The sequence below is a fragment of the Dermacentor albipictus genome, unplaced genomic scaffold, assembly GCF_038994185.2.
Source record: "Dermacentor albipictus isolate Rhodes 1998 colony unplaced genomic scaffold, USDA_Dalb.pri_finalv2 scaffold_54, whole genome shotgun sequence".
In the NCBI taxonomy this organism is placed as follows: domain Eukaryota; kingdom Metazoa; phylum Arthropoda; class Arachnida; order Ixodida; family Ixodidae; genus Dermacentor; species Dermacentor albipictus.
This window is the reverse complement of record NW_027225608.1, coordinates 283,833-355,921: the sequence shown is the minus strand read 5'-3', so window position 1 is coordinate 355,921 and position 72,089 is coordinate 283,833. Positions and strand designations below refer to the sequence as shown.

Here is a 72,089-nt window from a genome sequence, read left to right as displayed (position 1 = left end):
CTGACCATATTAAACAAAATAGTGCGTTATAAATGCAATAATCAGCAAACATTGTGAATGAGCACAGAGGTTAATTGGCTTGCTTTGTTTACAAATATTTGAGTGCCCGGAAATTCGTAAAGATAAAGCGTAATAAATCAATTCAAGAACGTTTGAAGCCGAAAACACGACGCATTCATCAATCGTTCGACGCTCGTTTAAGGGCACTAAAGTTGTTGCGCGCAAGCATCTAGTAAGATTAAACATTTTCAGATTTCGCGTGCTTTTTTTGGAACCCCGAAAATAATTAGACCCCTACAGCTATCTCCGCGGGAAGAATTGAAACAGATATTTCTCAATGCACTCCACAACTTTTCTATTGAATGTTTTACGTTCAGGTCAATATTGTAAAAGTTTGCTAATTAATTTGTATTAATTACGAATATGTTTGAAGGAAGCGTCGTTAGTATAGGGTCTTCGTGCCTGACTCTACTTTCGGCAATACTGGAACTGTTAAAAAATGCCAAGTTAGCGGACTGCAACGGACTGCTTACCTTGTGCCCCAACAAAACAGGGGGAACCTTCAACATGCTGTTTTACTTGTTTTCAGCACCTACAGAAGTGCGAGAATAGGCGTCGAGTCCATTTCTCGCAAATGACTGAATTACAGTGCATCTTGGCAGTATGCACTGGTCCCGCGACACTGTCGTGGTGTGCCACGCAGACAGCGCGAGATTGAAATCGTAAGAAAACTGCGTCAGACAGTGTAGCCCGTGAACCAAACAGCAGCCGAGAATGCCAATTAGCCTCGCTATGCCTCTCGACTTGAACAACCTTGTTTGACCAACGCGTGAAACTTAGCAAGGGCACAAGCTCACCACCCGTGGAGTACAGTAAACTAGGTTCAACAGGTGGTGCGAGACCACCCAGATGTGCGCCGCCTGTTTCCTTTGCGTTTGCGCTCCTTATGTGTGTTTTGTGTGCCTTTTATTTCTTTTTCTTAGGGGGGAGGGTGGTGTTGGCGAGAGAGGTGAGACAAGCAGGCATCGCCATCAGGCCGCGGACACCAAAGGGGCGATGAAGACCACCCCGATAAAGCGAGCGGCGGAGATCCTTTCGCCGTCGCCATTGTGCGAACGAAGGGTCCGCCGGACACCTCACCCACGGCGCTCGCGCGACTCCGCGGTGGTCGATGACGAATGGCAAGCGCAGGCTCGCCGCCGGCCGCTCTCTTTTGTTCTTCTGCTTGCGTCGTTGCTCTCCCTTCGGACATCAAGCCGCGTGAGGCGGTGGTCGGTGCGTGTGCCGTTTTCCTGCGCGGTAGGTCTAAAGAGCAGCGACCGTCATCTCCCCAACTTTGGCGGTCGCGCCCAATTTCACAACGCGGCACCTTTGAACAAACCTGCTCGGACTCGTTGCTTGCGAAAGGAAAACGTCCAAGGCATTCGTGCCGCCGCTTGCCTCATCTATACCCGTTAGCGCCTGCGCGTTTAGAGGTGCTGTCCAAGCTGTGCACAGGCTCAAAGATATTCCAAGATGGTCAGTCTCGGCTTAACTGAATTATCATAATGCGCAGTGCCTAATTTTTTTCTTGGTATTCTGGCACTAGGCCCGTGGACATGGGCTCGATCTTTTTTTAAGGCGATTGCATGCAAAACTTTCCGTACGTATTTATAACTATGACAAGCATTGAGAGTTCACATGCAGGTGTTCATAGTGGTCCCGATGTTGACAAGTCAACTACTTATATTGCTTTAACTGACTCTGCTTAATCACGCCACCGCCATAATAAAAAATAATAATCAGAACTGTAAAAAAAGAAGCGAAAAGAAAAAACAATGAACGAGAAATTTGTATTTTTACTTCAGAAAATTTGTTTTGGTGGAAGAAATATATTATTTTATGCCAAAAATACTTTATTTCTATTTTGCGCTAACATACATACTTTCTCCCTTAATTTTACAAAAATTAGCCTCCATACAACAGCGTGAAACATTTCTCATCAGTGGTGTGAACGAAATGATATTTGTTCGTCTCTTTACTGTCTTAAATTACCATTGGTGTGCAGCTTCACCAGCCGCACAAGTACAGGCTGATGGACCTTGTATGCGCCAGCCAATTGGTCTTAGTTTCTGGGTCACTTCTCATATGTTCTACGTTAGCATGCTTATCTGTCCATGTATGATCTGTTACAACTGCATCTCAGCATTTCACTCTTTCGTACTACTTGAAAGCTGCACTAATGAGGGGAGTAAAAGTTATTACCTTAATAGAATGAACAATCTAAAAATTGTTTTGTGTAAGAGTATAGAAAGAAAGGTAACAGGAAACAGAAGAGAACAGAAATGTTACAAAAATTGCTATACCTTACCCGATTCACATTTTTTTTCACAAACGAATTTTTTAGCAGTATACCGATTTCATTTTTATCGATGCACTTGGATGGTTGATACATTGCGTAAGAAGCGGCGGCAACCACACTTACAACGTAGTATTTCCGTAGGAGCATCCATTTGACGATGCATGATGACAATGCTATAAAGCGACTGCGGTCTAATACAGAGCTCTAGCAATTTAAGAGGAACAACTTTTAGACTTTCCATGAACAAATTTCTTTACGCAATGCAGGGTGCCACGGTGGACAATGGATGAATGAGCACGGCTTGGACGTTTGGAGTCAGGATCATCATCATCAGCATCGTCACCAAAACATATATATTGGTATCTGCAGGATGTTTTGTTGTAGTCCATCAGGCTCTCCTTGAACGCTCTTGACTGGGTTTAGCGTGGGTGGGGCCCTTCGTCCAAGGCTTCAATGGCCTCAGCTGCCCTGCGTGCTCGCTGCACGATGCCAATTTGGTCCTCGCAGCGGTCGCTGGCCAGCAGTGCCTCCCATTGCTCCTCACTTGGATTTATGATTTTGGAGACTGCTTTTATAAGTTGGAATTCACATGTGGTGTGATAAAAGGTGGACTTTTGACCGCACCTCGGGTATTTAGCAGTGTATCTGGTGGGGTACATATTATTCAGTAGGTTTAAATTGGGGAAAGTTCCTGTCTGGAGCTGTCTCCAATCAGTGGCCTCCGCTCTCATGAGGGGATTTATGTCGGGGAGAATATCGTATCCTGGTTCCCCTGTAGTGTGTCAATAAAGCAGAGCATTCATTTGGAACAGACGGTAGATTTTCGAGTGTGGATGCTTCGTGGGTTCGGATTGCAAACCCACTGTCCGCCTCTTCGTTCCCCGCTATTCCACCCTACATGTCCCTTCACCCACAATATCTCGTGCTGGATCGGCTGTGGTTGTGTTGTGGGGTGTGTTACGCCGCCTGTCGTCTCGAGGAGTACACGGTGGCTTATTTTACCGTTCAGGAAATGACGACAGGTGCCTTGAAAATCAGAATTGTGAGAAATTTGCCGGCTCTGATGCCCTCCGCCGCTGCTAGAGCCGGGACACGATGACTAAACGCGTTCGTCGCGCCATCCTGAGACGCCACGTTCAACTAGACTAAAACAGAGAATAAATATTACAATAGCCACAGAAGCAACAATAATTGACGCATAGATACCATTTTCTTTAAGCCGCCCTCCATTTTCGGCGAGGGCATTCACCAAAAGATGCTTCTAAAACGTTGTATACACGACCAAAATGTCGCAAGGTATTGATTGCTATAAGCACTATAGTGCCAGTTAGGATCAAATCCGTTATAGGCATTAGTAACTGAACAAGGTAGATGTAGAGGCTTTACGGAAGAGTGAAAACATTAAGGAGGCACAGACAATACTATACACAATACAATGCTATACTGATAAATATCTATACATTACTTGATTAGCTGAAGCAGGTTAGGTGACTATTTGTCACCGCCCGTTTCGAAGGAGATGCCAGTACATCATCATGGCCATCATCACCATTATTTTACTTATTTATTTATTTATTTACTTACTTATTGTTCAAAGCACTCCGTAAACCACTATTTCCGATAATATCGGCGCTGCATTGGGGATCTCGGAGGCCACGATTAAAGAGTCAGACAACCGGCACTAACGTTGTCGAGCGCAAGAGGCTAGTCACATTCTACTTCTTCAGGCTTCGGGCGCTTTCTTTGGAGCTCCTAAAACAAAACCACAAAGGCTATTTTCAGGACAAGAATTCATTTGGACATTTCTCAATACTCTCTAGCCAAGAGTTCGACGCAATACCATCTGGTCAGGCACAAGCATTGTTAGAAAATGAAGCAGGCCATTGACCTGCTTCATTCGCAGTGAAAGCGCTCTGTGGTGTGTGTTTCTCGTCTGTGTGTTTCCTCAGAATGTTGCGCAATACAACCTCTGATATGCTATACCAACATGCCCAGTCGTCAACCTTGGCGACTTTCATTGACATATATGGTCAAAATAAAAATAAAATGACGTTTCGGGATCCGTACGGATCCCTTGTTCACAATGGAATGCCGACTAAGCGCAAGGTTCTTACATAGGGTTCAGCACATGACGCAAAGTTGGCCAGTACACGTGGTTTAGAGTGCGAGGTGATCCATTGATTGTGTTATTTGTCGTTTAAATTACTATTGATTCGAGATTGAACCTCGCTGTCAAGCTTTTCCCTGTGGCTACGATACGCGCGTTGTCCCAATTTATCTCGTGACTCGTTTTCTGGGCATTCTCTGAGAGGTCATTTGTCACTGTGTGGCTTTTGGCGACATCATGCTTGTGCTCTTTGAGACAAATTCGAATGCAGATATTCCAGCTTCTGCCAATATACACCGATTCGCAATCGGCGTATGAAATCTTGTATACCATGCCTGGAAAACTTGCCTGAGGGAGAGGATCCTTCAGGTTTATCAAGCCACCTTTAAGCTTGCTTGCTGGCACATGCTTTACAAATTCCTCATTGAAAACTTTGCGTTTAGTCATTATTTTAAAAAGTTAATTAATTATTTTTTGTTAAGAAATGTCATCTACTCATAATAAATATTATTCGAGTTGCACAAGAAGAGAGTCAATAATAAAGCGTCGGTGGAACTAACGTAGCGTACTCGCGGTTGTTTTAATCATAAGTCAGCTGAAACACGCTGTAGAACGGGCTGATTTTTTACGCAGAAACTTCATTCAATTATTTGCCCAACCATCCTTGCCTGCTAATGCGCCCAAGAGACTAGAATAGATACGATGCCCTCTTGCATCTTTCCTCCTTTCCTCCGCATCCCTTCTTATTCTTTGTTTTCGTGTCTCTTGCCATTTCTGTATTCATTTCACGATGAAGTCTTGTAGAAAAACCAGCAAATTTTTTTTTCTTAATTTTCAATATTACAAAATAAATAAATGTGCATGTGTGTAACCCGTACTTTATTAGGGAAAGAAATGAAATTAATGCTGACTGGTGACTGCGCTATAACCATCTAGCACAATTGCTGGCGCCTGAACGCCGGTCAGCAGGGGGGGGTTTCCGGGTCTAGGGAGCAAAAGAAAACAGGAACATACGATAGTGTAGATGATCGATAGATAGGGGGAAACTGCTTACATAAATATACAATATATAGAGACTAGGCCAGGGGTTATCCATAGTTCGCCTTTTACTATGGGTGGCCGAATATTCGAAGTTTCGAATACTAATAGTGAGTGCGTAGTATTCAAATGGTATTGGAAAAGGAACTGCATGGTATCCGTGAATACTCTAAACTAACCCAATAATTCGCAACAACTAACTGTTTAGGTATGCTAAGCAAAGTATTGTTTATTATCAAAAGTGTGACCACGACAAAAGTTTACGAAGCAATGCAGGAACAAAATGGGAAACAAAATAATGCCACCTTTGTTTTTTGTTTCGCAACGAAAGCCTACATGGCAACCTGTGATGTTGGCTTGTAGGTTGTCATTTAGTGTTTTTGGCAGTCTTGCAATGCCAAAATTTTATATATTAGGCTACAGCCATGCGATGTTCTTTATAGCTGTCCCTTTCATATATATCTATGGCATACAAGTTTTTCAGCCATTCTTCTTCTTCCACCAGGTTCTGGTCTTTTTTCGGCAGCCATTTATTAATCGACGCAATTCATACAGCAGCCATTCCTTCTTCGAGAGCTTGTTTTCACCGCAGGCTGTAATGTAGTCCAAAAGATTTTGATCCACTTTAGAAGACATGGTTTTCTTTGGAGACTTCAGATTGACTTAAGGTTCGTCAAAAATAGGTATCTGGCCACTTTTGTCTCAACAAATTTGATGAGTTGAGGCATTTTAGAGTACGTAGTCCAACCCAAAAGGCGTCACAATGAAACTAGGAACAAGAAAGACGCACAAAGTTGGCGTATAACTGTGACAGCAGCTGTAATAATGCGTAATTAGTGCAAAAAGGTCGAAATAAAACCCAGGAGCGCACATTCAAACTATGCGCGCCGATTACCGGAACCGGAAGTGTTTCTTTACTCAATCAAAGAAAAATATGGACCGATCCTGGATAGCGCGCTCTACAAAAGCAGGTCAATCCTGAAGGTAGTGCTATCTAAGCAACAAACCACATAGTGATCTGATGCACTCAGGAAGGCGTTGTCTTTCTTCTATGTCAATCACTGAGGACTCTCCTTGTTTTCTAATGACTTCCTTTTGAAGAGCAGCACATACCCACGTGAACGGCCCTTATTTTTGGTGGAATAGGTGAATAACTATATAGCCGGAAAGAAAACTGGTCTGACAGGGTCAAGAATGGTGTTCGCAGTGAAAACTGATGTCTGGTCCACAGCACTGCAGTGGAAATAATTTAGCTCCCCAAAACAACAAAACATTCTGAGGTTTTACGTGCCAGAACCACGATATTATTATGAGGCACGTCGTGGTGGCGGACTCCGGATTATTTTTGACCACCTGTGGTTCTGTACTGTGTCCCCAATGCACGGTACACGGGCGTTCTTGGCAAGACAGTTCAACGGAATTTATCACAAGGTGGAGGAAGGTACATGAAATGAAAAATATTGACATCCACCCGAGTGTAGTACGAAACTAGAAAGGAAAAGCATATGGGTAAGGAAGCTTCACAGCTAAGGAAAAAATTGTCCTCGGGAAGAATTTCAGCCTGGACCAGGATGAATTGCCAAGTTTTCTAAAAAACTCGTATGGGCTTCCCTTGTAGCTTCATGCGGCAATCGGGTAGATGATGACAATACTTCATTTTGTGAATCCTCCTCCACCGGTCTTCCGGATTCCACAGAACTGATTTTCCATATGCAGTGTCCCTTTGCTTCGAGTGGTCGATTAATTCGTCTCGCGCTGCCATCTGCTAGCCTTCTGGTTAGCTCAGTTGGTAGAGCGAGTACCCCGAAATGGCGCTGGTGCCGGGTGCAGGGTTCGCATTTCAGACCAAGACAAGTTTACCCTCAGCTGCAAAGCTTTCCTTCTGAGAAACCCGTATTTGTTTCCTTTGTAGCTCCGTGCTACAATCGAGTGTGACACTTTTTCCTTTCATGGGCATTGTTTTGCATTACGCTCCCATTGAAATAGGGCCGCCACGGCCGGCATTAAACCACGCGCCTTTGGGCTTAGCAGCGCTACACCAAAGCCACTACACCACCCCGGTTGCATCTTTACAATTGCTAGTAGGTACAGTGGGGCATTGCGTTTCTCGAAGCGCTCGACGTTTCTGCGCAGGCGCGAGTAATAGCGGTTGCGAGAGAGAAAATCTGGGGGCCTTTGCTCCTTGAATATCTGTCTCTGCCTAGGCACTACAGTGGAGGAGTTTCTTTGCGCATGTTGTACGCGTTTGTCTCTAGGCGTGCCGGCATTGCGTAGCGGGGTAGAGTTTGTTTACGCTCGGACGCTGGCTGCCGGCGCGGTGAAACAGGAGAACCAGCGCTCACTGACGCCCCATTTGGTCATCACTGTGTCTAAAGGTACGTCGGAGAGACTTTCTCGCCTGTGCGGCGCTGGTTCTGAGTCAGCCATGCAGGATTATAACCTTGTGACGCCTTACAACACTCCACCTTAAAAAATAAGTAAAAAAAAAGAAAACATCACTGATTTTCCCGGGAGGAGCAATAGGGACGTAGTATAGGCAGGGCCTGCTCTCCTGGACTTTTCAGGAGCATTTCTGAGTGGTCCCCTTTGAGTGATAAACGCACAGTACCGTAGCAACGATGGTTAAACGCAATTGCCTTATGTCACGCCATGAGGATTATTGACTTTGCGTCTGGTCCACGTTAGGATAGCCTACGTTAGGATAGGTTTACGTTAGGTTAGCGTAAAATGTGTTAGGGTGGCGCGGCGTATTTTCACAGGGGTTACGCAATGCGGATTATTGTCTTTGTGTCTAGGCCACGATATGTTCTGTTATGTTTGGTTAGCGTTAGCTTACCTTGGGCTAGGTTAGGTTAACGTTACGTTAGGCTAGGTTAACGTAAAAGCCGTCAGGGTGGCGCGGTGTATTCTCACTACAGTTACGTCGTGAGCATTATTGTCTTTTTGTGTCGGCCTCGTTAGCTTAGGTTAACGTTAGTTTAGATTAGCGTAAAACGCGTTAGATGGGCGCGACGTATTCTCATAGCGGTTGCAGGGGCGTCGAGCATCATCGGCGCCCTTTCAGACACTCGCGTTCAACCGCGGCTGCTAAGGCGCTCTGCCTTCTAGATTTTCAATATATGCGGACCGGCCTCTGCAACGGTCCCTACTGCTCCCACGGAAATATCTGCAATATTATCACCTGTTTCACCGCGCCGACATCCAGCGTGAGAGCGTAAACTCGACTCCACTCCGCCATGCCAGCACGCCTATAGGGACAAATGCACCGAACACGCGCTAAGAAACTTCTCCGTCATGCCTAGGCAATATATTCAGGGAGCAAAAGCACCCACATTTTCTCTCTCGCACCTGCTCTTACTCGCGCATGCGCGCAAACATCCGGCGCCTCTGCAAGTGCCACGCCCCGCTATACTTACTAGCAATTGTAATGTCGCACCCCAGTGGGTCGAAATCAGCCGATAACTCTATTCGTACAGTTACGCACTGAGAATGCAACTTTTCCTTCATAGCAGGCCCTGAAGGTCTACGCAGCTTTCATTGAAGTATACTTATGTATATCTATCTATATATATATATATATATATATATATATATATATATATATATATATATATATATATATATATATATATGTATGTATGTGTGCATGTGCGCGCGCCTGAGCGTCAGTGCGAGTGCGTGCGCGTTTGTGTGAGCGTGCGCATCAGTGCATGTTTTTGCATGTGTGTGTGTGTGCATGTGCGCGTACACACCGTCTAGACACACTGTCCAAGGAAAGCTCAATACTGTGTATAGTGTCCCACAATACGACAGCGTCTGTTCGCGTCTATATACGGCCTTCGCCACCGCTGTGCCTCTGGCGTGCATGCATTTGTCGGCCACACAAGAAGCCATCGGTGCGGATCAAAAGAAGATTGATTTCTGCCCGCTCTCTCCTAAAGTAGCTCGAACTGACACAAACGACTTCCTTTAAGGCAAGCGTCTTACAAAACCGCGTGCTCCTTCTAACGAGGCGCAAAAGACTGAAAGAAAATAGACGAGTGGGCGCATCGTCCCAGAGCAACTGTCGTTCTTCCGGTGGTGGCGGGGCTGCCGTTTTCCTGAGCCGCACATCGCGCGTGAGGAGGATATGAGGAGGAGGGCGGGCTTGCGCTTCCTTTGAGGCAGCCCGCGGCTCGCACTCCTCTAATTACAAAGCACGCGGCCTCTGCGCCGACACTACGGGGGTGAGTGCGCACGACGCTGTTCGCGCCACGTGATCGCGTGAGTTGTCCTTGCAGCGGCAACCACGTCGTCCCTTGGCCGGCTTTGCAGGATACTCCTTGCAGAGCCGCACTGCAATCGAACAGACAGTCGTTCTTTCCTTGCCTACACTATTCGGAAAAGCTTTTAGCGGACAGGTGATTGAAGCGATTTGTTGGGGAAGGCCGTTCCGTTGTGATACTGGCCGCAGCAAAAACGTTGGTGTGACACTTGGCAGGGTATTCATTTATACGTTTATGCAGATAACTTCGCTTTCTTGATGTCTGATAAGCACCTTCATTTACTTTATTAATCATTACAAAGTTACTCGTGCACTCTCGAAACCACACTTGAGACTACATATACATACTTCGTCGAATGTCCGCCAAAGTGCACTTCTCATGTTTTCTCAAAATGTTCCTGTTTACATTTCACTATGTATACCATCACGAGTTCATTCCCCGGATATAGTCATTTGATTATGCATATGAGGGGACTCCAAATCGGCGAATACACATTGAGCGAGTCGTGTGTTACGCAGCACGTGCCATTGAATGGTGGCGCAAGCTCAGTAACCGACGCTCTGGATTGCGATGGAAAAAGTACCTAAATTATCATATACAAAATATACCGGATGTTTTTTTTTTCTAGACCATACACAGTTTTTAAAACTCGCCTGTCGCAGATAACATAATTTTAATCATTGAGCTGGACTACGCGAAGAGGCGAGCATTACTTGCACGAGAAATCGCAACACATATTCGAATAATTAACAAAAAAGGCACTCATTCGCTTTTTAATTGCTTTACGGCACATATTGGAACTTACGAATTGTAATCGGCGAGTTCAAAAGGCGCATGCGTGATGGGACTAATGTCGTGTGAACAATGTCCACCGGGTCGAGTAGTACAGCTCAAGGACTATATTTACGCCTTCTGCCACACATGATATTTAAACATTCTGTACGACCTAAAACAATTCAACACCTCGTATGGTCATCGCTCGGTGGTACACGTATGTATGTTTTCATTTAGGAATCAAGTGCATGTTTTGATGTGCTCATTGGTTGCGAATACACCAAACTCTCATAGTATTTGTAGATGCAAAACTAGAGCCATTGAATACGCAGATTCGATTCGACGAGTCAATCCAATTCAAGCATTTGATTGAATTCGCGATATATTCCCCCATAATGATATATTATTGTAATTTCTAAATTTGTATGATAAGCAGCAAGATTACCTTGCTCAGCTGGAAACAAGCTGTATAATAACTACTGATGCTTGGCCATATGACGAGAAGGCTGGTGTAGGCATCTTCTCTGCTTACCTTCGTTGGCCTTTTTCATTTGTCTTCCGGATTATGGGCATATTTTCACAGCACAGCTACTGGTGATTGTTTTAGCAGTAGGCAAACTTCCCACGAAGGATCTAATCATCACCTGGCATAGTTACAGACTCTCTTTCGGTGTGTTCTTCACTTCCCACGACAACGAATACAACTCTGTTAAAGTTATTACCCTGAGTCGACCACCAACCTTGCGTCTGGCGCTCTTTCAAAAAATCTGCTACTAACTAGCCAACAACTATGTTAAATGTGTTCCAAAATCCCCCACCAACTTACGAAAAATACGTTTACTATGGGTACCACGCCACCGCTAACTATATATAAAGTAAATGGCAGATTTATTAGCCATAATGTCTCTAAGTGGAGCCATTGCAGCGCAACTCAGAAGTGGTTTATTGGGTCGTCCCAAAGAAACAAGAAAGAATAGGTATATATAGCATAGCGCATGCGTACATGTTCTTCGTGGCAAAGGAAAATAAAATTCAGGAAGGCGTGTATATATCGCTACCAAATAAGCAGATCGGCGTGTCGCTGGCGCAATCCATGCCTCTTTTTCTGGTATGAAAAGCTTCAAAAAGTTCACGAGCAGTAGCATCCTTACTTCTGCCCAGAATCTTTAGCAGAGGAAACCGTGGTTCACACTTGTAGGCCAGGCAATGCGCAGGCAGATGCGCATTGGCTGTATTTATTATTGGCAGTTCGTGCTCCTGTGGTATCATACGACATCGGTATCATACAAACGACACCATAGTTGCGCATTTAGGAAACGACCTGGCGGGTTTCTTCTGGCAATCAAGCTTTCTTTGTTTGCAAAGTTTGCTCAGGGCCGGAAAAATCACTGGTACACGGTACCTATGCTAGCGACCTCCTTGATGCTGCGGGACATCCCACACACGTAGAGGACTACGTCGGCCCTCGTCTCTTTTTGGTCATTGCTCGTTGTACGTCTGCAGCCCTTTACCTTTTTCAGGATCGACCAACTCAAGAAGTTTTACTGTCTCTAAGTGGACCTACCGCCTCTATACCACCAGTACGGCTTACGTGACTGAATCGAGATGCAGAAAATCCTGCTTACAAAATGATTTATACAAATTACTGCTGGCATCATCTTCAGACTTGCGATATCTCCGTTTCTGCTAGAATAAACGGTGGTCCTCTGCAATAGGAAGTGTCATATACCAGATTACGCTGCCGTATCCCACAATGAAATCATTAATGTACTTATATGAAAGGGTCTGATGACGTCCCCACTGTTCCATGCTTGTAATGGAAACAAGTCACATCTTTTTATCCTGCCGATGATATTTAGCCAAGAGAAAGCGGTCACTCGAAGCTCCGTTTTGCCTTAGAGTGCGATTGTGGCGCATATATCGTTCATGTGCCTTCTTGCATCCTCGTCTGTATGCGCTACGATAGTACTCCTTGATGCTACGCCAACAAGCCCGCATAACAGCACTAGTTGACTCCACTTCGCCGAATTGAACTAAGACTAGGATTGAATATGCTGGTAATACTATCGCTTGGGTCCTCGACACTATAGGCTGTAGCAACAGGGATGTTTGCTGCGCGGCGTTTGATTTTTTCAGTGAGATAAAAAGATTAATTACCATGCTATTTTTTGTTTTACTATTCTCCGTTCGCTATTCATTTCACTATACTAATTTTCCAATTTTTTTATTATTGCGGTACTTAAGCTCCCCTACGCGAATACCTTTTTCATAATTTTGTTTCAGCTAGTCTGATGGCTCACCCACGCACTATTCTTGTTTTTCTGCTCATTTTTTTTTTTCATTTTAAAGTAAGGATTTCTTTTATGCTACTTTCTACTATCCGGTTCCTGGCCCATCCCCCTTAGTAGGTACCCGCCAAAAATGCGAATAATAATAATAATAATAATAATAATAATAACACATTTCGTAGCCGGTCTGATCTGTGATATGTGCCGAGGGAGAGATATAAAAGGCTGTGGGAGATGCGATAGAGCTGCGAAAAATTTGCAGAACTAAGACAGCGTGGCAATACGACGGCGAAGAGGAAAACTTGATAAACCTGATTCTGCCTTTAATGCTATTACGCAAACATGGTATTGATAAGTGGAATAGATTAATCGAGCACCGCGATTCAGAACTGCTTCCACAGCGTGAATGATTTATGAATGGTGGGGGCTCCAAGCTGCAGAAAAGGCATGCTCGGGGCATGGTGTTCCGTTATAACAAACCCAGTATGTTATTGGCAGATGAGGTGAAGTTAGGTACATGATTACGCCAGGACAAGTCACTTCATAAGCTGATTTAATGCATTTGAATGAGTATGGCTTCGACAGAAACGTCCGAAACTGAATGCGAAAAGTTAAGTGGGTTAGGACCGCTGGAAATGGTTACAGATTTATAATTATTTGGCATGTCTGCCATTAACTATTGTCTGCACCAATTTATAACGTGGTTAAGGTTAGTATGTAGAGCTTGTTGGTCAGAAGTGTTAGGGAAGTGTCGATGGATTACGCAATCGTCAGAAAACATGCGGACGTGAGAGGACACGTCTAAAAGCAAATCCTTAAGATATATCAAGATCATAAGGGGCTCGAGGGCGCATCCTTGCGGAACATCTGACGCCAATGGGAGGGAGTCAGCGTTGCGGTCGTTATTAAGAACCGATTGAAAATCATAGGCGTTTGTCCGCGGTCAATAAAAAGATTAGACAGGGTTAGCTTGATGTTTAAGTTAGGCTCAGACCAGTGTTTCCACCACGATGTGGTATCCACACGGCTAACGCCTTATGTGTGTGCACACGTACAGCACTCTAGCCAGGAGCAGAAGTCGGGGAACCGCCCCGCAGAGGAAAACAAGAAATGAGGGCATTTGCACACCTATGGCCAAAACAGGGCTATTCGAAGCATGTCTATGGCGGCACTCACTGTATTAACAATAGATAAGCAAGATGCTTCTGTGGCCGCAGAAATTAATTTCCAGCGAGAAATTCTCGAATAAACGCAATAACGAAGTGTTCGAGAAAAAAATCATGAGCCATTCCACTCTGTAAAAGTGAATTACCAGCGATGCTGTGTAGCACACGACAAAGAGGTGACATATAATATCGAACCAAGGTATGGACACAATTATTGTCTTGATCGGTGGTCATCGTGACGAAAGGTACGCACACACATTTGTTTTTGTACAATCGCGTTCATTCGTGTTACACATTCGTTGTATACATTCGTGCTTCCATTTCGCGGTACAATGAGGCGAAGAATTTGAGACCGAGCGTTGACTGACACTTCTTCTTCGAGATTTGGGAGAGGGGAAATACGCTCAGTTCTGCGGTCCATATTCCCTCTCCCAAATGACTGGGCCGTGAGCGCAGAGGGAGGAGGGGTATATGGGAACGCTGGCACGATGGGCGGCAACGGAGCCAGCTGTGGAAGACGACGACGACGGCGGCGAACGCGCGAGCACGAGCCATTGCTGACGATAATAATTTTGCTCGCGCATATGCAAAATTAAGAGGTGAACGGCGAAAGCCTGCTCTTCCTACTCTTCTTTCTTTTAATCATCACTGCTCACTACTAAGCATCTTTAGTCATTTGTAATCAATTGTGGTCGTTACAATTCGTCGTGAGATATATTGGTCATTTCATAGTCATTACTAGTCATTACAAGTCATTTGCCATTTTAGTCATTACTACCTATTACTAGACATTTCTAGTCATTTCTAATCAATTACGGTCATTACAAGACGTCGTTAGACATACTGGTCATTTCGGAGTAATTAGTAGTCATTACAAGTCATTATTAACCTCTACCAATCTCTATTATAACGTTATCATACACGAACTGTCACAATCAATCATTTTTCATTCTTTAATCTGTTTTCATATTGCGTGATCACACTCCGGCGATCAGGTCTGCCGACACAAACTTCACCATGAGCCTAGAAAGGCTGTCGTCTTAAAATTTCACGGAACCCTAGCCATAAACAGCTTGCTTCAAAATGTCGCCGCTGAAGCCTCAGCGCAAACCACCGCGGGAGCAGCATGCGACCAAGATATGTGCTGCCTCTTGCGGCGCTTGTCGGGACACCGGGCACACCTTTTCTTGTTACGCTGCGTCACTTGACCAGCCCTTGGGACCAATCATCATTCAGAGGTGGCGCAAAGAAACCTGACCAATCAGCCGCAATCCTGCGGCTCAGGTGGCGCTGTGGCGCAACGAGACGCACGAGATTAAAACCGTTGGAACGTTCCTGTGATATCACACTGTTCTTACTGCGTTGGCATTTTGTAGGTCTTCTGCGATTGCGTTTCGCATTTGTGAGGCGCAAGTGAGGCGTTACTTCTACAGGCTGTCCGCTACACTGGAGCAGCTGCCAACACACTTCGAATCGAAGTAAGTGGTTTTGATTTAACACCACCTTCGTTGCGCTTCGGTCCTTACTGATCCTTTGTCCTTGGCCGGCTACCGTGAACACCCACAGCGGATGCCATGCGCTGTGGGCAACGCTTTAAGCGAAGCTTTTTGCGGTGTTTGCCGGCAGCGCTGCTCTTGTTCAACAACCTTTTTTAAGCTCTTGAGTACGCGTCGAAGTCGGTCGAATTTTCACCACAGACGCACCCGGCGGAAATCAGTCTGTCACACACTCTACCCACTGAACTGAGCTTGTCCTACGCGAAGTGTTTCTTGAACTACTTGGTTCCGGCCAGTAAACGACACGACCAGGTTCAACTGCTGCCATAATATGCGTGTTGGCAGCGTCCAGCTTCGCGCTTGCGAGGAAATTGTACACTCGCGTTCTAAGCCATTCCTTGCTGCTTATGAACGCCGGTTCACTTGGCATTTACAAGCCAGCATGAACAGTAAGCCACGCTTCCTACTCCGCTCGACGCTTCTCACGAGATTCCCTCTCAACACTCTGTACATGCCTCGGCCCCATTTTGTTCGCGTAAAGCTCGCGTCTGAGCTTGGTATGTAATGGCATTGGTTTTTCCCACTCCTGTGTTTTCGCTGGGACCGCTCCATCCTGCAAGAAGACAAAGCCTCGCTTTATATACGCTGATAAATATGGTAGATATGGTGTTTCTCGTCCCGTATGCATGGAATGCCAAATCGGAAGGCGCCATGACGAGAACCTAATGCTGTCACTTTAAATGCTATCGCAGCTCGCGCGGGCTCACAGCCATGGAAAGGCCAGCAAGACCCTACACAGGTTCGGAGGAATCGTCTCAGTCGGAAAACGAAGAGCTTCTGCCACCACTCGAGGCAGTACGTCGACAACTGGACGCCGACCTTGCTCGAAGTGAGCCCTCGTTTTTTTATCAGTGGAGTTCGAATTGCGAACATTTCCAATGGATTACGAGTGCTCGAGAGAAACGACCTTCAAACCTAGAATCGAATAACGAATATTTTCACATTTCACACAATTTCGGATAAAGTGCTTTCGTACGGGGTCTGTTTAAAAAATGTATTTGCATGTTCGATGCACCTAATGCACATCGTAACTAGGCCAGAACTGCAAGAACTTTTCCTTTCTGCACAAAAAACCCGCAGATATTGGAGCAGGCGAACAAAGTCGCGCGGTAGTGTTTCAGTCTTATGAATATTTCGCAACCGTGATATTCCCGACCATAGCGGTAGCAAGTGTTGCATCTCGGTTGTGTGTGTCCAAGCACGTGCTATGCAGTGCAGCATCTACAATTGTTTGGACGCTCGTGTCATTCCTAAACGTAACGCGGTCACCACATGGCTTCGGGCACGACTATACTCGCAGACAACTTCCTGCATGTAATGAACGGAAAGTAGTGTGCGCGTGGCTGCTGCACATATATGTAACGGCGCCAAGTAGTCCGCCAGCGTTTACAAGTGCTTTAGGTTGCTCGGAACAGCCGCTGAATCGACGCAGCTTCACGTGCGACCGTATCGCGTTTGCCCAGACGCGGAAGGAAACAGGCGCAAAATAAGTGAACTTTCAGATACAGTGGCGTGTTTTATCTTGTTTAGCTGCTGCTAATAAGGTGCTTATGTTTTCTCTTCCCCCGCTTAAGCTAACGTGGATGAAGACACGGTACTCTTTCCAGAAGCGCTCTCACTTTTGCGCGCTTTGCCTCCGTAGCTTTCCTTTCATTGCCCCAGGTAGTCGTCCGCGAGTATAGGCAGTTTTATTCTTTTAAATTTCATGACAAGCATGCGGCGACACGTACAAAGGTACGAAGGCAAGGTCAACAGACATGGCTGTTAAAATTATTCGGTGAATAAGTGTTGATTATGTCTCTATCCTGTTTTCTTTTTGTTTAACTTAATTTGCATCTTAATCCCATCTTATTTAACATGCAATCGGCTTTCCCCACGGCGGGACGGCGCATGCGCCATGCCGTAGCGGTTTAGTCGCGCAACGTTTTTCAAGTGTCACGGGTGCGGCCGCACTGCCCGTCATCGGGGAAAAGTCCTCCGAAAATGAAAATCTATATGAAAAAAAAAGGCTCTCAGACGCTAGCTGCTGCCCACACTCATGCCGTGTACTGTGTTGAAACTCCACTGGTGGCACGACGTCGGTGCGGTGCCGAAAACGTGCGTTTATAGGTAGCATATGAGACTACAACTCCATTTCAACATATAGGGGCCAGGGCTTCCTCCGGACTGCACCGTGAGTCACTTGCCGCGTTTCATTGATGGCTAGTAAATGTAACAGAAAACCCCTGCGGTTACTGTTGGGCGACACTTAAAAGCGTCGCGTTGCAGACACGTTTTTCTTGCAGCATCGGCACTCGCTTGTTAGTGGTGGCAGTGCGTGCCTGACTTTACGTACTCGTTTAAGTCGCGGTAACACTAGCTCGACATGAGACCGACAACACGCTCACGCCAGCGATTGGCCGACTCTCATACCAGGCCAACAACGATGCAGCGGACGAACGCGAGTTACTGTACTGCGATAGTAATTCTTGCCGACCGCACCGATAGAATCGGCGTGCTGACCACCGCGCGATCGGCCGTCAAACCGATAGCGCGATAGCCGCACCGCCTTGTATACATCATTAATCACGCTCAAAATGAGGCAAAACGTAGCTAAGCTGAAATGCATAAGCTTAGACCATCTCAAGCCGTATTCATGAAGTTTGAGCGAATGTTGATACTGTTCAGCGAAGGACGCCTGGCGCCATCGAGTTCGTGCACCCGCTAACGGTGGACCTGAACTAAAAAATTAAGCTGGTAGGACGAAGGAAACGGCTTTTCTACTTCAGTTATGGCCTCGGTGATTTGAAATCAACTGCTATCTGGGAATGTTTTCATCGCGAAAGATGAATCTACTACTCTTCACAGCGGCAAGTGGCGCCACAGCGCTGTGCCGACATCCGTACGTCACCATTCCCGTAAGCTGCCGGTCGCGTTCGCTTAGTAGGTGGGTGGTTCTGTACGTGTACTTATGCTGACACATGTCTTAATACCAGAGCTGCGCTCTTTACCTCTGCGTCAAACGGGGACAATAGACGCACGGTGCGTTCGGTACAGCAGCATGCACAACCGCCTCGCTGATATGTTTGCAACAACGGTGTCGGGGATGTCGTCCATGATAGAATGTGTAAGAGCGACTGAACGAGGACGTAGAAAGAAACCGGTACACAGACAGCGCTAACCGTGGCACCGTGGCGCTAACTCTCGACTATAGATTTTATTTTCGCGCTCATCGATAAATCCGAACGAGAGGAAACAAACGACACAGTAGAAGAAATGGCTGTGGCTTAGCTAAGGTTAAGCCTAGGATGCGAAGCATACTAGCCTTTATTTTATATTTGTTGAACCACTGTTTAGCCTGGTGAACTGCTGTTGCTTGGCTATATTTGGTTCGGCTAGACGAAGAAACAACTCATGCGTTACTCTGCTTCGCCTTCAAGTGTGGAACGCGACAGCGTTCCCGTCGACCCGCCAAGGGGTGTAAGACAATGGGCTACGGCGCAGCGACTACGCGCCCCGCATTGGACGCGGTGAGCGTCGAGCAACGCAGCGTTCGGCGCGGCAACGAAATGTGCGCCTGAGCAAGCGACGCAGCTCGTTTCTAAGGCAACACCGCATTCACTAGAGGCGCTTTTGTACCGCTTTGAAGCATCGTACTCGTGGCTCAGTGGTAGCACCTCCGTCTCACACTCCGGAGACCCTGGTTCGATTCCCACCCAGCCCATCTTGCAAGAGTTGAGCCAAAGCCACCTAGAAACAAGCGCAGCTGCTTATATACCGCCGCGACGCCGCGAGCGACGGCGCGAGTTGGAGCCCCGTTTCTCCTCTGTCGTGACGTCACGGTGTCACGTGGTATGGCATGGGGTCAAAGGTCATTGAAGGCGACACCGCCGCGCCTGAGGAGCTGGGTTGAGCTCTCGTAATATGCTTCGCATAAAAGAACATTCAGTGGTGCATGTCGATGAACCGCACATGTTTCCAAGGCACGATCAAAACATCCATTGTAATAGTGCAACGATAAATTGAGGAATGGTATGTTATTCAGGTAGCGAGACTGATGGCTTGCTCACGAACTTTTCCTCTAATTTTGAAATTACATAGGCCTCCACAGGCGTGCTCACCCGGTATAGTCGGTGAGTGCTACATGGCTTCCAGAAACTACATGCTGCCACGGAGAAACCATTAATTATTCGCGATCCACTAAACGCACAAATGACGCACGCTCAACATGCATGGCGCAGGTACGCCAACCAGCGAAACCCTCGGCGCCCTCCCAAAACGTTTCCAGCAGTGTGCGGCAGAGAGCAGCACAGGAAAATGAATGCGGCGTATTACGATGATGTCCACCGGGTCACCTTGGCCCATGCCTTCTCCGTCCTGTAACGTAGGAGACGTTCGTATTATTCGGCATCCACGCATCAGTGTGGGGCCGGCTCTCTTCCGTTAGGGTACAGTGCACTGCATAGTTGGGGCTCCCGAACGCTGCTCAACGTCCTGCGGCTCCTGGCGAGCACGATACGAATCACGCGTTTGGGTGAGGTGCGTCCATAGTTTCCTACGAAAATTACTAGAGGAAACTCTGGCGCTGCAGTCGTTGTCCTACCATGGGAATGATGGGACATACATGGATTTGTCTGATCTTCGTGCTTGTGGATTCAGACATCCTTGTGGCTTTGTACATTACGCTATATAAATCTTATTGTCGTTTACTTCAGCGCAATCTATATTCCTCGAAGTGCAGAAGACGCCGGGAACGCGTACAATTGCTATTAATTGCAACGATTGAGCTTGTCGAGGTGGCCAAATCGAAACGCGCCAAGCGTCTCAACGCACTGGCATGCCCGCGATAAATTCATAAAGGCGTTTCTTTCACTTGTCGATACATGCGTCCATTACGTGCTTAATGATTTCAATATCAGGCTTCTGTGCTAGAGTCACTGTATTCGAATCCTGCCGCAGGGCAATTTTAATGATCTTTATTTATTTATGACGCAATACACTGTTGAAAATGATGAGTTTACAGTCGCAAAGCCGTTTGAAGCCAAAAGAGTAAAGTTTAGGCAAATCCATGTACTTACCTTAATTCCTATGCTGCGACAACCGCTCCCATTGCAGCTCCCTTAAACACTAGCGCCCGAGTTCCCTCTAGTCATTTTTGTAGGAAACTCTATGGGCGCGTCAGCACTCTCATTGACCCGTTGAACGCGTTCAACCTCGGCATGCTTGCGTTGCTCTTGTTCAGGGTCCACAGCTGTCTTAGGCGCGGCGCCATGCTGCCGTTACGAATCTCACTCCGAGACGGAGCGCTAGCCACTTAATGGTCAACATTGACAAATAGCACTCTGTGCGCTCGCTATGCGCTGTGAAAGGTATAAGCCAAGATTCGATGCTTACTATTGCAAAACTTGCAGCCGGCGGATACAACATGGGCAGTGTTCCCTTCCAGCAGGCAACACGTCTCCTGTTTACCATACTGGCCAGGAAGTTTGTATATGTAGTTGAGAAAGAATGAGTTGAACAGAATCAACCTCGATTTTTGGGTGCACTTCTCTCCCTTGGCTCTTTATCATTCCCTTCCCATCATTTTGTTTTGATCAACTTGAACCCTTTCTTTCTAATTTCTAGAAAGCATATGTTTAGGTGTATTTTAGCACCCTTAGTGTCGGCGTGATTAACCCTGCCATTCCTTTATGAGACCTCCATTTGCCAACTTAAAATTGGTGCACACTAATGCAAAGGTGTTGGTAAATTGTATTCAATATCTAAAGTTAATCCTCAGCTATGGTTCATCCTTTAAAACTTTCACTTTCAAAGCAACGCTTATGCACCGTGACGATATAGGGAACCAGTACTCAATTATTTTGTACTGCGAGCATATTAAGGCACCTGCCATACCGTTGGTTTCATTTTATGCATTTACTTTTTTACCCTAACGGTGTCCAGTTTCTCTGTACAAGATAGCTTGTTGCAAGTGTTATTCGCTCCTAAAATAAAAAAAAATTACACGTATGCTCTGCATTCAATGCAGTTAACGAATCAAATGCTAGATACACAGCACAGAAATGTTTTGCCTACTTCTGAGCATAAGTGGACTTGAGCAAACCAGTATGGCACTAATTACGCAGCTTGTGGAGATTCTGCTGCTGGCTTAACATAAGAACTTACCTGCTGCATCACTTTCAGCGGAAAACATTTGTAAACAACAGCTCGCAGTCGCATTTTTACGAAGAATTTGCCTAATTTGCCACAACTTGGTGCACGTGCACCAAAGTAGATCGTTCGATTGCCACTCTTACGTGGCACTGTTCACACTACAGCTTCAGCTGTTCACATTTCACCCAGATATAGTGTCTGGTAATCGCCAGTCTGACATACCATGTTAAAGTCGGGTATCCAGTGTAAACATAAATGCTTGCTATGGGATGACCCAGACAAGACTGGGGAAATGGGGCACTGTCACGCGTACGTCAGCGCCTGGTACGTTCGCTTGGGCAGACATATGAACGCAAGGTGCGATGCCAAGACAACATTCATTACTTGAGTCGTTTATGTTGCACACACGTTAAGAACACTACTGATTGCATACGGCATGCATCCTCCCTAACTAGGTTTTGTGTTCACACCCTCCGCGTTAACAAACGTCTGAGGGTGCGATCGTTACGCTGGCGTCGGAGCGCGTACAATACCTGTTATGTCTGTCGTGGATGTCGTCGCCACCCATTCTGTGGTGCGTCATCGCAACCTGGTGATGATCAGATGTCGTTGGTGTCCGGCGCCGCCAGTGCCCCGGCTGACGTGACGAAGGCGCAATCGCTCGGGAGCTGTCGCGCTCCAGCTGAGCGGGACTCGTGCCGGCTGGCGCTGTTACGCACCCACCCAGCGCAGGTGGTCCGTAAACTGGACAGTGGCTGGCTGCAGTCGGCCTTCACGCATCCACGTTCAGCGGCGTGAATGCTGGCGTATCTCAGCGAGGACATCCGGGCCAGATTAGTTCCGGAGCCGGCGATCAGCTAGGGCCCGGCCGCCACGTCCTTCCATGCGCGCGCCCCTTCTCCAAGACGGCGTCTCCCCGCGCTCTCTTCACTTCATCCTCTTTCCAATGTCTTCTTGTCTCTTCGTATAATGTCTTTCTCTTTCTTTCCTTGCATTTGTCACTCCTGCCAGGCGTGTTTGCTATGTTTGGGTGCTCGAGTAATGGCGCAGTGTCAATCTATACAAGGTATAAAATTGGTGTGACAGTAAAGCAGCGGCTAGGGGAACGTTAGAGGTTGGGGAACATTGGTGGAAAGGCTGCTTAAGAGCTCCATTGTATATGCTTACTTGATGGTTCAATAATTTGCTTGGAGCTCCTTGGAGTGTTTCCCTTTTTCACTTCGGGCTTTTTTGGTTGCGTATATATAACACGCCTTAATCTGTTTTCGTTATGCATTTGCCCATTTTATACTGAGCCCAGCGTACCTTACGTGTAGACTCTTCCATTTGGTTGTGTTCTCTACACTAGTTCAGTCAATGTAGCACACATGTCATCATTTTCACGATGCAGCGAGCGTGGCCTGCACCGTGCTCTTCAATTTTACTTCAGGCCAGCACGTCACCGGTTCACTGGCTACTTCGGAAGCGCAGGTGACATGCGAGTTCCTAATAGTATACAACATGGTGCACTACTAGATGATTCATGGTATGCGGACGTGAAAATTTTCTGCTTTAGCCACGTCAGTTGCAGTGGCTGTCATAAGGAAACGGAGTTTGATGTCTGTATTGTTGTCGGTATACAGTGATAAATGCTTCTAATGTGCTAAACGGCTTTTGATTGGGCAGCTTCCTCTCAAGATGCATTTTATGATGAAAAGACAGTCCCCACAGCCATTGTTCCGTTGACATTTGTACAACTACCCACACTTACTTCAATAAAGAAGGGCAATACGTTCCTTATTGCCTGCAGAAGACAAAGCTCCTTTGGCGCTGTACTTCTAAATTTGCGAAAGGGTTACACGGCATGCAGGGGTTGCTCTGCACTTGCGCGATGTGCACTTTGAAGAGTGACGCACCGCGTACGGCACTCTTCAAACACTTTAGGGGACGCTTAAGCTTAGCCTTTAAGCATGGAACGCGATAGCATACAAAGATCTCTGGCTGCTTCTGGCGTTTCCTGGCAGCTGGAGCGTATGTAACCATAATGTTTACCGGGAAACGCTTGCCGCGAACGCTATGCACGATGGCGAGCTTTGTGGTGGAATCACGGTTCCTTGCGCGGGCCGCGATGCGGTGGAGGCGAGTGCCAGCAGGAGTTACGCAAGGAACTGGGCGCGTCGCTCCGTGGTCCCCAAGACACCCATCGCGCAGGCGAGCGCGATATGGCGGACGCCGCGTCGGTCTGTGAACGCCCGCGGCCGGTTTGTGTGTCTGAATGGGTTTCTTTGTTTTCGCGTAACATAATTATGCTTTCTTTTTTGTATAGTCAAATTACAGTCCAGGAGCTCTCATGTCTGTAGGTTGTGTGCAAGTCGTAATTTACGATTTTGCTACGTATTCTAGCTCGAGAAATTCAATTAGTTCAGCCAATTCATTGCGTCATATGGAAGGCCTAGGTATACGTGGTTCGTAAATACTTTTGCCGAAACGACATTCGACGCTGACACCAAAATTTCTGCGACATGGGCTGCGAAATCGCAGATGTTCAAAGTCAGAAATGAGCATTGCTTTCTCGGCAAACGAAGTGTTGTACTAAGTTGTGTGCTCCGAGTTGGTGCGCGCACTGAGAACAGGGCTTTTATTTGCAGGCTCAGCGCTGAGGGTGTACCTGCGTATTCGACCGAGAGTTGGGGGCAGGGCGTTCACAAATCCTGCGTTCCGTGCATGTGATGAAACAACTGTAGAGTCCACCACCGCTACTCTGGAACATCAACATCAAAAACGTTTTAGTTTCACGAAGGTGAGTTTTACAGCCAGTGTCTGCAGCGTACAGTATCTGTTTTGAAGTGTACAACTGGGCGAATTGGTATATATTTATCATAAAAGCAGCTCAACACAGAAGTGCACAGGACATGCGCTGACTTCAGCGCCGATACTGCGTACTTTTGTCTAGCGTTGCCGTTATTTTTTTTCATTGCTTTTACTATATATATATATATATATATATATATATATATGTATATGTATATATGTATATGTATATGTATATGTATGTATATATATATATATATATATATATATATGTATATATATGATTGTATGTTTGCGTGGGACAAAACATGTACAGTCAACAGTAAGTTTGCAGGATGCGCGCGGCAAAGCGACCCTCCTCCCCCTCTAGCGGTGAACCCCTGGTGTCGAGACCGACGCCTGCACGCATGCGCATCCCTCCGAGACTGCAAGCGTGCATGCTTCCGCGCTTGCTCTTTGCGCGCCGGCGATATCCGAATGTAGCCGCGAGGTAGCCCTCTTGCGATATGCGCCGTGGCGGCTTCGACGGGCGAAACTTCGTTTATACAACGGAAATCAATTGTCCATTTTCGTCTTGCCGGTCTTCTATAGAGCGCGTCTTCTGCCACGCTATTCTGCAATAGAACGCACAGTTCTTAAAAAGAAACAACGAAGATTGGCCACGAGAAGGTCCGGCCCCAGAAAAGACTTGTTGCGTTTGCCACCTGGCCGGCCCCATGCGTCAGCGCCCGTGACTCCACAAAAAGCGGCCGCAGTGGCGGCCGCAAGTTCACGCTTCTAAACACGTTTCCCACAGCTTCGCCCGTCGAAGCCGCCACAAGATGGATGGATGGATGCATGGATGTTATGAGCGTCCCCTTTGGAACGGGGTGGTGGGTAGCGCCACCAAGCCCTTGCTATTATACTGCTTAATGTCCTACCTAAGTTAAACAATAAAAAAACACTATGAACTCCCACACCCAAATTTTCTAATCCCCTATTGCTAAATGTCCTTTTTGGTGCGTCTCCGTCTTTTGTCGTTTCCCTACTTTCCTTCCACCAATCCTCCGATCGCCTCTTACTAATGTCTATTGCGGACCTGTTTGCTTTACCACTGCTCCCGCTGAACCCAAGGGCTTCAAGGAAGCCAGTGGTGCCTAAATCGACCGCTGGGTAGACGTCTTCACATTCTAGTAAAATATGCTCCGTCGTTTCCCTAGCTTTACCGCAGCAAGCACATGCTTCTTCTTCCTTCTTATATATCGCTTTATAAGCGCGTGTTCTAAGGCATCCCGATCTCGCTTCGAAAAGTAATGAGCTTCCCTTTGAGTTATCATAAATGGTTTCTTTCCTGATTTCGTTTTTTCCTCTTAAGATAGTTAATCATGGCAGGTTTCTTTTCCATTGCCGCCACCCATGAGATTAATTCAGCCTCTCCAACTTTCCGCTTGACCTTCTTTGTTGCTGTGTTGCCCACCCCACAGGCCGCATACTTGCTGGTAATCTTCCTAGTTCTTTTCCTCCACTGTGAATCAATGTTTTGCCTGTACAGATACCAGAACACTCGCCCAGCCCATTTACTTTCGTCCATATTCCTCAGCCGTTCTTCATACTCAATTTTACTGGCAGCTTCCCTCACTTCAAAACTAGTCCAGCCCATATCAAGCTGCACAGCTTCATTTGTAGTATTCCCGTGAGCTCCCAATTCGAGGCCACCCATTGACCTTTGGTTCCCGTCAAGTCCTGATTTTACCTCTGATTTAAAGCAAACAACCGCATTTCCAAAAGCAAGTTCTGGAACAATTACACGTCACTCTAACGACAGTTTACACCCCTTTGGCGTGCCCCTTCTGCCACACAACGATAATCGTCATCTGCGTTGATGCGTTTCCTTGCTGTAACGCTGCGAGCCCGGAACTTTCCAGTAACGAACGGCACGCGCGTTATCAGCATGGAACAGCTTCCACCCTTTGGAGTGTCCCTTCTGATAACGCGCGTGCCGTTCGTTACTGGAAAGTTGCGGGCTCGCAGCGTTACAGCAAGGAAACGCATCAACGCAGATGACGATTATCGTTGTGGCAGAAGGGGCACGCCAAAGGGTGTAAACTGTTCTTAGAGTGCTTTCCCCATGCCTCGGAGGACCTCGTACCTATTCTATCCCCATAGCGCTCTGTGCTTCATTATGGCTGCATTTCTCTTCCCCTTCACTGCTATTGCTTTTTCCTGTATTTCCATATATCTATTGGTTTCGTTTATCCATATACCAAAGTATTTATGGTCTCTTGCCCGAGGTATTTCCTGACTCCGTACCTCCACTGTCTGTTCACTGTTTTCATTGAATACCATAACACCTGCTTTTCTAACACAAAATTTAAAACCTAAATTGTTGCCTTCCTGTCCACAAATATTAGCCAGACGTTGCAAATCGCTTTGCTTGTTAGCTAGCAACACAATGTCATCCGCGTAAAATAAACCTGGGAGCTGCTGCTCTACTACTGTACCCGCCTGCTTTTATGAGAGATTAAACCAGATATTACTTAATTTTAGCGCCCTCTCCATGCATCCTCACCATGTACATCATAAACAGCAGCGGGGATAAAGGGCACCCCTGTCTCAATCCCTTGTTGATATGAACTTTCTCCTCGTTCTCACCCCTTTCCATTCAACGCAAACGGTATTTTTCTAGGTAAATCTCTCTCAAAAGCTCTAGACAATCGTCACCTAAGCCATCCCCTTTCAGAATATCCCACAACATGTTGCGGTTTACGTTGTCATAGGCTCCTGTAATGTCTAAAAAGGCCACATATAACGGTCTGCCTTTTACTTTTGATATTTCCATACACTGAGTAAGAACACATAAGTTATGATCTAAACGCCTACCTATTCTGAAGCCATTCTGAAGTTCTCCCGAAATGCCATTATCTTTGCCCGAGCTTGACGCTTTAATTTGATTGCCTGCATTGCTAGCCTGTATATTACCGATGTAATGGTCAATGGTCTATACGGGTGAATTCTTTCTTTCTCCCCCTTGCCTTTATAAATAAATTCATTCTAATTTGTCGCCAACTGTCTGGTATTCGTCTATCTTTTAAAATTTTTTCCACTGCTTTCACTAGAGCTTCCTTATTTTTTGGTCCTAGTTCATTCATCAGCCTAACGGGAACCTCGTCTAGCCCTGTGGCTGTGCGCTTAGAAATTTTCTCTTCCACTTGAAATTTGTCAGCACAAGCTCCTTTTCCACTTGGGTCTCTTTCATGCTCTTTTTTTCTTCAAGTACAACCTCGTCATTGCCTTGGAAAGATTCGGCTGTTATTTTTCGGATGTAATTGCTGCTTCTTTCGGTCTGTTTTCATCTTCGTCTAGGATATGTTGTGGTATTGTTGTTGACTTCCTGCCTAATTTTCTGTGGTTCCAAAATATTCTAGGTGCGGCCTTCCTTTTCTCACGTGTTTCTGACAGCGCATATCGCAAGAGCGCTACCTCACGGCTACATTCGGATATCGCCGACGTACAAGGAGGAAGCGCGGGAACATGCACGCTTGCAATCTGGAAGCGACGCGCATGCGTGTAGGCGTCGGTCTCGGCACCAGGGGTCACCGCTAGAACGGGAGGAGGACCCGCCGTGGTTGCTCAGCGGCTATGGGGTTGGGCTGCTGAGCACGAGGTCACGGGATCGAATCCCGGAAAAGGCGGCCGCATTCCGATGGGGGCGGAATGCGAAAACACCCGTGTGCTTAGATTTAGGTGGACGTTAAAGAACCCCAGGTGGTCGAAATTTCCGGAGTCCTCCACTACGGCGTGCCTCATAATCAAAGTGGTTTTGGCCTGTAAAACCCCATAACTTAATTCATTTAATTTAGAAGGGGAGAAGGGTCGCTTTGCAACGCGCTCACGCATCCCGCAAGCAAGTCAGTATGGTGCGGTCACTATAGTTGAACAATTTAGACGTACAGTCACCTACTGAGGTGTGAAGTCAGGTATCAATATCTTGCCTCCCATTTAATTGAAACCACAATACACGTTGGCCGCTGCTCGCACTCCACAAGTCTGTTTTTTCTATGAAATTGTTATAACGTGAACACATGGCAGATCCCGTATGGCACTGCAGGCCTGCATTTGCCAAAAATAGTCACGATTTCGCTTGTAGAGCTAGCCGTAACAGAAAAAATTATGCAGATGTTGGAATCTGAATCTGTGAAGCGGTAAATGCAATGTTATAAATTTGCCCAATTCATCCTGAGTCTTCAGAGTAAAGAAAACGGGGGCACGCATCTGTTCTCGCTTATACATGCTGCGTAATGTGACGAATCGTTTACATGCTTGTCTCTTCATTTCTTTATTATTTAATTATTTTAAAAGTATTGGCCGCTTCTCGGCCAGTCCCTCGTTGTGGGTATGTGCCATTGTATGGAAATCTTAAACACGCAGCATTCATCTGAAAGATCTTCATTGGTACAATATGCACCACCCACATCTTGGCCAAGCCGTTTTATGGATTGCGCCATAGTATGCGATGATCTCTGTGTGCTGATGAATATAATTCTCAAAGCTTGTTGGTGTTGGAATTAAAGTGTACGCGTGGTTGTTTTCGTCGCTATGTAAATACCTTCCGGAAGCTTATACTGTACGAGGGCGAATCAGTCTTTGCCCCCCCCCCCCTTTTTTTTTAGCCAAGCCACTGCTGTAAATACGAAGTCAACATCCATTCCCAGCAGTTGACCTTTCTTGAACCGGCCCGGGCTTATTTACCGGTAGCCCCGCGGCGTGGCGCTGCTGTAGGTTTTTTTCTTCCTTCTTTTTCTTAACCTAGGTAGGACATTAGGCACCATATTAGCCAGGCCTCGGTAGCGCAACACACCGCCCCGTTCCAGAGGGGACGCTCATAACATCCATCCATCCGTCGGAGAAGGCGGTTTTGCCTCACATGTCCATTGCTTACGAGCGACGAAGTGTAATTCGTTTTCTATAAAGCAAGGGATGAACGCCCATCAAAATCCACAAGGGAAATGCAGCCCACGTTAGAGGAAAGGTGTCTCGCTTTGCGAAATGGGAGGTAGTTGTGTTGCAAGTTTGCAAAAGGCCGTGAAGACTTGCATGACAATGAGCGTTCAGGGAGGCCGTGTGCGTCGCTGCCTGACGACTGCGATGGGACAAATTTAGTCCTGCGATGGGACAAATTTCCAGCAAACTATCGCAGGAGACGAAAGATCTGATCAAGAAACGCCAATGTATGAAAGCTTCTGACCCCACAGCTAGACTAGAACTGGCAGAACTTTCGAAGTTAATCAACAAGCGTAAGACAGCTAACAGAAGGAAGTGTAATATGGATAGAATTGAACATGCTCTCAGGAACGGAGGAAGCCTAAACACAGTGAAGAAGAAACTAGGAATTGGCAAGAATCAGATGTATGCGTTAAGAGACAAAGCCGGCAATATCATTACTAATATGGATGAGATAGTTCAAGTGGCTGATGAGTTCTATAGAGATTTATACAGTACTAATGGCACCCACGATGATAATGGAAGAGAAAATAGTCTAGAGGAATTCGATATCCCAAAAGTAACACCGGAAGAAGTAAAGAAAGCCTTGGGAGATATGCAAAGGGGGAAGGCAGCTGGGGAGGATCAGGTAACAGCAGATTTGTTGAAGAATGGTGGACAGATTGTTCTAGAGAAACTGGCCACCCTGTATACGCAATGCCTCATGACCTCGAGCGTACCGGAATCTTGGAAGAACCCTGACATAATCCTAATCCATAAGAAAGGGGACGCCAAAGACTTGAAAAATTACAGACCGATCAGCTTACTATACGTTGCCTACAAAGTACTTATTAAGGTAATTGCAAATAGACCTTAGACTTCTGTCAACCAAAGGACCAGGCAGGATTCCCTAAAGGCTACTCAACAATAGACCATATTCGCACTATCAATCAGGTGATAGAGAAATGTGCGGAATATAACCAACCCTTATATATAGCTTTCATTGATTACGAGAAAGCGTTTGATTCTGTCGAAACCTTAGCAGTCATGGAGGCATTACGGAATCAGGGTGTAGACGAGCCGTATGTAAAATACTGAAAGATATACAGCGGCTCCACAGCCACCGTAGTGCTCCATAAAGCAAGCAAAAAAATCCCAATCAAGAAAGGCGTCAGGCAGGGAGATACGATCTCTCCAATGCTATTCACAGTGTGTTTACAGGAGGTATTCAGAGACCTGGATTGGGAAGAATCGGGGATAAAAGTTAATGGAGAATACCTTAGTAACTTGCGATTCGCTGATGATATTGCCTTGCTTAGTAACTCAGGGGACCAATTGCAATGCATGCTCACTGACCTGGAGAGGCAAAGCAGAAGAGTGGGTCTAAAAATTAATCTGCAGAAAACTAAAGTAATGTTTAACATTCTCGGGAAGAGAACACCAGTTTACGATAGGTAGCGAGACACTGGAAGTGGTAAGGGAATACATCTACTTAGGGCAGGTAGTGACGGCAGATCCGGATCATGAGACGGAAATAATCAGAAGAATAAGAATGGGCTGGGGTGCGTTTGGCAGGCATTCTCAGATCATGAACAGCAGGTTGCCATTATCCCTCAAGAGAAAAGTATATAATAGCTGTGTCTTACCAGTACTCACCTAAGGGGCGGAAACCTGGAGGCTTACGAAAAAGGTTCTACTCAAATTGAGGACGACGCAACGAGCTATGGAAAGAAGAATGATAGGTGTGACGTTAAGGGATAAGAAAAGAGCAGACTGGGTGAGGCAACAAACGCGAATTAATGACATCTTAGTTGAAATCAAGAAAAAGAAATGGGCGTCGGCAGGACATGTAATGAGGAGGGAAGATAAGCGATGGTCATTAAGGGTTACGGATTGGATCCCAAGGGAAGGGAAGCGTAGCCGGGGTCGGCAGAAAGTTAGGTGGGCAGATGAGGTTAAGGGGTTTGCAGGGACGGCATGGCCACAATTAGTACATGACCGGGGTTGTTGGAGAAGTATGGGAGAGGCCTTTGCCTTGCAGTGGGCGTGACCAGGCTGATGATGATGGTGGTGGTGGTGGAATTTAGTCCTGCGACGGGACTAGTGTCTGAACCGGTGTAGGGGCTAGTGTCTGAACCGGTGTAGGGGCTAGTGTCTGAACCGGTGTAGGGGCTAGTGTCTGAACCGGTGTAGGGACTAGTGTCTGAACCGGTGTAGGGACTAGTGTCTGAACCGGTGTAGGGACTAGTGTCTGAACCGGTGTAGGGACTAGTGTCTGAACCGGTGTAGGGACTATGTGGAAAATTGTGTAATGTACGTCGAATAATACGTATATTTGTAACTACCATTACGTATCTTATTTTGGCTAATAAAATATAGTATCAATGACTTTCTGATTCACCCTCGTATTTGTAATACATACCATGAAAGAATAAAAAAGCGGTTGTGGCCTAACGATTAGACGATTAGAGCGTCGGGTTGCTGCGATGGGGGCTGACGTTCAGATCATGCTGGCGGCCGCGCTTGTTTCTTTAAGTGAACAAAATCTACTTGGCGAGAAGACGACCAACCGACCTAGACGAGATAATGGAATGACCGCGGCCTGGGAAGCGTCGCTGTAAAATCTATATTACTTTAAATGTTTCCAACGGTGGCAATGTGAATTTTCAAAAAAGATATTTTGTCTTGTTGGAGTCACTTGAACAATGCATTATGTTGAGTTCCAGTGCGCCGAGGCATTTCTAATGGTACGTTTGACTAGGCGTTTTCGAGTGCTCTAGCAGCACACAAAAGGGAGTACTCTGAATGTATTCACCAGGTTTATTCAGAGCGCTTAAAGGCTTTCTCGCCTTCAAGCAAGGTGTGCGACTGATGTCTCGAAGCTATGGCGATGGCTTCCCCGATTGGTCTGGAAGCAGCTGAATGTATGGCTCGGGTCAGCCTTCTTTCCATGGGATGCAATTTCCAAAAGGCTCCACATAATTGCAAACTTAGTTGGAGCATGGTAAGAACAAGATGAATCTTACCATCCGTGTTCTAAAGGAGCCCTCATGAGTTGCCATCATACGTCACAGCACCAGAGGCAAATACAACAGCAGTTTCTTAGCAGACAAATTATCCACTGAAATTTGTGGTTGTGCTTAAACATAAATATTGAGCAAGTGGTGACATGACAAGGACAAATTTCCCTTTGCCCTGTCTTCATTGCAATATCTGTTGGGGCACATAAAATGTTTACGCATATACCTTTTATCCCAGCAGTGTTCATTGTATGTCGAGGTTTTACCAGTACTAAATGGAAAATTCAGAGGTGAGATGTGTAGAGAACGGCATTGTTCTTGCGAATCTCTTCACCCTCCATCTTTTTCTACAAGAAAAACATGGGCAGTGTTTTCAAGGATTTTAGTTATTCCTCACTGTCTCATCATAAAACTCCCAAGTTTCCTCGCTTTGTTCTCACTTCACATCGTCCTCCTCGGTGCCCAGGTTTTTCCAGAGGGCTCCAGCCAGACGCAGTTGTTTCACGAGGTGGTGCGGGATCCAGTTGATGCCTTCGTGCTAGGAGCCAATGTGTTGCTCTTTGCATATGGTCCTGCTGCTGGGGGCAAGACCTACACCATGCAGGGTCCACCGACTGACCCTGGAGTCGTGCCACGCACCCTTGAAAGAATATTCAAGCTGCTTGGGTCTCGGGTCAGGCACTGTTCACTTTCCATCTCTTTTTGCGCTCTGCCTTGTGCTAGACCAAACTTATGCACGTTGCAGACAAAAGTAGCTGATAATTTCATAATGTATTCGATTACTGACCAGTCACTGCCCCACAAAAGTAATTTAGGAATTACTGGAAAGCAATAAATTCTATGTATAGAACAAACTGGCCTGGCTGGCACTGCCCTCGGTGTAACTTACAGATTACTGTTGTCAAGCTTGTAATACTTGTGACAGCTACTCATAGTTACAACTCTTGTTGTATTGATCCGCGACCCTTTGGATGTTGGAGCTTCGCCTGTTCACGGCAGCACATCATGACATTTGGCAAAGAAAAAATAACTTTGCTGACCCTCAGCTGCCGCTCTGCGTTGAGCTTGTGCCTCGCCATGGCCGTACGCACTTTGTAGACAGCCATGCTAACCACTGAGCTCGAAGTGCAGACGCGCGACAATTGTTGCGTGGTTTATGTACAGTCAAACCTTGATGTAAATAATACTGATAGAATGACTTACATATAATATGAAGCAAATCTTGAATGCTTCTCGCTAATATCGCAAATGGTAGCGAATATTTGCTTATGATATACGAATATGTGTCGAACGAGGCTTTGGGGCTTGCACGACATAAACTTGCACTAGGCTACACATTTCTTTCTCCCTCACTGGTGGGGAAAATAATGAATCCATGGCCATGATGTTCAGACTGAATTTGAAGGAAATGAGTTTTCTTCCAGGGTTTCTTCCAAGACCGTTCCACTGCGCAGTACCGCAACAATGTGACAGTGGTGTTCAAAGCTACAATTCTCGACATTGCCATCTCTGTTGAATTCTTGAAGCTGTTAATGTGATTGTCCATAAGCGGCCTGTTAAATACCTTGGTGTACGTAACACCTCGCTCACCATTTAAAGCTAGAGAAGAGCAGCTGTTCCTTTCTAACTTATGTTTAACTCCTTAAGGACGATATGTATAAATTCCAGAAAAATGCTTTTCTCTCTGAATCTGCCAGTCACATCGAAAATTGGCGTATTCAAGGAAAAACGGAAAATATTTTGAGGTACTTTTGCAGAATTCAAGCGAGAAACATTAGGCAGATATGCTTGTCTACCAGTCATTGAATACACTTGGCTATATCAAGCATTGGCTACAAAGAACCTTAGGTCATCCGTCAATTCGGAAGTCACCTCTATTGTCTCGTCGACTGGTTAATGATTTGGTGCGAACTCTCAATAGTCAATCTGTCGGTGACCTTATAAATGTATTCCCCTTTCTGCTTCTCGCCACTCAGGTGTGCAAGGGGGCACCAGCGCGCCCCGACTGCTTTGACGACGTCGTCCCGCTCAGCGCAGAAGAGGAGGCCTCTGCGCTCTTGCGGAAAGGCAAATTATTGGACGATAAGGCTGCCCGCAGCGCTGTCGACTTCAGCGCCTTCCGTATGCCATCGAATAGCAGCGATGAGTCCCTAATTGACAGCTGTGACAAAGTACAGGTATGCTTAGCTATTGAAGTAGTCTCGGCTTTGAAGGAACACTAGAGACTAATTCGGTTTAGACTGACAGTGTTCTTTTACAACTATTCTTTGCTTTCTCAGTAAGAGATTAACAAATCAAAACGTAAAATTCCACTAAAACAAACTCGCTTGGCAACTACAGCACCGGTATGTTGTGTGACTTCATAGACTTAAGCTTTCTTTTTTGTGCTCAGCCCGTTGGCTTCACGAAATTTCCTGAGAATTTCCAAATTCAGTTTTTGGCTAATAGATTGAACTATAGTCCACTTAGCTCAAGTATAACTACGCTTGAAATGACTTCAAGGCAGCCTCGCGATAGTCTGATTTTCGCATTTTTTTTTCTGGGTAACCAAGCTTTTTCTTGCAATGTAAGGGTGGTGGTATTAATATATTGAAAGTGACTCGTGGACGGAACATACGGCTATTGCACTGGAACACCACAGACTACGAAATACAACTCAAACTACCTACCTCTTAAGTGTTCCACACCATGTGTAATATACAGTAATCCAGTAACTACTTGCACATCTAGAGAGCAAACAGGATAGTGTCGCCGTCAGGGAAAGCTTGATGGGACAGAAAAGAGAGCTAGCGCGGCTAAATTAAGTTGGTGCACAGGATGTCGTGCTTTTTGACAGCGTTTTCTCAGGGCTCAGAAAGGTTAAGTTGTATTCCTTTCAAAGTTTGGCAAGGAATAAACGTTCACCCTATGGTACTTTTGCTGCATTAAAGTGGCCCAATCAATGCAATTATAATAATATTCCACACGGTATTTTAATGCCTGCAAGGCTGTTTGTCAGTGTTAAATTCAAAATGGGCAACATCAGCGTACAGCTGATGAGTTCAAATACACTCGTTTACGAACTATATTGTGGGTGGTTCATTTGTTACGCAAGTGCGTCGATTACTATTCAAGAAACTGAAGCACTTCATTTGTTTTAAATGTCACGATCTCGTCGTGTTACAACTGCCATAGCTTCCTGCTCTTTCATGAGATCTGGACATGATGTGCCCTTCACACTTCACCAAACTTTCATTATTTGATCACTTTTTAGCTATATACTTACCTATGGCATGAGCACGTTTAGGGTGTTGTGCAAAACTGCCTTTTTCAAACCTGATGGCAAGTTTCTTTTGTTAATACTCGCTTTTGAAAAAAAAAAAGACGTACTTGTGACAGGGAATCATGAAAAAAGGCTGCACAAGAACAGCGTGGTAATTGTGTAGGGAAGCGATATGAGTGTCTTCAAGCAGCACTGAGAACCTTTTTGATTCATCTTCGGACATCTTTTTCAGCACATGAAATGACATGGTCGACCAATAAGCACACATAGCGCTGCTAGCCAGACTCGGTTATTTTAACCTTATGGATGTTCATCAATGGTAAAATGACCATAACTTTGGCACAGCATGTTGGTTGAACAGGCAACGAGCTTTAAGAGTAAAACGTGCCAAGAAGTAATGAACGAAAATTGGTTGCACTGATGCTCGGGAGTCTAACTATAGGCTGGTCATCATTAAACAAAGCCCTTCCAAATAACACTGTATTATATCAGCTGTCATACTTAACGCAAGCATAATGGATTCAATTTTGTCCTTCCGTCCTTTTTATCACATCTTCAACAGGTATCGCTGTGGCTCTCCTTTTATGAAATTTACAGCGAGGGTATTTACGACCTGCTCCTCCCATCAGCTGAGGCAGCCACAAAGAAGAAAGGCGGCCAACGGCGCACCATTCTAAAGTTCGGTGAAGACCGGGCTAAACGCGCATTTGTGCGCGGTCTCGCCGAAGTGCCTGTGCACTCGGCTGATGAAGCGTATCGGCTGTTCTGCCTGGCACGCAACAACCAGACGCTTGCCGAGACTGAACTCAACCGCAGCTCGAGCCGCAGCCACTGCGTCTTCACGGTGCGGCTGGTGAGCTCTAGGTTGGACATCCAAAACTGGCGCGTCAACACAATGATGCTCTGCGACCTGGCGGGTTCGGAGAGGCCATCCAAAGCGGGCACTGATGGGTCACGGCTACGCGAATCTGGCCGCATTAACAACTCTTTGGTGGTGCTCAGCCGCTGCTTGGAGGGCCTACGTAGCAACCAGGATGCGTCCAAAAAGGCTCCGGTGCCCTTCCGAGAGAGCAAGCTCACCCAGGTACAATTGCGTTTTTTTTTTGTTTATGGGCCGACATTGTACCTCATATACACAATTTTACAGCCGCGGCCTGGCGTTAGAGCGCCTGCCTGCGCTGGGGGAAGTCGTGGTTTAGATTTGTTCCGCCACGGAGCACCCACCGGGTTGTTTTAAATGGGCATACGCGTACCCCAGCCTCGCGCTTGGCTTTCTTCAAGGGTGACTCGTTGGGAAAGGAGCCTGTGCCCTTAAAATCCCGTCGAAACTCTTGTGAACACACAGAAAAAATGGTTTGTGCCGCTCTCATTGCTGCGATTTCCCACGTGGCGTCCCAGAGCACCAATAAGTGGGGGCGCCCTCGCATTGGGCACAAACTTTTTTTCCAAGTGTTGAGAAACCGTACTTTTTACTCTAAACCACTTATGACATGCTTTTGCGCTCGCATTTTCTGAACATAAAAAATACCGGAAGTAAAGTGGCAAACTATAGTCTTTCAAGGATTGTTTTCTTGTGCCTAATCTAAAGCCTATGCACAGTGTAGACCTGCAGTAGGCACATTGAAGTTCAAGTTAACATAACTTCCACATAGTTCATATCTTGCAAGTCTTGAAAAGCACATGAATGTCAACAGCCTAATGATGTCTGCAGCGTGCATGATGTGTAAAGTGAGAAACATGAAAGAAATCCATGTTCAGCCACACACAAAAAATAGCGATTGTGTCCTTCAAGAATCTATGCCGTCTGCGACGGGCTCCGCTAAATTGCTTTGAGGCTAACGTATTCACACAAATATAACATGCCTATTTCAAACCGAATGATTACTTGCCTTCCCCTCGGCATTCTGCATGTCCACGTGGTCAGTATCCTGTATGCTACTGATTAAGTAAAATCTACTCAAACGGAGCCTCCAGGCACCGGAGGAATATGTTCTGCAGCTTTTTCTAAGCAAAAGAAACTCCTGCTAATAGATGTGCAGCACTGTGACATGCCTCTTAACGCTACTAGATATGTGAAGCTTAAAATGAGTATGGCAGCTAGTTTCGGACAACATTCATTTGGGCTAGATGGTGCATACTTGAGTTCGGAAGGAACAGCGCCAACTAGGACGATCACAACTGGCGAGAACGACACAGGACAAGCGCCATCCTGTGTCGTTCTCCCCACTTCTGATCGCCTTAGTTGCTGCTTGAATTAGGCAGGAACAGCGCCTAGTTTGTCCCGTGGTTTGTGTGGTGTCAACAGACATTGGATTGACTAAGATTCACTAGTTTTAGTATCGAGGACGCACTGCGGCGAAGTATGAAAACGTAGATCTTACTGCTGCGGTAGGTGCGCGATAACAAGCGATCCGGCAGGAGAGTCCAAATCAATGAACGACACGCTGTACGGCGCCCGTAATGTCGGTTCACCTTATTTTGATGGCCTCCTTGGCGAGTGGCATTGGCGTGAAGCTGTTGTCTTGACATGCTGTGCGTTAAATATCAATCAGATTTTTACTTGCTTGAGTCTTTGCCACCGCTTTGTAAGGATGGCTTTCTGGATAGAAGACAGGCTCCAAAAAATCTTTCAGATCTTGCCTTTCTCTGCAAAAGTGCTTTAGAGCGTGCTTCTCAGGTTCCGTATTGAAGGCCGCGAATATTTCGGTACTGGTAAAGGACACATTTTTGTGTACTGGCCAAATAGAAAATAAAGCAATTTAGACTGTCCTCTTTAAGCGGAAATTCCGTTTAGGCAATTTTCGTTCGAGTTTACTGTCGAGTACGGAATCTCGATTCACAATGTAGTGCCATTGATCGCACCTCTGCTTTGCGTAATGAAGAAACAAGTTGGGACAGAGCTCGGCCAACAATGTGGCAAATAAATATCTAGAGCACTTGGTATTAAATATGCTTGCACTTTATGAAGCACATAACACTTGATGTTAAATTGTTTCTCTGATTTTCAAAATTGTCTTGCATTGTAATATGTATACGCCGCTGGGTATCTGCAATGTGACGCAAGATGTATACATCACGTATAGAAGGGTATATAAGGCATCAAATATCTCCTGTCTTCGTAACAACGCTGAATCAGTCTTGCATTGTACATCTGCCTGATTTGGTCTTTGCACTTCGATGTAGTTTGTCAACGGTGTAGTCTTCAAATACTTGCCTCCCAACGTTCCTGAATTTCAGGTAATGTTTGGCAACTGAGCGAAACATAATGCGACGTAAAATATGCACAAGCACGAAACATTCGAAATGTAACTGAATAAACTGTTCCACAATACTGCACCGATAATATGCTTCGGATCCTGCCATAACCACGCAATACTGCTGAATGCAAATTCATATTTCTTACTGCATGCTAGCCTCAAATGGCCTTTGAAAATACCGTTGTAATTGTTCTGATAATGAAAGGACACCAGCTTCGAGCAAATTTATTCGTAAAAGTATTTGAAAGCAAAATCCCCATCTAGTGCGCTGAAATAGACGTTAATCTTAAAACACATGTCTTGCTAGCCAGTTTTTACTGCTCATAGTTTGCGGCTATTTGTATGCTGCGTTTAAAAGTACATCATCGTTAATGAACAAATAAAATGAGTAGGCATCCCTCAAAATGATCGTGCTCACAACTATTAACCTCCGCACCCACCAGTCCCCACTTTCCTTTCTTTCTTTTTTTCGTTTTGAGAGCTCTCCGCTGAATCACGGCGATTTCAATGTTCACAGGCTGGCAGGCATGTAACCATAAACACTCCGTGAGCTTCGATCAGTGGCTCGCTGTGCATACACAATTCATAACATTGCGTATAGATTGAAAATAAACAGTTAAGTACAAATGAGATGCATATTACCTGCCTCCCGATAGCTTTGCTTCACGCTAATTCCAACATGTGCATTGGGTCTGCGTAATTTTTTTCATCTCTGGATTTTGTAGGTGATGCAGGCCTACTTCACTACGGGTGCGCAAGTCTCTCTGGTAGTAAACATCTGCCCAGCCATGTCGATGCTCGAGGAGTCACTCAATGCGCTGAAGTTCTCGGCTGTTGCCATTGAAGTGGTGCCACAGCAGCTCGAATCGCGCCATGTTCGCTGCAAAAAGGCTGTTCGTCGGCTCACTGAGCGGTGGCACCGTGCAAGTGGAGGTGAAGGGCTTCGTGATGGTTCCCTTGCTGATGAAGGGGCAGCACCAGCAGCCTTGGATGCAGATGATGCTGCAGAGCTCTTCGAGACCATCGAGGCCCTCGAGCGGGATCTGGAGGATACCCGGGGCCAGCTCACGTGCGTGTTGATTTTATTCATCCTTCGGTGGTCTGTGCTTCAGCCAGTGTTGCCGCTCACTCATACGAAGCAGTCCTTGTATTTAGTCTCCAGAGCTCTAGCGTTGCATCCTATGTCTTTCTAGGAGGCAGCACCTGTTCTAAGCCCACTCCTATTTCTCCAGATGCAGTGGCACTTAAACTTATCGGTGTTGGATAACGTAGGGAATTCGTATTCCTTGCCAACTTTCCAAATTTTTAAATACGTTTACGAATCTGCCGTCCCTTTAATGTTGCATCAGTATTGATGAAAAAAGTTTGTTAGCATAAACCTTTCGCTTTTTCAGTCTCCGAACCTCCTCTTGGAAGTCATGATGGCGAAAGAATGCATGAAGAGAACTCTTTCTAAGCAACTTTCTACGAGCAAGTTCTTGAAGCACACAAAATTAGCCAAGCCTTCGATCTAAAGGAATGTTGCCGGTAATGTAACAACCATCTGCTGCTTGTCAGTCTTAACTCTTCCAAGGTAGCTGCTGCTCATTTATTTCTATGTAAATCGGCGTCAATGAAGTGCATATGTATGTCTCAAAAGGCGTTGCAGCAAACTTTAAAAAATTGTACTCTGCCACTCCTTGGTATCGTTTCCACGGGATTATACCAATTAAGTTTAGTGGTCGTCATGTATGCCGATGTTCAGAAACGCCACTTCCCACGAACTATTTAAGAGTTACACGCTTACTTTCTCAATGGGGGACATCATGAGGGTAACGTCCACACATGCAACAGTCACTAGAAGCTATGTGAAGCCCACGGTAGTGATTCGCTCACACATCTGAGTAAGACAGACTATTTCACGTGCGTAACGGATTCGCACCTACACACGTAATTCTATGTGCATTATGTACTACGTGAACAGAACAGTTGCTTTCACGTACGTGGACCTTCTTGCGTGCAAGTATGGTGGTTGCTTCTTAGTGGTACGCGGAAGCAACCACCACATGCCATGCCCGTTCGCATCCTCTGTCAGTAGACTTCATCGGTGCCACGGGCGAGTTTGTTCATCACTACCTACAGTAAGTCATGCATTTTGCTAACTGCATGAACTGGTCATCCATACTCCATTATGTAGGATCACTGCACGATTTCGAGCTGCCAGGTGTTTTGCAACGATCTTTGTCATCGTCGTTTTCTATCGGTGCCCTAGTGGAATGAAATCGGCACTTTTGATGACACTACGCTTGGCTCTTGCTACTCAATCATTCATCTAGGCAGGGCGTGCAACACAAGCAGATAATTGCAGCATGCATAACAGCAATGCAAGATCATCCTTGACATTCTCTGCATTGGCATTTGGATGAGATCTTTACTTGCGTCCAGCATCTATGCATGTGAAACTAAAACCCTTAACTTCGCATATCATTTGACAGTGAGGCTCAAGTATAGCTTAGGATCAGCATATTACAAGTTCATGTGGTGAACGAGAAGAAAGGGGGTTAACCGAGGGGCCCGATTTTTATTAGTCATATCATAAGAAGCCAACAAACACTGACACCAAGGACAACATAGGGGAAATTACTTGTGCTTAATAAATAAAATAAAGAAACGATAAAGTAATGGAAATTAAAGTGGATGAAAAAACAACGGTTCCCACCTGCGGCAAATTGTTTTTTCATCCACTTTAAATTCCATTACTTTATCGTTTCTTTATTTCATTTATTAAGCACAAGTAATTTCCTCTATGTTGTCCTTGGTGTCAGTGTTTGTTGGCTTCTTATGATATGACTAATAAAAATCGGGCCCCTTGGTTAACCCCCTTTCTTCTCGTTCATTACATAACGAGAGTTTCGAATCCGGCAACATTGATGCCTTCAGTTAGCATATGTGGGTTTATTGACCAGTTGCCTTCACCCTAAAAAGATCACGTTCTCGTGACGCCTGCGGCAAAAAAGACGTTCCACGTCCGCCGCCAAGGTCTGTGAGTGGTGGCGCTGGCTAACACTCCCAGGGTTCTACTAGGACACATAAATATCCAATAAAGTGAATGGGAAAACGACGCCGCGGTAGCTCAATTGGTAGAGCATCGCATGCGAAATGCGAAGGTTGTGGGTTCGGTTCCCACCTGCAAGTTTTTTCATCCACTTTAATTTCCATTACTTTATCGTTTCTTTATTACATTTATTAAGCACAAGTAATTTCCCCTATGTTGTCCTTGGTGTCAGTGTTTGTTGGCTTCTTATAAGTTCATGTGGTAGTATTTTAACCGAGGGTGTGTGAATAGTGAAATTGTGGAGTCTTATGTAAATATTTGGGCTTCCTAAAAAAATAAAACTGCAAGTATTGCGTTGACTGCGCTAGCAACAAAGCGTTATTTTACGTTATTTGATACCACTAATGCCATTACAAATTTCAAATAAGAAGCTTGTTAATCGGGAATAAAGGTGATTGTTTCTGCTGCGTCATGCCAATGGCAGTCATTAAAGGAACAGCACGTGACCAGGTGCATGTATCAACATGTAGTGCACGTCGAAAGTGCTAAGCGCAATATTACAGCAACGCACATTCATTGAAATCTTATAACATTTGGCTAGATGGGCCAAATAATCGCTTTGTCATAATCAAGACAACAAAGTTATAGGTAGTTCAAGGGGAAGCACGGTAATTTATTAACTGGCACTTCACGTGCAGAGATGGTGCAGAAATCTCCACGATTTGATAAAGAAACAGTTGGCTTGCACAAACGTGGTTCTCCTGCAAATCACTGGGCAGTGTCTCCACTTGCATTTATGCGTATTAAACAACTGCAAGTTTGGAAATTTCGAATTGAATATGAAGCCCACAGCGAATGACTATAGAATTCGTATCCGAAATGTTGAGTATTCGCACACCCTCTATTTTAACTCTATCTAGCCAAATACAGCCCCTTCAATCTGAAGTCTTCTCACTTAATCCTATACAGCATATCTTCTATTTCCTTGTGAAACAAAACAAGACAAGCTTTTATTTGGGCCGATATGCCCAAACTTAAATTTTCGAGATAAGCGCTTAGTTGTGACTTCATACAGAAGTGTCATGTAGAGTACTTAATACGGCATACATTTTCGACTATATTTTGGCACCATGCCGAAAGGTGTTGGAATTGCAGAAAACCTGCAAGAATATATCCGCCATTTTCAAGAAAAGAACATTAGCAGCCCAAATATCTGGACCGGCACCTTTAGAACGCTTCATGCTACCCCTTGCTTTTTGCTTAGCCCTTAGGAGACCAGCACAAGCCAGAGAAGTCTCTTTTCCTCTGACTTCTTGGGCTGCTGTTTTCATTATCTCTTGTAACAAAGCAGGCCTAATTTTTTTATCGTTACATTGCCAGGATTTTCATTTCCATACAAATCTATGACAATAACAGTGCTAATAAACGTTTTAATTGTAAAAAAAAACATGCCGCAGAATTCGTTCTCTTGCGATATCGCAAATGGGTGTTCCCCTTCATAAAGTAAGTTACAAGTACATGCTGTGTCCTGTATGTTACAGCAATTAATGTCTACCATACAAAACAACCCGACCACCTTTATTGTTCACAACACTACAGTAGGCTGACAAAAGGCTAACTCGCTGGTATTTTTCGCGTGTTGATTTAATATAAAGATCGTAAAAATATAGTGTTTACTAGGGAACGTGTCCCTTGTTGTGCAATGAGCTCGAGCTGTACATTAATAAAGAATAAAAATTACCTGAAATTATTTTCCCGGTATATATACATGGTACATATTAGCGATAATTGCAATACTCTTTCTTTTGGGTTTTAAGTTTGCAGCAGCTCCGTGTATTATGCGATACACTATGCAGCAAGTGGTTACTGTCTGATTTTGATATAATGAAGTTTGCTCACACGAGATGTCGCTTACTGATCTGCCATTGTACAAACGCTTTGCAGGTGGGCGCAGAAGATGGCTGCCGCAAACGAAGCCCAAGTCAATGACTACAAGGGCCTGGTGAAACAGTTGGAGCAGGAGCTGTGCACGCAGCGCGATAGTGCTGACCAGGAGATGGCAATTCGCGTCCGCAATGCCTGCGAGATCACACGGCTTGAGCTCTACCGCCAGGTAATCATACCTTGTATTCTGCACAGCTCTTTGCGTTGTTTAAATGTCCAAGGTAGCTCTAGCGCACTGACGAATCTGGTGTCATACAAATGTTGGCACTTCGACTCCCCCAACAAGTGCATACATTGCATGGCTCGTCCTTGAGCGCGCTGACACCGTGCTTATTAATTCAAATAGTAAGTGAACGTTTCGAAGTTTTTACCACCGATAAAACTACCCTTACTTCGCGTAGTTGTTTACTGATTTGCTGTCGCAATCGCTGCTTCGCCTTTCGGGCAAAACTGCGACTTTTCTGAACTAATGAAAATATGTAACTTTATGTAATTAGGGTGCCAGACTGATGCAGCATATCCTATTTCGGGCGTACAAACGTTTTATAAAACAAAATTAAGTAGTCTGGAGTATTAAGACTGTTTCGGCTGAAGCAACCAAGAGCACGGTTAGCATAGCTTACTATTAATGTAGGTTGCCCAGGTGAGGTTGAACGTGACATGAATTCCCAAGTATTTACAAATTTACCTGTTGTAAAGAAAGGTTCTTCGAATAGCATACTTCAGAGGTGTTAGGTGTCCTAGATTCATGCATATTTTTACACTTGCTGACATTTATTTCAGAAAAGTACCCAGAACCGATTTTTGGAGCACTCCGGAGGCAAAAGATCACATCGGGGAATGGTAGCCATTAGCAGTTACGTATTCTGAGCGAATAATCATACATTTGGTCCATTTTTAAAAGATTAGCATCATTATTCATTAGCTTAGTTTGTCGATGAGAATGTTGTAGCGTTTATCGAATGATTGTGAGAAATATAAAGAAATGCAGTCAGTGCATTAATAACGATAAAGAATTATATGCAACTGATCAGTGAAACATACGAGTTGCGTTTTGCATGGGTAGAATTTCCTAATGCCATGATGTGCAGGCGGAAAATGTTACCTCCAAGAAAGTCAACGAGGCTTTTGAATAGAATGTACTCCAGCAGTTTGCAACACGTGTCTAAGGGAAAGTTTGTTACCAGGTTTGTGGAGGGGAGTCGCCCTCCCATCCTTCCTATGTTAAGGCAAAGGGCTTAGCTGTGCTGAGTGACTGTTGAAAACTCCAGCAACACCACATGTATCGACTATCATTAGGAATATGACTGGACGATCATAATTACGCAACTCCGGAAGTTGCTATTAATGGCTCCCAAAAATCTTTGTTAATGGCTTACACAGGAGCTATTAAAGTGTTGTTAATGGCAAACTTCCTTTGCTAAAGGACTGCCGTGTGACAGGGCATGCATCTCCCTCGAGGTAAAGACGTCCTTGGTTGAAGGGAGTTAAAAGGACTTTAGCCGCGTCCGTGTAACAGGCGTATCAGTTTCTCTTCCAGGCATTCTGTGCGAGTTGTGCAAGCTAAGATGGGCAAAAAGACCGATGAAAACATCTAAACTGTCTCGCATACATTTTGAACCACATCTGATGAAACTTGTACGTACTGCAAATTCTAATATGTGTAGTGTTTCAGTAAAACGAGCTGGCAGATAGACATCTGGCTGTTCGGACTCATGAGTTTCATGCGTTCCATTAGTTTTTTTTTTTTTTCAAGCCAAGCATGCCTTTCAAATTGGTTGATAGGTGCTTTTCATGTATTATAAGTATGAAATAGTTGATGTTCTCATATCTGACGTTCCTTTGTTGAGTTCTTTCATATAGTCCATATTCTGTGCACCTGACAACTCGGTGATGAATAACAAATTATTCCACTTTGAAGCTGTACGCTTCCCATGACTATGAAGGTTCAATAACTGTGATCACTAAAATTTTCATGGACAGTATTACTTGGTGCCTGACAAGGATAAAGAGTTCGGTTCAGCTCGTAAGTAGCGGCTGTACAGGATACTACAATGTTACTTTGCCATCTACTGTTCCTGTTGTCCTTCCTTAGGCCGAGCGAGACTCCACCATGGACCTGCGGAGGCGCCTCGAGGCAGCGGAGCGAGAAGTCGCTGAACTCAAGGAAGAGCTGCGCAAACAGGCGGTTGCACAAAATGTGACTGAACACATGGTCAGTGTGCGCTTCGCATCGACTTCTGCATGTGTTAAGGCTCATCTGCCCTGCACTCTTTGCTGGTTGCTCAGCAGCATGGGCTCAGCGTTCGTTCAGTAGGTCAATATTTATAGCAGTAGAGTTCCTACTTCTTTTCATCCGAAATTTCAATGATTTCAGACACTAAACAGTAAGTTCTAAACAAGTTCTATGTAGTAAAATAGCTGCAGAGGTTCTCAGTAATTCGAACCTGCGCTTTACACACAGTATAGGTGCCTCTCATAACTTTCGTCTGTGTCCCTGCATCTGCAGATGGCTACAATTTTGGCAAATGACACTGTCTGTGCTTGGGTGACAGAATATGAGCTATGGAATACAAGGCAATGCTTAACAGTGACTATTCTGACAGTCATGGGCATGGGATGGGGGCGGGATACACAGTACAGTAGTGAAGCTACTCAAATTTTGGCTAGAGTGCCATACCTATTCTGCATGTTCTCACTAACAGGAGTGAAGTGGTAGCATTAGACAAGGTTGTGGCATTCCTAATAAGGATGTCATTGAAACACTGTCTTCGGCTTCGCTGTTATCGGTGTTAGAACAGTGAAATCTTCTTATCAAATACGAATATTTTATAAAAGCGAACTTTCATTATTGGATGAAATAATGTATATGCATAACTTCTAAACATAACGAAATATACATTTTTATATAGTCCATTGGCAACGAAAGTTTAATTAGCGTTATTCGATATATCTAATACCATTAAGTAACGGATGTCAGGTGGACTCAGACGCTTGTAAATAACAAAGTAAGAAACGTACTTGATGCACTATGAATGACAGCAATTCGAATATTACAGCGCGTCGCCACGCGCAGACAGTACAGTTCCTTATTAAAAAACCATCTCCAATGTTACTATTAATACTAGTTAAGGATAATAAACATATTCAGATTGGCCAAATAATAAATTTGCCTAAAGTGTGACAAATTGGCTGGCTTCCTAAGCTGGGACGCGGTTATCAATGACTGCAAGTATTGTGCAGAAGTGATCCACTCAAGCCTTCCACTCCGGAACATGTGCGTCTGCGTATCACTGTTTTCTGCTGCGATGGTTCTACTAGGATGAAACTCCGTTTGCGTTGGCCTTTCTCCCGGTTGACTGAAACTGTTGTTGTCCATCAGTCCTCAACAATTTCGGAATGCGAATTATCGAATTATGTGTATTCCTATTTCATATTTCTAATATTTTCCCACCCCATGGTTCCTTCATTTTCCTGCCCCACAAATTTTTCCTGTTCACGTATGTGCTCATCGCTCCTCTTCAACCTACTAGCCGGTTGTCGCGGTCTCGTGACTTATCAGGCCTGAGCCCCTAAGGCGGAATAAGATGCTCAAGCGAGAGAAATATGTATTCCGACAGAATACATCCAGCAAAAATATTGTCTACCTCCCACTTGGCAAACGTTTTGTGCAATCAGCTTCCGAGGCTGAACATTTCAGAAACTCGCTCGGTCAAGTGCAGAAATATTGTCACATTATCGGTACGGTGAGAAACACTGTAATGAAAACTGAGTAACAAAAGCACTTTTTGTAGGGCGAACCTGTGCCCAGAAAAAGCAAGTGACACTCAAAGCACCATGATAGCGGCGAGCACAGTCGGGGATGGGCGAAATCTGATGTTCAGGTCAGACGCGTTGGTCGGCTATTTATACATTTGTAATTGAACGTTCTAGTGTAATCGCTATTGTAATCGCTAGTGCCCGCACACGTTCTAGAATGTACAACACTCCTCCTGCCACGCACACAATATTGCAAAAAGCTCGGTGACAACAAAGACAAGATATTCTCGACTACAAGAATCAAATGTTCTGATGCATGCAGGCGCATCTTGCACCGAGTGATAACGTTTAACATTTGTTAGCCGGTAAAAAGCGGTCACCAGGAAAAGATAAACAGTTGGTGTTACAGCAAGGAATATAGTCCCTTACACGTACTTGTTTAACAGGCTGCCACAAGATGGTAGTTGTTAATATTCAATAACAAAGGATATACCCTGAGAACTTCGGCGTTTAGTTCAATAGAATGTGTTTATATCCCCGTTTCAGCAGTTTTTGTATAGGCCCACTAATTTCACTCGGTGGTATCAAGTGGTGTGAAGCTAAGAATGGAATTAACAAAAAATATAACATCGCCGAACACAACAGTGTAATCTTGCATCAACTGTAGACTAGGTATTATCTCGGTGCTTCGTTCACCAACTCGTCCTTTGTTGCGCGCAGAAAAGTTCCACAAGTAATTTTTTATTCGTCTTTATCATTACATGCAATAAAGTGTAGGTCGATTTTGTTTTCTGGCATTTGACGTCAACATTGAGATCCGGATACTTAAAATATTAGTGTTATGGATATTTCGTTTTTATTCTGCTTTTGAATTGCAAGTTTGCCTTCTCTGTGCAGTGTGGGTGCTGGCACGTGCAAGAGACTTCGTCAGGAGCTAATTCCAGCTGAAGTCGACGTTGCATAAATGTTCTTCAGCAATGGATTGCCACTATTTAATGCTTGCCCTGCCTGCGGGCAGCTTAAAACGATTTTAAGACGATTTTAACTATTTTAAATACCTAGACATGTTTTTAATACGTTTATCAATGACGCCTGCCGGTGCACTGGCTCCGCACCATGCAGACGATCACTATCAGAGCTAGACCTGGGGCCGTGTACCACTCAAATCTGCTCTTACTTTCTGTGATCATTGTAGATAGAGCCTCCATTTATTTGGCGTTTGTCATATATTTGGGCAGCTTTGCTTAAAAATATAACATGCATAAAAGGCATGTTAGACGACGACCGTGTACACGTGGCCTCATGCGCCGGTCAAGTAGGCTTGCTTATACAAAATAGAAGCGAACATGCAAAGTACACTGATGATCAGCATCTACGTGCATTATTCAACAATTCTAATTTCATAGCCACACGTATTTCTTGATGCTTGCTACATTAAGTTACTGCAATTGAGGAAATCGGTGTTTGCTAATTGCACGTATGCATACTGACGGCATCTGGGAAATACATGCTCTTACGATGTGCGAACTCGTAAGCAATTTTCACTCGCTACTGCTGCATCTTGATACACCAGCCCATGCTGTTTTATCAGTTTTCCCATGCCGTGTACAGTGCTACTGCCTTATTAGCCTTGTCCTGGAACTGTACGACTTGCACATGGTGTTCCCGCACGTGTATATTTCGAAAAACATGTTGGAATCTGTATCGTAATGGTTGTAGTAATTTTCCCTCACTGCTGCTGGACTTGTCCTTAGAAAGACATTTCAAACGCTAGATCATGGGAATACATTACATTACGGCAGGACTGGTGCATATTGCGACAGCAGGGTGGTGGTGAGTCGGTTACCTCGCCGGAGTTTCAGTTAGTTCAAGAACATTCCTTGCATACTACCAAAAACATTATAGCTCTGATACTGCACATGATGTTAAGAGAAGATGAGACCATGTGCCTTGCTTCTCATGAGCATGATTAAACCACGTGTACCTTTTTTAACACCCTTCAATTTACCGTTGAACATACATTGTTTTAGTCGTCTTTTATCTTATGTACTGCCATTCACCGTGTTATCACTGTTATGACTGGTTGCTCAGCGAATGACACGTCTACAGCATCAGAAAATTTTTACTGGTCTATTTTATAGCGAGTCTTGTCTAATCATATTACTAGTGCTACGCGGAACCTGTTCTACATTTCCGAGTACACGAACACCGTGTGATTACTCTGCCATGTACCAAGATACGTGTGTAAATAGTTGAGACTTCACTCGCAGAATTAGTGTCGCTCATTGTGCACGCTGCTGCGAGTTTTGCCTGTCTTCCTGGGCACAATTTCACCAATAAAGTCAGACTCTTCAATTTTTCGCAGTGTTTTGTTTCTTCACTGTCACTCGAATGGAGCGACTCAAAGAGCTTTTGAAGGTGGAAGAGGAATGTCTGCCAAATAATATTCGAAGGGACCCAACTGGTTTGTATTCGTGCGCGAGTGGAATTCAAGCCTATCATAGATCATATCATATCATAATCAATGATCTGATAGTCCCGCGCCCCTACAGACTCTGTTGAAGGTAACCGTGCCATAGAGTAAAATTCGTTCAGTTTCAGGTGTTGAATTTGGCATCTCTGCCATCCCTGTGTGCTCTCTAGAGAAACGTTATATAGTGTCAGATTCCTGTGTTAATTCAAGGTCTCTATTCAAATAGCCATCTCAGTCACCACATGTTTGAGCTTTAGCGTATTGCCTTATTCTAGCTTTCAAATGATGTAAATACCGTTTTCGTGCATGGTGGGGTCAAAGAGCAGCGGCAGTCATCTTGCCACCTTTGGTGGTGTAATCGAATTTCGCACAGCAGAATCTTGGAATATATCTACTTGGAATCTTCGCTTGCAGATAGAAAAAAAAAGCCAAGCAAATCCAAGCAAATTTTGGCGCTGCTTGCTACCTATACCCGCTTTTACCGATGCGTATGCAGCGATATACCCCAAAGAGTGCACAAGTTGAAAGATACCCGAGGATTCCTTTCTTAGCGTCGTGTAAAGCGTCGCGCCAAAACGAAGCATTTGAAGCGAAGCTGCGCCGTGGTGCCGCTCAGCCGCCGCGACAACCGTCGCGCTGTCGCTTGCATGTGAACAAGTGTGGCGCGTAGCGAAGCGGTCGTGCCGCACTTTATTTATTCATACTGTCGATCCCATCGGGGATCATAACGGGAAGGGCATACATAGTTACGTTGCAATGTAACAATAATAGCGCAATATTAAGATTACACATACTAGACATGCAATTAGCAGAGGCAGACAATGTAATAGGCAGAAAAGTGACGTAGTACACTGTGATAATGTTACGAAAAAAAACACAAGAGGTAATCAAAAAGGTAGAAAATTTACAAAGGTGAACAAAATGGTAGGCATAAATTACACAATAACACATAGCATTAAATTTAAGAGTAACAAGGGGTAATGAGGTAGTCTGCCAAATACCAGTGGTGGTAAGCAATAATTACAACAGGAAAAGAAGTGAACAATTTGCATAAATAAACAATAGTACTCAGTAAGGGCAAGTAATACAAGTTATAACACTGAGTTATACACAAGAGGTAGTAATCCATAAGATACGTTTAAGGTGTCGTTAAAGAAATAGTGATTATGTACACAATATAATCAAATAAAATGGCACAAAAATAAATGGTGACACAGGTGCGTCATAATTGTGAAGCACTCAGTTCATTTTCGGCTAATTTCAAAAAAAGTAATTAACGATGGGCTGTTTGTAATACTAGGGCCCAGCTTATTCCATTCACGCGTCATTAAAGGGAAAAACGAGTGCTTATGGCTTTCCAGATGAAATGGGTGTTCGTTTAATGATAGTGAATGTTTATGTCGGGTGAGTCGTGACTCTGTTTATTTTATTTATTTATTTAGTACACACTGCAGACCTTCCGGTCCAAGCAGAGGGGCAATAGAACGTATACAAACAAAAGAGAACAAATTAAGAACAAACAAATACAAATTTATACAAATTTTTGTCACACTGTGTCTGTAAACTGTCGTTCCAGTCTGATACTGTTCTGGGAAAAAAAGAAAATTTAAACGTGTCAGTTCGAGCATAATAGGGTGTTAGTGAATCCGGATGATGCTGTCTTGTTTGCCATGTTATTGCAGGCGTTATATAAGTCAAAGGTTTAATTTCAAGCCTGTTGTTGAGAAGAAGGGAAAGGAATCCAAGTCTGAGCAGCTTTCGGCGCGATTCAGGAGTAGGTATGGAGTTTTCTGTCATAATTTTAGAGGGAGAGTCCAGTCTTGCGAATTTATTAAATATAAACCTGACTGCCTTTCTTTGTATTCGTTCAAGACGCACGATATTTGATTTAGTGCAAGGATCCCATGATATACATACATATACATACATGCATGCATACATACATGCATGCATACATGCATGCATACATACATGCATGCATACATGCATGCATACATACATGCATGCATACATGCATGCATACATACATGCATACATACATACATGCATACATACATGCATACATACATGCATACATACATGCATACATACATGCATGCATACATGCATGCATACATGCATGCATACATGCATACATACATGCATACATACATGCATGCATACATGCATGCATACATGCATGATATAGATGCATACATGCATGATATGCATGCATGATATACATGCATGATTCGTCTAATAAATGTAAAATCGCACAGTAATTTCACATTAGGAGGGGCATTTTTCAGTTTGTGTCTTAGGAAACAGAGTTTGCGGAAAGCAGAAGAACAAATATCATTAATGTGCATGTTCCATGACAATGTGGAAGTCAAAGTAACACCTAAATAATTGTAATTGTGTGTTTCACGCAGAGCTGAAGAACCTAGCGTATAAGAAAAAGTTAGTGGGCTTTTTTTACGAGTAACACGAAGAAATACGGATTTATCAGCGTTAATAAACATACCGCATTCATTACACCACTTTAATATGTTATTTAATTTCTTTTCGAGGACAGTCTGATAATTCTGACAAGTTATGTCACTGTACAAAATACAATCATCGGCAAACAGTCTAATTTGCACACCAGGAGTTATGGCTTTAACGATGTCATTTATATAAATTAAAAACAGTAAAGTAAACAGCAACGTGCCGCACGAGATAGATTGTCGGCGCCAGCCTGTATATCGCGAAACGAAAACACTTATAGAGCTGCGCTCACATTTAGCGTTAAGGAGTATAGGAATTGTCGGTGATGTTTTTTTACAGCCATGCTGTATAGAGCTGCCCTCCGGCGGTGGTCGATGACCATCCGTCTACGCGTGTCGCGTCGACACGAAAAAATGTTCGTCTTTCTCCAGAATGCTCTATAGCTCTCAACCTAGTGTAGATATCTCAGAAATAATTATACTGATAATGGCCGCTAAAACTACTCTATGATTACGCCGAGTTACGTTTACTTATCGTAATTAGTTAGTTCCCAGTGAATTTGTAAACGTTACAGAATTCTCGTTTTGTTTCCATCTTCAACCCCACTCTTACACTCTCTCTGTTAAGGTCCTCAATCATTTGTTGTAACTCGTCTGCATTGTTGCTGAATAGAATAATGTCATTGGCAAACCGAAAGTTGCTGAGATATTCTCCGTCGATCTTTACTCCTAAGCCTTCCCAGTTTAATGGCTTGAATACTTCTTCTAAGCACGCAACGAGTACCATTGGAGAGACTGTGTCTCCCTGTCTGACCCCTTTATTTATAGGTATCTTCCTGCTTTTCTTGTGTAGAACTAAGGTAGCTGTAGAACCTCTGTAGATATTTCCAAGGTATTTACGTAAGCGTTCTGTACTCCTTGATTACGTAATGCCGCTATGACTGTTGGTATATCTACTGAATCAAATGCCTTTTCGTAATCTATGAAAACCATATAGAAATGCTTCTTATACTCTGCGGATTTCCCGGTAACCTGATTAATGAGATTGATGGGATCCATTGTAGAGTATCCCTTCCCGAAGCCCGCCTGTTCCCTTGGTTGACTAAAGTTTAGTGTTTCACTTATTCTATTGGAGAATATTTTGGTAAATATTTTATATAATGCTGGTGGTAATCTAATGGGCCCATAATTTTTCAATTCTTTAACGCCTCCTTTTTTGTGGATTAGTATAATGTTTGCATTCTTCCAGTTTTCTTGGACCTTTGCACTCGATAGACACTTCGTATAAGGAGCCGCCAGTTTTTCAAGCATTATGTCTCCTCCATCTTCGATTAAATCGACTGTTATTCCATCTTCTCCTGCCGCTCTTCCTCGTTTCATGTCTTGCAACGCCCTTCTGACCTCATCGCTAGTTATTGGAGGAGTTCCTTTCTCCTGTTCATTACTGTTTCTAATTAAGGTATCCTGATTCCTCTGGGTACTGTACAGGTCAGTATAGAATTCTTCCGCTGCTTTTACTATATCTTCGAGATTGCTTATGGTATTACCCTGCTTAGCTTTCAGTGCATACACCTTGGTTTGTCCTATGCCAACTTTCTTTCTCACTGATTTCAGGCTGCTCCATTTTTTACGGCTCCTTCAGTCTTTTTCACGTTATAGTTTCTAATATCCCTTATTCTCGCCTTATCGATCAGTTTTGACAGTTCTGCGAATTCTATCCTATCTCTTGAGTTGGACACTATCATTTTTGTCGTTTCTTTATTAGGTCCTTTGTTACTTGGGTGAGCTTGCCTACTGGTTGCCTTGGTGCCTTGCCTCCCACTTGAATTGCTGCCTCTGACGCCTACCTAGTTACTGTTTCATTCATTAGATCTATGTCTTCATCATCTCTCTGTTCTAAGGCTGCATATTTGTTTGCAAGTACCAGCCTGACTTTGTCTGCTTTTACCCTTGCTGCCTCTAGGTTGACCTGTTTCTTCTTGACCAATTTTGCTCTTTCTCTCTTCGAATTTAGGTGAATTCTAGCCCTCACTAACCTATGATCACTGCACTTTACCCTACATATCACTTCTACATCCTTCACTCTGCTGGGACAGGCAGAAAGTACGAAGTCAATTTCATTTCTTGTTTCACCATTAACCTCTTATGACCTGTTGTCGCGATTTCGCATCATACCGGTTTTAAGCCGCACCACCAGAAGAAAACATCTGTAGCCGCTACCCCTGCGCTCAGAGGGAATCCACAGATGTCTGGCAACACGTGGAAAAGGCAGCGCCATCTATCGTCGATTCAGTAAAGAGCTGACGGCTGCCATTTCTCCAGTTGATGCCGACGAAGAACATTTCTCACTATCCATCCATTGACATCCGTCTCCATTCAAGGTATGTAAGTTTTTTGAATATAAAAAAATTTTGCATGATAGGCACTTGGTTGAATAATGCACGCAGATCACGTAAATAATTTGTTTTTGAAGATTAGTTGTTTTTTCAAGCGTGTGTCGCTTTGTCGCGTTTTCGCATCAACAGGCTGTAGCCTCCCGATTTGTGCACAACTTCGTCTTCCTCGGCATGTGGTCAAAAAACTAGTAATTTTTGTTTTTTGCAGTTATTCGGTGCTTTTTGTTCGTGATGGACACCAGAAGGTTCTACGGGATCAGGGTTCCACCCGTTGAAGAAAGCGAAGATAGCTGCCTCAGCGACAGCGATTCGGAATACAGCCCTGACACAGTACATGCTGCCCCATCAGATCAATCTGGGCAGTCTGGGAGCGACACAGGTGCGCAATTTTTTGTTTGTTGGGCGAGTTGCATTCGGCTGCAATGTGAAACGCCGTCAGCGTTCTTTCGTGTTGTATTGCAGTGGCGCGTCTTTTTCTTTTGAAGCCAAAAGCTTCACTACGATAGTCAACACCGCGTTTGTCGGAGCACGAGTGACGTCACGCACTGCGCAGGCTACTGCCCATGTGCGCCGTCGCTTCTCCGCGCCACCGTTTGACCTTTCGCCGCAGCCGTGCGCATTTGAAAGGACGGGTATATAAGGCGCGCTTGCCCATAGAACAGGCGCACGCTGCCGCGCGCTATGCGTCATCGTTTGACGTTCGCCGCAAGCGCGTGTTTATCGCGGATCACCGCAGCTTTTCGCTTCGAGATATCCAGGCCCTTAGCTAAGCCCCAGCCAATTTTTTCAAGCCAAGGTTTTTGTGGCTTCTCAAATGTGGTTTGCGACCTCGCAGTGATTTCTTTTTCTTTTTTTGTTTGCAGATGAAGAAGGTGAAACGGAAGAGCCGTCAACGTCAAGCGCAAGAAGTTTCCTCTGGAAGCAAGTGAACCATCCGCGGACATGCCACCCTCAATGGGAAGACGGTCTTCCAGACCCTCCAGATGAGCCGAAAGCTCCCATTGCGTACTTCCGGTATTTTTTTGACGACAAGCTTCTTGAGGAGATTACAGACCAGTCCAATCTCTATGCAGTGCAGAAGAATGCCAACAAAGCATTGTGCCTAACACGCGCTGAACTGGAGCAGTTTCTTGGGGCCACAATGTATATGTCCATATACAGGCTTCCGCGATCGCGCATGTACTGGAACCGCGAGATGCGAGTAGAAAAAGTGGCAGAAGTTATGTCACGTGACAGGTGGCAAGCGATAAAGAACAGCCTTCATTTCAACGACAACAATCTCCTACAAGCAAATGCTGGCAAAGACAGGCTCTTCAAAATTCGACCACTCATTGACAATCTGCTGCTCAAATTTCAAATCCTTCCAAAGTCACAGATGCTGGTGGTCGACGAGCAAATTGTGCCGTTCAAAGGCCGCTCCTCACTCAAGCAGTACGTCCCTAGCAAGTCTCACAAGTGGGGCTACAAGATTTTTGTACTTTGCGACACCCACGGACTTGTCTCTGACTTCTCTATATACACAGGGGACATCCGCCCTGTTCCTGGATTACCTGACCTTGGAGCAAGCTCTAATGTTGTGCTCGAGCTTTCGCGCTCCATCCCAGAGAACAAGAGCTACTTGCTCTTTTTTGACAACTGGTTCACATCCATAAAACTGCTGGTAAATTTGCATCAGCGTGGTATTCCAGCAATGGGAACTGCACGCGCAAACAGAATTTCTGGATGCCGACTGCCCAGCGATGCAGAAATGAAGAAGAACGGTAGAGGAAGCCACGTGGAGAGGCAGGCTACTATTGAAGGGGTCGAAGTCCGAGTAGTGAAGTGGTACGACAGCCGGGGAGTGAATATTGCTAGCACATTCGGGAGTGCCCAGCCTCTAGGAAGCTGCCAGCGGTATGACCGCAAAAAGAAAGAAAGATGTGAAGTTGAGCAGCCAGCCATTGTGAAGGCTTACAACACTTTTATGGGTGGAGTCGACCTTCTCGATGGGCTCATGGCGTACTACAGAATTTTTCTGAAGTCGAAGAAATTCTACCTGCGATTTTTTTTTTCATTTTGTGGACATGGCTGTTGTGAGCAGCTGGCTGCTCTACCGGAGGGATTGTGATGCTCTAGGAATCCCAAAGAAACATCAACTGGATCTTCTAGCGTTCAAGGCTTCTCTAGCCAGCTGCCTGTGCAATCAAAACAAGGACGTGATGAAGAAGAGGGGCCGGCCGTCTCTTTCCGTGGAAGGAGAGCTTGAGAAGAAGAAAAGAAGAGGACCAGCAGCTCCAACACCTAATGCTGAAGTCCGTCAAGACAATGTTGGCCACTGGCCTGAAGTGTCGCAGCAACGACAACGATGCAAGATGCCTGGCTGCAAAGGCCAACCTGTTTCCTTCTGCACAAAGTGCAAAGTTCATCTGTGTATAAAAAAAAGTTCAAATTGTTTCATTTCTTTTCATAAGAACTGAGATACAAATGTGCTAAACTCAAAGAAATGAGCTCTCAAGTGTGTTTGAAAATAAACATTTTTTGATCCATTACGACCTGTTGTCGCGTTTTCGCGACATAGCTGTAACTTTCTTCCTAAAACCCCGACACGCATAAAAGTTGCTGTGTAACTTCCTCATAACCAGAACATAAAAAGCCACAGCAAAAATAATTTTTTTATGCAGTATGCTAAATTCAGGCTAGAAGAGGTTAAGGCTTTTCCAGGTCCACTTTCTGTTGCTACACTTCCTGAAAAAGGTGTTCATTATTCGAAGCTTATTCCTTTCTGCGAATTCTACCAGCATCTCTGCTCTAGCGTTCTTAAATTCGACGCCATGGTTGCCAAGTGCTTGTTCACCAGCCTGCTTTTCCCCCACTTTTGCATTGAAGTCGCCCATTACTACAGTATACTGAGTTTGCACTTTTCTAATCGTTAATTCAACATCTTTATAAAACTGATCTACTTCCTCATCATCGTGATTGCATGTTTAAGCGCAGGCTCGTACTACCTTTAATCTATACCTTTTATTAAGTTTGATTACGACTACAGCTACCCTCTCATTATTGCTGTAGAATTCGTCAATGTTGCCCGCTTTGTTCTTATGGATTAGGAATCCTACCCCGTATTTCTTCTTATCTAGGCGACCTCTATAGCAGAGGACATGTCCGTTATTCAGCAATGTATAAGCCTCACCAGTTCTAATCTCGCTAAGGCCGATGATATCCCAAATAATGTCTGATAATTCCTCAAAGAGTCCTGCTAAGCTGGTCTCACTTGGGAGAGTTCGGGTGTTAAAAGTTGCAATTAAGGGTCAGTTTCCAGTGGCGGCCTGTCCGGACCCAGAGATTCTTAGCACCCTCTGCTGCGTTACACGTCTGACCGCCGCCTTGGTCAGGTGCTCCGCAGCTGCTGGGGACTGAGGGCTATTGGGTAATTGAGTGAGCCATGTGGGATAAGAAAAGAGCAGATTGGGTGAGGGAACAAACGCGAGTTAAAGACATCTTAGTTGAAATCAAGAAAAAGAAATGGGCATGGGCAGGACATGTAATGAGGAGGGAGGATAACCGATGGTCATTAAGGGTTACGGACTGGATCCCAAGGGAAGGGAAGCGTAGCAGGGGGTGGCAGAAAGTTAGGTGGGCGGATGAGATTAAGAAGTTTGCAGGGACGGCATGGCCACAATTAGTACATGACCGGGGTTGTTGGAGAAGTATGGGAGAGGCCTTTGCCCTGCAGTGGTCGTAACCAGGCTGATGATGATGATGATGATGTGGGAGGGGGTGGCCGAATACTGCACCAGGGTGGCCAATTCCTGATCTGGTGAGGGAGTGTCTTGGGGCGCTATTCTGGACATTCCGCCATTTTCTTCGGTGCGTGACGTAGGCGCGACGCAAACAAAATGGCGCTGGTGGCCCAGTTTTGCTTACGTAACGTGACGCCAACTTGACGTTTTGCCTAAGAAACTGAAATGAAGGCACTGAATATAGCGTTATCGGCAAAGCAAAACAGTTTTCCTCTGCAGTAAAAATAAAGCAGCTATCTCAAAGCGTATGATTATTCCGTCGAAAACGCTTCTCGCTTCCGTCGTCTGCTGCGTACAAGCCATCGTCTGCTTCAATAGCTAGGATGCGTGTCCCTGGAAAATGGAATGAGTCATCGCATGTTGGCGCCAACGCGCTTGTTTTCTTGCTTGAGACAACATACGCGACCTACCAGTGGTGATGCGCGCACGTTCTAGGTCACGTTATCGCTATTTCGTGAAACGCAAGTGACTCAGCCCGACTCGGCTGGCTCAGAAACGGCCGAATATCACCGATAGCGTTGCGCGCGCCAGAGATATCGACTAGAGCGACGCAAGCGCCGGCGCTGCCATCTCTTGTTCATTTTGCTGGTTACTCGCACCACGGGAGGAAACTTCAAGGCGCCGCCTTGCGTACATTTCTTTTTATAAATTAGAAAGAGGCCGTTGTCATAACTTTTGATTGTGCGAAAAGGCATTATTCTTGATTACAATACAAATGCAGCAGTGAAAAGTGGACAACAATGCCGAAAGTTTGCTATGTTCAACCAATATTATTTCGTATAAACGCGTTGTTTTAAAAAACGATGGCCCCAAACACAAATGCCAACACCACCCGAGAGTGATGCAAATACTATGAGCACGCGTTATGAACAAAAGATTTTCGTGGTGCCAAACGACGGGGAAAATGTGGCGATACGCATTCCTCTCGGCTGCCATTGCATATGGCTTCCCATTAGCATAATTCGCGCGGCTCGTCGCAGCAAAAATTATGGCGGAAAATCTCAGTTATGGCGGCCCAGCGCAACGTCACGCATCGTCAAAATGACGTTTACGAAACAGCCCTTCCTGTGACGCTCCTCACGAGATATTCCTTCAGCCAATCAGCAAGCTGGCATGGCGCATATCTTGGATCGCCGCCACATATTCGCGCAATTGTAGATGCATTGCACTGGCTTCTGCATGCTACCGCTCACATTATTTTTGAAGCACTAACATCACAATATATCTGCCAAGGACCCAAAAAATGTATTAGTCCATAAAATTTGCAGCTCCACGTCACGTTTCGTCATCTTGATGAAAACGCAAAATTGCATTTTACAATACTTCCGCTTCCCGGCACAAATTTCAAAACACGTGACCTCTCGACAGCCAATCAGAGAGTAAACATGGCGGATAATGGCGGCCGTGCAGCCGCCATGCGTGTCCAGAATAGAGCCCTTGTTGAAGCTTTGTGGGCCTTCCTAATTTGGTTGTACCTGGATTAGTATAGCCCCGCTCGCTCTCGTTATCTTTTGCTGGTGACAGGCGTCACTCCAAGCCTGCAGATGTTGTGCTTGAACAGTGGAGGGCAGCAACACTGCAAGGCAGGCGGTTGCCAACAGCGTCAGTGCAAGACCGGCGGAGCTTGTCCGTTGTGTCCGTGTACAGTGTGCTAGAATAGGGGTAGTGGGCTCAGATGACGGCTCCGCTTGAGGCTCTTGATGTCGCCTCCGAGAGATGGCGCTACAAACATTTTCACCTGAAACGTTTTGCAATCCTGCGCCGACGCTATGCGGGTTATTTCACCACATAGCGTAAGTTGTTGCTATCTGTATTACCGGAAAGGCGTTAATTCGCATTTTGTGCTATATATATATATATATATATATATATATGACCTCGCGAGTACATAAATTTGGGTGCTGGTTCGCCACCATAGTGGGCAGCTTGCGGTTGTTTGTAGCAGTTACTGTAACGATAATGTTAGCGCGATGATTCGTTTTATCTATATCTAGTACCACTAAACACCGTGTAATCGTCCACTGCGGTCCGCTAATGCCAGCGTCGAGCATGCGCCGCTCTTTTTAGCAGTGGACCGTTGCCCAAGTTGACCGCACTTCGTCAAGTTGCGGACAGTTTTCTTGCGCCATAAATGCGACGTGTGGCTACACATCGCCGGAAAGAAATATACGGTGTATATACTTACAAAAAATTATTTTCTGCAAAATATCAAAGAAGCTTATTTCTAATTGTACACAATAATTCCAGCAAAGATTTCAACGAGCAGGCGACATTAATTGTTCTCTGAGCGCATCTGAATGCACTTTCAATTGCGTACATTTTATTAGGAACAGCATTGAAACAAAAACGGTGCACAATATTGTTGCAGGAGTGAAAAATAAGCAAAATCAGCCCTACCGAAAAATACTCAAAGAACGGCACAGATACCAAAAATATTACGAATCTCACTGTTAGTGCGTGCAGGAAATATTTCTTTTCGCAATAACAATGTGTACAAAATAAAACAAACGATTTTTTTTCTAAGAGCATGTCTAAGAATATAGAGTAAGAAGAAATAATATATATATATATATATATATATATATATATATATATATATATATATATATATATATATGTGTGTGTGTGTGTGTGTGTGTGTGTGTGTGTGTGTGTGTGTGTGTGTGTGTGTGTGTGTGTGTGTATGTGTGTGTGTGTGTACAAAATTCCCATTAAGGTCATAGTGAACCAGACTCCTCAAGAGTTCAAGAACGGTGTTGGTCCTTTCATGCCCTTTTTCATATGGTGCAACACCGCGACAGATGGGCTTCATTCACGTTGACATATAATTTAGTTTTTAGATCTGCCTGCCCCCTCTTCATTCAAAACAAACACAACATTAATTGATTTTTTTTTAATGGAGCAAACGTTTTGAACATGTACTGCACAGCTTTCTCATACAGTTTTACTTATTTTCCTATGCTCAGCTGCTTCCCTTCTGCTTCGTTGCTCTGTGTTGATGCCTTTCACGAAAAAAATGGAGCCGTGTAGTTAAATAGAAGCTGATAACTTTTCTTGTAACTTCAGCTGCGTGCTCATTGCAACGAATGTTGCTCATGCACCTTGCCATCACGAGGTTGTGTATATCCATAGTACTGTAGGCATGCAGTTCTTGCTTACTAAAACATTCTGTAAACAGGTTTTCAAGCATTTCGCAATTCGCACACTGCACATGTTTGGTCAAGCTTCTTGTCTTCACGGTGTAAGTTTCTTTCCCACTGATGCCTCCTTTCTTCGTCTTGTGGGTCGCTGAAAAGAGACGCCTTCAGCGAGTCTTTCACTCGACTATAGCATGTCTGGCACTCTGGTGCAGAACAATGGCGCCGGCGACTAGGCATAGTTGCTTAGCGCACCGCAGAACGAGCACAAAGGATGTCCGAGGATGTTGCTGAGACAAGTCTACGAACGTTGCACTTTACAAAAACAATGAAAATCAAATCCATTCGCATCCTCGTGTGCAGGCTGCAGCAAGTGAATGGCAATGACGAGCGCACGCGCTGGCACGGGTCTTCAGGTGGAACTAGCTCCAGCGCCCCTGGCGGCCTCCGGCTCCGGCGACATGCGCGGCTTCAGCAGGAAGCGTGCGCCGCATAGGGCAGAGAGCACACTACCCAATATTCTAGTACACTGTATGTCCGTGGCAATGTGGGCGTGCGTTGAGGGCACGAAGTCGGCCACTCTCCCTGGAACACACCTTCGTAGTTTTTTGGGCCCGTGTCTTTCTCGAAGAACATGTTGTTCGCGAGAAGAGCTCACTTCGGAGCGTTGTGTACTAGCTTGAAAGATGTTTTGGGTCTGTGAGAGCGAGTGTCAATCAGCAACAGACGCATTCAAGTAATCACGGCGCGGGTCTTCGTCATCTTCAACGTGCCCAGGGGTGCGTCTGCTGCACTAAAACTCTTACGGAAATTTCGTAGGCTTTGTTCTGACGCGCGTAAGCAGCGCGCAGTTCCGGCCGGTTCTGTCAGCTCGTAGCACTGTAAGTTCAAAGCTCGCGCCTAACTTCTCCGGCGTCCTGATTGGAGGCGCTAAGGGAGATGGCACATCAACGCGCCTGCATTTCCGGCTTCGAAAACGTTACGTCAAGGCATAGTCAAAGCCTTTACTATTTTATTTCTTGGCAGCGACTCGTGTAACGCGGTGCTCCCCAGACGACTCCACACACAATCGACTTCTGCAACGCACGGAAGTGACGTCACTTTAATAAATTAAACTAAAAACAATTGAAATATATAAAATCTTACTAAACAATGCGTTTAACTTGCAAAGATATGAAAGAAAATTGTCTTATGCGTTCATTAATGTACACATTTTGATGAAAGACATCAACGCAAAATTATTTCAACTATACTGTCATGCGTTTTGCTATAATAATAGTCAGCGTTCAATATTACAAGGCAGAAAAATATTATGCTATCTATCAGGTGCCTGCAGAGATGGAATGCTATTTTTTTTAGCGTCTCGTGCGTCACCCGAGAGCCCGAGGAATGTGGTGGGGCCACAAGCACACGCACGCTTCTCCCCCGTTTCCTCTCTGGAGCAGCAGACGACAAGCGCTGCAAGCGTAGATGCCCACGTTTACGTCGCCACACGCTGTGTTTACAGCAATCTCCGAACGCCGCAATATGGATTCATATACAGTGTGACAGATGCGTGAAACTGCAGTCTTCGCACTGTCACTCGAACGTTTCCTCAAAGGGTCGGGCCCATACGAGTTCTTTGCTAGCTGTCTAAGTCGGTCACTACGATTCGTTTTCGAGATCGAAGCAACCAATGAACCAGTTTTGACACCCCTTTTCCTGCAGCGCCGTGCGTCTTAATGTCATCATAGCTGCGCAAATATTACTGACTCGGATCGCGGAGAAACCGATGTGGCCGCCACAATTGTGCTCGATTATAAACAGAAGCTTTCTTTTCTTGCGTTCCCGGGATTAGCCGCGTCCTCGTGCTTATCCTCGAGTAAGTTGAGCGGATCCTTGAAAGAGTAATAGTAAACTGGGCCGGTCCCGAAGACCTTGAATATGTATTCAAGATAATGTATAATGAAAGGTTTCGTCACGTACAAGGCAGAAACGCCCAACTCACCATACTACTTGAATTGCATTGAAAGCCTCTCATGATGCCATCTAGTCCATCTAGCACCCCACATCATAATAGTGCAAGTCCCTCTCTATCACTTACGATAAAAGATTCAGTCACTGCAGTGAAGCAGCTCAAACAAGTTACAGTTAAGAATGCTACAAATCTGTCAATAAATTCAGACTCTACACTTCCTTACATCTCAATATTGAGGTGCACTGAGTACAAGGGCACAGATGGAATTAGTTCAACCGTTTGGGCAGTCCAATTGGCTCAATCAACTGCCTCATTTGTGACACCTTCCTCCACCTAACCTAACTGTAATCCCCATGCTCTTCACCACGCACTGGAATCTTGCCTCTGGTGGGACACGTATATATGTGCCTTACTTCCCCGATAAGTCTGCTCCTTGCCTGTGACCTTACCCGAACACAGGCGATATCTCTTCAGAGATTTTGTCCTGGAGCAGCCCTTAGACAATCCATCACTTGGGCTTAGGGATCACCTAAAGCTGACTAAGAAATGTGCCCCAACTGCTCAACTCCTGTAGCAACGCCAGTGGCATATACAGAGGGGGGGGGGGCACGAAGGACACATCCCCCCTTCCCCAAGATGTCTGTATGTGGCTAGCAAAGCCCCGACACCGCCCCACCTCCCTTCTACTCCCTCAACCTCTGCATCCCCAGTCAAGTGCGCCACTTAGTAGCCTCATGCTAACATTCACTCAGACTCTGAACACTGTTGCCACACTGTAGTATATGGCATGTCAAATACTCTGAGCTATTTACATGGCCAACATGCAGACTGCCATTCACAATGCATGTTAAGAGCATTGTTGCCAGATCTTGGACAGATCGATCCTTGGAAATCGTTTAATGACCCATGCTAAGCATTTGCCACCTTAACAGTAACAATGCAAAGAGTGCGACACCTCATTCCTTAAGCTTCCAAGCATGTGCTAGGTGTGCATATATGCAACTGCAATACTTATAACTGAAATAGAAGTATACATGCTCAGAGTTCATCACTGATGCCAGGCACGTACCCAGGGGGGGGGCCCTGGGGGGCCCGGGCCCCCCCCCCCCCCGAAATCAAGTGGCATACCCCCCTCCCCCCCTCTCCCCACCCACGCCAACACTCCTCACACATTCCTAAAGCGCCGCCAGATGAATGTTGAGACTTGGCAGCTGTTCATCGGTCAGCCTTATGCTGCCTTTTTCACTCCTTTTAAATGGCGGTAGTTATCGGCATTTCTTGTAATGTGAAGGACAGTTTACTCATAGATTTCGCACCCGCGCGATTAAGTCGAGATGCGCTCAGTTGTCACCATCTATTCAAACGTCACGCGCATAGCTGTTGCTTTTGTTAGTTCAACCTTCTTTGTTTAGGCTGATCCTGGGACCAGGAGAGGGATGTGGCTGTTACTCAGCTGGTCTCTACTCTCATGGAACGAGTTGCGGCCGGAGAAAACACCAATTGCGTTTAACTTTTCCCTTTGCTTCATTATTTCCTTGAGTTACGGCTCGCCGCGACGCTGGCAGATGCCCGGAACCATATACACGTGATATGGGTTATATAACGTGGGAAATAAAATGATGTGAAAGAGCGTCCATCATGAAACCCTGCAATAACCCTTAAACCCATAAGCAAGATGACTGTCGCCAGTTACCTCGTCTGTTTTTCCTTAATTGTATAGCACTTTTCGTGCAAAATTGGAAACCGGAAACAAAAATCGCAAGGAGTTGAGAAATTAAGCGATCTACTAAGGGAGAGAGCCAACGCAACAACCAAACTGCAAGCAAAAGCGAATAATAAAAATGTTAACCGTTGTTTATGAGAATATTTATGGATCAACATCTTTTTATTTAAAAAGGAAGTAGGGAAAACGCCGCCGGAAGTGGAGAATAATTACTTGCTTTGAATGACTCTTCAACAGTTATCGGTCGAACCGCCTCACGTAGCCACTTCTCTGCTGTGCTTATGTCGGTGTTTTTCTAACCTTTCTCGGTGAGCGCAGTACCTCTAGAATCGCAGAGTCCTGCGCTCTACGCGGTTGTATGGGACTGGCGGCCGCACAGCGTTACGCAATTCGCGGAACTGGCGAAAATAACTGATATTCGAAACTATAACATGTGAAAGACTAAAGAAGCCGTAAAAAATGAACGCAGCCTGAAATCAGTAAAAAAGAAACCTGGCATAGGACAAACCATGATGTATGCACTAAAAGATAAGAGGGATAATATCATAAGCAATCTCGAAGAAACAGTAAAAGCAGCGGAAAAATTGTAAGCTGACCTGTATACAGTACCCAGAGGAGTCACGATACCTCACTTAGAACCAGTAATGAACAGGATACAGAAACTCTCCTATAACTAGCGATGAGGTCAGAAGGGCGCTGCAAGACATGAAACGATGAAGAGCAGGAGGAGATGGTGGAATAACAGTCCATTTAATCAAAGATGGAGGAGACATAATGCTTAGAAAACTGGCGGCTCTTTATACGAAGTGTATATCGACTGCAAGAGTCCCAGAAAACTGGAAGAATGCAGACATTATACTAATCCACAAAAAAGGGGACGCTAAAGAATTGAAAAATAATAGGACCATTAGCTTGCTCCCAGGATTATATAAGATATTTACCAAAATAATCTCCAATAGAATAAGGGCAACACTGGATTTTGTCAACCAAGGGAACAGGCTGGCTTCAGGAAGAGATACCTCACAATGGATCACATCCATGTCATCAATGACGTTATCGCGAAATCTGCAGAGTATTACGGAGATAGATTACGAAAATGCATTGGATTCAGTAGAGATACCAGCAGTCTAGAGGCACTACGTAATCAAGGACTACAGAACGCTTACGTAAAAAGCTTGGAAAATATTGCTACATGCGCGTGGTATTTGTTTGTTTGAATGAGGTGCGTGTTCGCCATCACTCCAGAAAAGAGGAGGAAGAACGAACTGGGCTCGCACTGTGAATCTAACCGGTCAGCGCTGCAACCGTTGTTGTAAATATAATCTGTAAATAGTTTCTCGGCTTACTGGCTCGTCCTTCGCGTAAGAATATATACAGAGGCTCTACAGCTACCTTAATTCTACACAAGAAAAGCAGGGAGATACCTATAGGGAAATGGGTCAGACAGGGAGACGCAATTTCTCCAAAGCTATTCACTGCGTACTTAGAAGAAGTCAAGCTATTAAACTGAGAAGGCTTAGGAGTAAAGATCGACGGCAAATATCTCAGCAACCTTCGGTTTGCCGATGACATTGTTCTATTCAACAACAATGCAGACCAGTTACAACAAATGATTGGAGACCTTAACAGAGAGAGTGTAAGAGTGGGGTTGAATATTAATATGCAGAAGATGACGATAATGATAAATAGCAGGGCAAAGGAACAAGAGATCAGGATCGCCAGTCGGCCACTAGAGACTGTGAAGGAGTACGTTTACCTAGGTCAATTAATCACAGGGAACCCTGATCATGAAAAGAAAATTCAAAGAAGAATAAAAATAGGTTGCATCGCATACGGCAGACATTGCCAGCTCCTGACTGGAAGCTTACCATTATTATTGAAACGTAAGGTGTGCAATCAGTGCATTTTGCCAGTGCTGACATATGGGGCAGAGACTTGAGAATGAGTTAAGGACCGCGCAAAGAGCGATCGAACGAAGATTGCTAGGCATAACGTTAAGAGAGAGAAGAGAGCGGTTTGGATCAGAGAGCGAACGGGCATAGACGATATCCTAATTGACATCAAGAGGACAAAATGTAGCTGGGCAGGCCCGGCTAGATAACCGTTGGACCATTAGGGTTACAGAATGGGTACCAAGAGAAGGAAAACGCAATCGAGGACGTCAAAACACTAAGTGGAGCGATGAAATTAGGAAATTCGTGGGCGCTAGTGGGAATCGGTTGGCGCAGGGCAGGGGTAAATGGAGATCGCAGGGAGAGGCCTTCGTCCTGCAATTAACATAAAACATGATGATGATGATAATGATGATGATGATGATGATGATGATGATGATGATTGTGGTGGTGTTGGAGGTGGTGGGCCCCCCCCGAAAAAAAATCCTGGGTACGTGCCTGACTGATGCCTCAAAATCACAAGCAAGAGTATTGTTTGCCGCACTGGGACCTTCTTTTATTGCATGTGAGGCTGTTAATCTGCAAACAAGCATCCTTACAAGCAAAGCACTAACAGTTATTTTCCCCATATTATAGGCACAAGCATTCATAAAGCTATATTACTACACATTGACTGCCTTAGCACAGTGATAGTAATAAAAACATATAAAAACCACAAAAACGTGGTCCTAAGCTAATTACACAAGTATCTGTGCATGGCCTAATTGCATATGGTGCCTGCTCGCCGTGGCTTAGACTGAAATGAGCTTGCAGCACCGGCAGAGTCCGAGTCCTGAGGGCCCAGGCTTCCCCTGAGAATGCTGGCATTTTAGCACTCATAGTGTGCAGTGAGGTCCCCCTTCTCTTTTGCAAATTTTGACTTGGGCCCCCTGTAGAGGCTGCCTAGGATACATCTCTGGCTCACAGATTAGGAAGAAGCATCCATCACTTATAGAGGCCCTGAAAGTGGAGCTCGCGGTTCATTCACGGACCTAAAGCTTTTCTTGCGTAAAATGTTCAGAAGCAATTTGCAAGATACATGGAATATATAAAAGTCAGTAATGAATTACACACAGTGCAGAATAACTGAAAGATGGACAAGGGGGTGCAGATTTATAGCGATGTCTTGCTTGGCAGCACGATGTAACACAGACAAAAGAAGAGAGGTGAAGAAAGTAATGACTTGGCACTGTATACACAAGAAAAATATTTGTTTAAGGAAAATGCTAATGTATACATAGATATATATATGTCCTGAAGCAACAGTATACACAACGAGAAAAATAAATTGCAAAAGTAGATTCACAAAGCCACGTGATAACAAAACAATGTTAGAGAATGGTAGACATGTACAAAAATAAAAACGTAACAATAATTCATTTCACTCAGGACACACATCTAGATAATTGCATTTCTTGGTCACAAGGGTCACAATTTAAGCCTGGCTAATACATTTGTCTCGTAATTTGTTGATACATAATGTTTCAATTATTTCGCTCATTAATTTGTTACAATGATGGGAAAGCATAAGTGTGTCATTGAGCATGGGGTTACATCCACATGAGTGACGGTAACTGGCCAAATAGTAAGGCAGTCAAGACGAAGTGAATGGATGGTGGTGCTTCTGCACTCTCGTGTTACACCTCATCACAAGATAACGGGATCAGGTATACCAAGTCTAGGGAGCAGCATACACACTTGGATGCATGTTTTGTTTGGCAATCAGATTTTGCTTTTTCTGTTTTTACCTTTTTACACTTCGTGCAGCCTGATCCCAATGGAAAGACAAGCAAGGTGGCTGGAATTTGGAATGTGGAGAATAAAAACGGGTGGCATGTACACATTCTTACCTTTTGATGAGCAGCCAGTCATCAACATGCAACAAGTTTGGAGGGTCCACCTGTTCTCCATGTCTTTATGGAGAACAGGTAGTCTAGCCATAAAACATGTCTATAAAATAGGCCTATCCATAAAGCAGCATAACAACAATTTATTATTACATTATATTTTTTTAATTTATTTATTTGGCAAATACTATCAGCCTTGTATAGGCTGTGACATGAAGTGTGATATAATGTGCACCTGCTTGCCTTTCAGTACAGCCCTTTTCCTTGGCAACAATCTAATTTTCAATAACAAAACTGTCAGGTACTTTTCTCAGTTGTGTAGATATGCTGGATATATATACAGTGTCTTCAAAGTCTTAAATCATAGCATCGCCTCCAGTTGAAGGCTTAAGCTGCAATGCTGCAGTGCACATGGAGTGCCATCAGTACACAGCATAGACATTAGTGATGGCCAAGGCTTTACTAGCTATCGAAATAAAGCTTTACATGTTGCCTTAGATATGATGTGCATCTTATACGTATGCAGCACTTTCCTGTGAAAATTGTTTTAAGAGAGCAAGATACCTTTTGCCAACAATTGAAGCAAAACAAGTAGCCTCAAGGCAGCTTTTGTAGGCTAAAATAGCTTCACTTGTTCAGGGAACATGCTGGTTTACCCACACAGGTACTAATGCAGCCTATACTTTCTAATAAAGCACATCTCATAGCAGCTGACATCCTTGCCTAACTTCTTTCTTTTCTCATCACAAAGCCATCACATATGAACCTCGAATATTTTCATAGTAATAAATGAGAGCACAAAAGTACACATTAGCCTGCCCGTAGTTTCCAGGCCTCAATTTTTCTTCTCTTCGATGCTGTCTAGAATCATCGCCAACTTTCCTAGATGATTTTGTGGGGCAGGATCTGATAGCATGCATAACTAGTATCTCACAGTCTTGCAATAAGCCTTTCCTTCATGTCAATTGGACAGGTGTGTGCATATAAAAGAAAAATAATTTTTAATGCTGTAAATGGGATGATGACGGCGATCCATCCTACGTTGCCCTGAAAATCATAGCCTGGGTAAATTGCACAGTGTCCTCTAGGCATCCTGATATCTCACGTAAGAAATAGCTGCATAATTACTTGTCCTAAACATTATTCTTGTATTAGTGCTAATATAAGTACAGTGCCATACAGCAGGAGGTCAGAAAATGTCATTATCATGGGAGGATCTCTGTATAAATGAGAAGAGAGAGCTGAAACTAATAGAGAGATCAGTTATCGTAGCTGTCTTACATGCTTGCACAGAATGACAAGTTCCATAATTGTGCTAAGCTGGGCATGCAATTTACGCATTTGGATTGAGATAAGACTTGATTCAGTACCATTATTGCCCTCACTTCTCAGATGGTGAAATCTAGTATAGCCCACCGCTGAGCACTCGGTCAACGAAACTGTGCTTGATAGGTGATACATGGTGAAATTTTAAAAAACTTGCAAGTTGGTGTGTCACCTCAGAGTGAGCTCTACCAGCACTTGGTTGAATTCTGTATACTAGTCCAAAGTCAAGGTCGATGACTTCCAGACTGGCCTAGGCTAGTTCGAGCCTGAACCAGAAAGATGAATTCCAAGGCTAAGGAGAGGTAGCTCATTAATTGTTAGCATGACTGATGGGTTGATTCCTACCTCAAAGTCAGTCTTGAAGACTGACCTTACTTCTCCTTATCTTAATTGTTAGTAACATGAATGCAGCAGGACTTTCTTATATATAGTTGGGGACCAACACTCTCTGCATATTCAGTGAGTATGTCAAAAGCATTTTGCAGCTGTTAAATTGCATATCAAGATTCCCATACGTTGATCAAATCGTCATGTCATCAGCATAAATAAAGAACTCAATGCTTGTGATGTCTTGAAGCCTCCATGCAGGACAAATGATGAACAGCAAGGGGGCCAGAACAGAGCCATGTGGCACACTGTGGTTTGAAGCACGGCTAGGATCCAATATGAAAACAATTTACATGCACACTAATTCTTCTCATACTCAAAAATATGAGTACCACTTTCGTTACCTGCTTTGGTAGACAAAAGTCTTGCATGTTTCAAAAATTACCTAAATTATGTTCTGCATTATTGCATGCATTGGTTGTATCAGTCGCCACCACCGTCCACAACTAGTGACTGTGAGGGGAGACAAGCAGGACACCACCTGACAGGAGAGACAGGCCATCCTCTAGCTGTGCCTAAGTACAATCTGAATCCAATCTGTGCTGCTGGGTACATTTAATTTTTATATTCAAGCTCCCATGTTTTTCAAGGTGCATACATGGCCATCATTAACTTCATTAACCAATTTATGTCTGCTTCAGGATTGAAAGCTTCAGTCATATCCTTGCAGCCAATCTTGTAATTTCATAATAGGAGTGTGCAAATATTCAAAATTTCGGATATGAGTCAAATAGTCTTTGCTATTCAATTCGTATTCGATTCGAGAATTCACTATTTGAAGTTGTCGAATAGTACATTTGTTTTGTTCGAACACTGTAAAAGACAACAACACTTCTTGCAGTCTACAAGGAGGAAGACTGATATAAATGAAGAATCGTTGAATGGTTATAGTGCAGGACAACTGTGATTGTTGCGCAGATGATCCAGTTTCTAAACAAAGATATGGAGGAGGTCATTTACATGCTATAGTTGAGTA

The 72,089-nt window shown here is 44.7% G+C and overlaps 1 protein-coding gene and 1 pseudogene across 1 annotated transcript; both read left to right on the top strand.

Annotated features, from left to right (window-relative positions):
- Positions 1–15,270: 15,270 nt before the first annotated feature.
- Positions 15,271–50,052, top strand: LOC139053010 (kinesin-like protein KIF20B). The gene is made up of 10 exons (XM_070530147.1): positions 15,271–15,457; positions 16,228–16,364; positions 24,295–24,446; positions 32,903–33,109; positions 34,413–34,613; positions 36,261–36,782; positions 39,681–40,024; positions 43,934–44,102; positions 46,029–46,148; positions 48,590–50,052. The coding sequence occupies exons 2-10, from the start codon at positions 16,247–16,249 to the stop codon at positions 48,638–48,640; spliced, it is 1,884 nt and encodes a 627-aa protein (XP_070386248.1). The 5' UTR covers positions 15,271–15,457; positions 16,228–16,246; the 3' UTR covers positions 48,641–50,052.
- A 4,742-nt stretch (positions 50,053–54,794) lies between these two features.
- On the top strand, positions 54,795–57,554 carry LOC135908232 (piggyBac transposable element-derived protein 3-like; annotated as a pseudogene).
- The last annotated feature ends 14,535 nt before the right edge of the window (positions 57,555–72,089 follow it).

Coding starts and splice junctions, on each gene's coding strand:
- LOC139053010 (XM_070530147.1), top strand. CDS start 16,247: ATGGAAAGGCCAGCAAGACCCTACACAGGTTCGGAGGAATCGTCTCAG. Junction 24,447..32,902: donor AACGTTTTAGTTTCACGAAG/GTGAGTTTTACA, acceptor CTCGGTGCCCAG/GTTTTTCCAGAGGGCTCCAG. Junction 40,025..43,933: donor GATACCCGGGGCCAGCTCAC/GTGCGTGTTGAT, acceptor AACGCTTTGCAG/GTGGGCGCAGAAGATGGCTG.